The sequence below is a fragment of the Mytilus trossulus genome, chromosome 7 (genome assembly GCF_036588685.1).
Source record: "Mytilus trossulus isolate FHL-02 chromosome 7, PNRI_Mtr1.1.1.hap1, whole genome shotgun sequence".
Classification (NCBI taxonomy): domain Eukaryota; kingdom Metazoa; phylum Mollusca; class Bivalvia; order Mytilida; family Mytilidae; genus Mytilus; species Mytilus trossulus.
The window spans coordinates 18,860,075-18,911,077 of record NC_086379.1 but is presented as its reverse complement, the minus strand read 5'-3'; the positions used below and the strand labels follow the sequence as shown (position 1 = coordinate 18,911,077).

Below are 51,003 nucleotides of genomic sequence, written 5' to 3'. Positions count from 1 at the left end.
CTTGTGTATATTTCAAATGAATCACAAACCTATTCGAAACACTAAAATTTGCCATATGACATTTTAGTTTAAGTTTGAGTTGTCATTTGGGTGTACAACTTTTTTTATGCAAGCACTTTTGTGGTGGAAATTTGCATTTGTCTTTCAAAAAGACAACAGATATAAAAGTCTTTTCGAGAGAAAATGAAAACGACATTATAAATCTTTTAGTGGTGATTATTTTCACCCACCACTTGGGCGATACAACTATTGATGAACGCTTCGTTCTGAAGAGCACATGGGACGTCTTTTGCATGAGTCAATGTTTTATAATGCCAGTATTGAAATAACATTGATATTGCCATTTTTGTCTAAAAGATTTGGAAATACGTGTATTCGGGATCTTTTTGTTTGTTTTGAGAGTATGACAGCAAACGTATATTTCTTATTATCGTTGAAGTTCGTTAAACGAGACAAATAGAATTTGTATGATATTCATTATCTTCAGTTTTATTTCAGTATCACCAGTTACAGTATAACCTGGAAAAAATTATGTTCAATTAACAGATTAAGGAAACAGTAGTTTGCCGGTGTATCGTAAATCGATAAAAAAGTAGACAATTCAAGTTAACAAACAACAATTTAGGAAATGGCACAAAAAATCAAGACTAGGTGTGATGACACATTAAGCGTCACCACCGAAGCTGGCATCAGCTGCCATTCGAATCACACTACGTCAACAAACAAGTGGACATAGTTAGCTTTTGAAGAACCAATAGATCTAATATCGGACATGTTTTGTACAGGACTTAAAATTTGATAAATTACACTGTTATATAATGATATTAATGATGTTTAAATCTTAGCTGTATGACGAAAAGACACATAAGGAGAATAGATGAATACGTGGAGAAGCTATTTTTTTCAGGTAATTAGAGAATTTCTATTTTTCTTTGTATCTGTATAACAGAAGATCCTAGTTTATATAATCACGAAGATTCATTTTCGCGTCATTTTTTTTGATAGAGGCAGTTACGAAAATTGATTGTCGCAATTATTTTGTTTACATTATTATACTGAAATGATTACATGTGATTATATCCAACTATGTATGCATTCATAGTAAAGTTAATCCATTTGTTCAAATATTTAAATAGTTGAAATGTCATAATCATCGTCTGTTTTCTTGCCAGTGAAATGGTCGTAACTGTCTTCTGTTTCACCACTTGTTCTTGTATGATTTGAACTATCATAGACATTATCAACTGCGTGACTGTAAACATTGCTTTCGGATTCTTTGTGACGGTTTCCATTGGAAGAATCATACACCCCTTCCTCAGAATGTGCATAGACATCATCTAATGTTTTTCTTTCCCATTCGGTGTCCTTTGAATGATCGATATGATGAATCGGTTGTGCAAGTTCATAAGACTCATTCATGTTGTCTGGACCTTCAGATCTGTTGAAACCTGTTTCATTTGGATCTAAAACAACATAATTGTTAACAGTGGAATGCGAACTGGAAATATCATTATGAGACCTCTGATCACCGACATTATTGTTCTTATTATTAAGTTTAATGTAATTACTTGGATCTGAAATGTTTTTATGTGAAGCATTGTTCATATCAGATATGTCATGATATTGATCGTCTCTTGTTTCCGTTTCTAAGCCAGGATTTGGAGGTCTGTGTTCACATGCGATCGGCATTGCTATATCTTGGGTTCCAGTGTAGTCATTCCCTCTGATACTCATATCACTACTTTGCTCTTCATTCTTGTTCTTTGGACCAATGCTCCTATATCATGTATATGAATTGTTAAGATGTTATTCAAACACAAATACAAAGTTTTAGGTAGGGATTATAGAATTTTAAAATGAAATAGATAAGCGGCTGAGATAAAGATATACACAAATGTTGAAGTTATAAAACATAATGGCGAAAATAGTGCCAAATAACGGGACTTGAAATCTATTTTTAAATGTAATACTGCCAACTAAATATCATTAACTAAACTTCTTCTGGTTCAAGCAATATCATAACAAACTTCAAAGAGTTTTTCATAACACTTTCCCCAAAAATATCAAACCCATGTCTCCCATCCGCTCCTTTGTTTCTTAGTTTATTATCACATTTGAAGTCCGTTATATAATGAATGACGTTTAGAATTTTGACATCATCAGAAGAAAAATGTTTTGGTGTATTGAGAGGATTTCGATAATTTCTGCGTGAAGCAATTTGAAAAGTAATCAGTGTGTATGCCCCCAGATCTGAACATTGATAGCGTTGAATGAATGTACATGTACATGCAGAGGTAATTTTTTAGTAAACAATGAGAAAATATTGTTCATCAAGTATATTTTGTTAAAGAATAAACTTTGAATTTCGGAAGAAATATGTCTCAGTATACGGTTCCCTTCTGTAACACCTAATGATGTCTGTCTTTTTGTCATGTTTATGCAAAGGTGTTGTTCTCTACTTCGTTTTAATTAATGACTTTTTATTTCTTCCTTCATATGTTGTCTTTCTCATTTCTTGTTAATTTAACAGCAAACTTTGTTACATCGGATTGGAAATCATACCACGTCTCATTTTGTCAAGATATGTGATAACGGGTAATAAGTTGTTTTTCATGAAGTGTTCTGTGAGGTTTTGACCACATCCTTGACAACTTAAGGTTTTGAATAGATTTTACGGTTGGTGGAACTTAAGCGTAATGATAGTGCGAGCGTTTCTTACTTTACCTTCTAATGAAAATAATGATCACAATCACCAAACATGTAATCAGTAGCACCCCAAGAACTATTCCTATAACTACGCCTAAAATAAAAAATAAATATATGAAAGTTCGAATAATTTCAAGTAAATGCTCAGAAACAAAATATATCGGAACCTTTTTCGATATATTTGAGTACTTCAGATTCAGAAAACGGATATTATATATTTTTTTTTATAATCAAGTAATGAATTTATTTTCATAGTGTGAAAGACAGGCGATTCACTCATAAGTCAAAAGTAACTGACAACGCCATTGTAAAATAGAGGCTCTTAAGAGCCTGTGTCGCTCACCTTGGTCTATGTGCATATTAAACAAAGGAAACAGATGGATTCATGACAAAATTGTGTTTTGTTGATGGTAATGTGTTTGTATGTCATACTTTACTGATCATTCTTGCTAATTACAATTTCCTCTATCTGTAATGAACTTGGCCTTTTAGTTACAGAGGAAAACATTTTGTAAAAACTTACCAAAATGTACCAAATTGATGAAAATTGTAAAAAAATGACTATGAAGGGTAATAACTCCTTACGGGGTTGACTTATTTGTAGATCTCAATTTGCTGAACATTATTACTGTTTACAGTGTATTTCTATCTATACTTATAGTATTTAAGATAATAACCAAAACCGGCTAAATTTCTTTTAAAATTACCAATTGGGGAACAGCATAAAACAACCAGTTTTCCAATTCATCTCAAAATTTCAGGGCAGATAGATATTTACTAGATAAACAAGTTAGCCCCTTGTAGGATTTGCTTTAGATTTGCAGAGTTATAAGCCAAAATCAACATTTTACCCCTATGTCATATTTTTAGCCATGGCGGCCATCTTGTTTAATTGGTCAGGTCACCCCACATATTTTTTAAACTAAATACCCTAATAATGATTGTGGCTAAGTTTGGTAAAATTTGGTCCAGTAGTTTCAGAGAAGAAGATTTTTGTAAAAGATTACAAAAAGGAGTAGGCCCGGTAAGACCCCTTTTTGGCCCCAAAATATAACAGTTTTCAAAAATTGTTAAAACATTAACTTTAAGTTATTATTGGACAGTTGAATGCTTCTGCTACATAAAAATTGGCTGTTTTTGACTATGCAATTGACATATATCGGGTTGTAGCACCATTAAGTCATGCTAAATTACTGAAATCTTCAAAATTCTATCATTTTAGTTAAATTTTAGACGGTTTCCGTGTAAAACGAAAGTGGCCGCATTCGTGTTCATCCTTAATATTGAAGTGTAAGTTGTAGTTTATGATAATACATAACATATATAAAGGTTGTGGATGAACACGGATGCGGCCACTTTCATTTTTGACAAAAACTATCTGAAAAATGACGTTTTTTGGCATATTTTAGAGATTTTGCATATTTGAGCTTGAATCGGAGCGTTTTTAATGACTAAATCAGTTAAAATCTTTCACATTTACTAATTGAATCAAGTGAAATAGACACTTAAGTGTTTAAAAAGTGGTCAAAATCTTCCTTACCGGACCTACTCCTTTACGAAAAATTAGTACAAAATGACTATTAAGGGCAATAGCTCCTTAAAAGTGTCAACTGACCATTTTAATCATGTTGACTTATTTGAAGATCTTACTTTGCTGAACATTATTGCTGTTTACAATTTATCTCTATCTATGATAATTTTCAAGATAATAACCGAAAACGGACAAAATTTCCTTAAAATTACCAATTCAGGGGCAGCAACCCAACAACCCATTGTCCGATTTATCTGAAAATTTCAGGGCAGATAGATATTGATTTAATAAACAATTTTACTCTGTCAAATTTGCTCTAAATGCTTTGGTTTCAGAGTTATGAGCCATAATATACATATTACCCCTATGTTCTAATTTTAGCCATGGCGGCCATCTTTGTTGGTTTGGAGGATCACCGGACACAATTTTTAAACAAGATACCCCAATTTTTGCCAAGTTTGGTTAAATTTGGCCCAGTAGTTTCAGAGGAGAAGATTTTTGTAAAAGTTAACGACGACGGACGACAGACACCAAGTGATGAGAAAAACTCACTTAACTCCAATACATCTAGTTATTTGTTTTGAAACTAAAAAAAAGATATCATAATAGGTGCCGTTTCTTCAAATTTACCCGGTGTGTCCTCTTTATTCGAATGGCGTCTGATGCATGCAGAAGGTCACGTGTAATCTGCTTTAAGGGGGCTCGCGGGTCTAAACCCAAATTTTTATTTAATATAGGATTTCGCTATATTTTTCTATAAATGAACTTTATCTTATACTTAATAGAAAAATGAAATAAAAAAATGGGGTCACCGTTCATTTACGCTCACAATCTGCCTTCGAAAGAAGCATACATTTTTGTTTATGTCCATTTTTTCTGTTGAACTAATATGAGAAAAAGCGGTAATATCGAAATAAAAAAAGAACTAAATTACAGAAATCGCTTAAATTTTACAACTATTTAGTTTATGTATAAATTATTCGAAAACAACAATAAAAAATATAGGTCACCGATGAGTTAAAAAAGATATTTCAATTTCAATGCCAAAAAATGGCATTTTTGCATCAAAGGGAGATAATTTGACGCTTTTTCGATGATATCTACATTTTATAAGTCACATGGGGCCAACACAAATTGAATTTTTGGAATGATTTTTGTTCCATATGATAAAGTAACAACACCTAAAGGTAATTAATAAATTTTGTAATGAAAAACAAATGTTTAATTTTTTTCTGAAAATCTTATACCCGCGAGCCTCCTTAATAGACAAATCGCACCAGATAGTATGCTTGGTTTGACTTATTTTAAATTTTTCTGTTTTAAGTTAAAATCTTTTGAAACTATTGTCCTTGAATACGATTTTGGTAAGTTTTAATGTCTATTTAGAAAATATCTATGGATAAAATCTAGAAAGCAAACCGTATAACAACAAACGACTGATTGAGATTATGAGCATGAGAATAGGGCATGCTTACTTTTTCTGGACATCCTAATATCATTCATGTTTATATTGTAGTTCAAATTGCTAAACCATGGATTTCAGAATGTGTTGACGTTTTCGGATACTTGGAGAAATATACGATTGTCTTTACCTTGCGTACTTAACAACATTTTAACAGTTTCAAACTGAATCAGATTACCTATATTCAATCCTGTGGACGGCATTGTATTACTTATAGGTTGAGTATTACTCGAACATTCTGAGGAATCATCATCTAAAGAACAAATTTTATGTTACACTGAAAAATGTTAGATGACTTACATTTTTAAAACTCGTATCATCACAGGAACCATTTACAAATGAATTTAAATACTATGCTTCACATAATATTGAAAATATGTAAAATCATGAAGAAAAAAATCTCAATGATCAATTTTCGATGAAGTATTGTTTTTTTTGTTCATTGTAGTGTCTGTCCGACTTCGATTTAGGATTTTAAATTGCCTCATGGTATATTTCATAGTGTTTTAAACCCATTGTGAAACGTATGTTAGACTGGCATTACTTCATGTATCATTGCATCATATACATTTCACCAAATATTCCCTTTTATTACAAATATCTCAACTCATGTTATAAATATTTGGTAGTTTTCTTTTAAAATCTGCAACATTGTCCAAATTTGAATTATGCACGACATATGAACAGTGTTAGAACATTAACAACCTCAAAGGTTGAGTGAATTTAATTATTACTATGTATTCACAGGAAATCTCATACGGATATTAAAATTTGCCTTGTAAATAAATATTCCGAAATGGCTAAATTGAGTACGAATGAAAGAAATATAGTTATTACCTGGACAACATATTACTGCAGCGACTGTCGATACGTTACAAGTTATGCCAATAAATGTATTGTTACAGTCGAAAAGGCTCATTTCATTCCCAGTACATTGAAATTTCAGTTCAACAGTTGTATAAAGGTGATGTTTGAGCAATTTCGTGGCGATTCCGTAAGAGCTTTTGTGAAGATATTTGCACAAAACACTAGCATCATCAGCATACCAATGATTGCCACAAACTGTTACACTTTTATTTGCATCAGGATCGTAAATAAGAACTCGACCTTGCATGTCTAGTTGAACAACAGCTTTTGTTTCTAAAAGTAGTTCAACACTAAATTATAAAATGCAATAAATTTTCGATAGTACGTTTAAGATATAATATACGTATGACTATTTATGTTATGACCTTTTGATGTATATTATGTGATATATTGCCATTTCTGTATTCCTATACAAACCATTAATCCATATAATTTCAATTGTAAGACATACTCGTTTACTATACTCTGATTTCTCAACGTCATTTAAACGTCTTATACACTAATGGAGTTCTCGTTTCTTTGAACTGATAAAGTTAAAAGATTCTTCATAGATACCAGGATTGAAATGTTATATTTGCACAAGACTCATCAGTTACGCTCGAAACAAAATATTTTAAAGGCCAAATAAAATACAAAGTTGAGGAACATTGAGGATCAAAATATCCCAAAAGTTTTACTAATGCAGGTACGATATTTTATTCCTGAGGTAGAAAAGCCTTAGTATTTCAAAAAATCAAAGTTTTGTTAACAGTGTATTTATAATTATGAACATATTTTAGCCATGGCGTTGTCAGTTTGTTTTAGATTTACGAGTTTGACTGTCCCTTTGGTATCTTTCGTCCCTCTTTTAATGATAATTCATGCCAACACAGAAGTGCTGGGCTGGTGATACCCGCAGGGAATAAAAGATACACCATCAGAGGCATCGACCCAATGGTTATTAATAAACTCATCATAGATACAGGGATTGAAATGTTATATTTGCGCCAGACGCGCGTTTCGTCTACAAAAGACCCATCAGTGACGCTCGACTCAAAAATGTTAAAGACCCAATGAAGAACGAAGTTGAAGAGTATTGAGGACCAACAAATTAAATCCTATAAGTTTTGCCAAATGCAGCTAAGGTAATCTATTCCCGAGGTAGGAAACCCTTAGTTATTCAAAAGTTTTGTGAAGAGTTAATTTTTAATTATGACCATATCAATGATAATTAATGTCAACACAGAAGTGCCGACTACCGAGCTGGTGATACCCTCGGGGAATAAAAAATACACTAGCAGTGGAATCGACCAAGTGGTTGTAAATAAACTCATCATAGAAACCAGGATTGAAATGTTATATTTGCGTCAGAGGCGCGTTTCGTCTAATTGTTATTGAGAACACCTCTTGATTGCTATAATTTGTATGTGATCAAGAGAGTAATCATTTAACTTAAAAAGTGGGTGAATGTAATTGTTTAAACTTAAAGACGTTGGGAACTAGATCTATGATGAGTTTATTTGATTAGAAAAGACACAAATCCCAGATTCAAGCATAAAAAACTACATTTGGACGTACAGTGTATACCATGTAACTTACCCATAGGATGGCAGATAAAAAAAATAAATAAAATTAAACCAGTAAAGTCTATTGAAACAAGAATGCACACGCTGAAATGTCTCGCCTTCTTTACTAATCATTGATATTATGCTGATATTCCTAAGTATAAAGCTTTATTTAAAACTGTCACATAAACTTAACATTAACCAAGATAACTTAACAAAGACCAACGAACCATGAAAATGAGGTCAAGGTCAGATGAACCATGCCAGGCAGACATGTACAGCTAACATTGTTCCATACAACAAATATAGTTGACCTATTACTTATAGTTTAAGAAAAATAGACAACATAAAAACTTAACACTGAGCAACGAACCGTGAACATGAGGTTGAGGTCAAATAAATCCTGCGCGTGTGACATATAGATCATAAAATATTTCCATACACCAAATATAGTTGACCTTTGGCATATAGTATTAGATAAAAAGACCAAAACTCAAAAACTTAACTTTGACCACTCAACCATGAAAATGAGGTCAAGGTCAGATGACATCTGACCGCTTGACATGTACACCTTACAATCATTCCATACAACAAATATAGTAGATCTATTTCATAAAGTATGAGAAAAACAGACAAAACACAAAAACTTAAATATAACCACTGAACCATGAAAATGAGGTCAAGGTCAGATGACACCTGTCAGTTGGACATGCACACCTTACAGTCCTTCCATACACCGAATATACTAGCCCTATTGCTTATAGTATCTGAGATATGGACTTGACCACCAAAACTTAACCTTGTTCACTGATCCATGAAATGAGGTCGAGGTCAAGTGAAAACTGTCTGACGGGCATGAGGATCTTGCAAGGTACGCACATACCAAATATAATTATCCTATTACTTATATTAAGAGGGATTTCAACATAACAAAAAAAACGAACTTTTTTTTCAAGTGGTCACTGAACCATGAAAATGAGGTCAAGGACATTCGACATGTGACTGACAGGAACTTCGTAACATGAGGCATCTATATACAAAGTATGAAACATCCAGGTCTTCCACCTTCTAAAATATAAAGCTTTTAAAAAATTAGCCTAGGTAGCCGCCACCGCCGGATCACTATCCCTATGTCGAGCTTTCTGCAACAAAAGTTGTAGGCTCGACAAAAATGACATAGTAAAACAAATTCATGTTTTTTTAAGCATTTATTACATCAATCAATGATTAAACATACTCTGTCAGAAAAATTTCAAATAACTAAACCGAAAAGGGGATGCGGTTTTATTTTGACATACCTGAAAGAAAGTCTGGCGTAAGAACAAAATTTAATCCTGGTATCTATGATGAGTTTCTCTACAACCACTGAGTCGATTCCACTGCTGCTGGCAGAATTAGAATTCCGCGAGGGTATCACCAGCCCAATGGTCAGCACTTCTGTGCTGACATGAATTATTAATTTGATATGGTCACATATATAAATTAACTGTTTACAAAACTTTTGAAATTTTGAAATACTAAAACTTTTCTACCTCAAGAATAGATTACCTCAGCTGTATTTGGCAAACGTTTAGGCATTTTGGTTATCAATGCTCTTCAACTTCGTTATTTATTTGGACGTTTTAACTTTTTTTGGATTCGAGCGTCACTGATGAGTCTTTTGTAGACGAAACGCGTGTCTGGTCTTAAGTACAAAGTCAAATCCTGGTGTCTTTGATGAGTATTTTTGATCAATGAAATGATATAAATATCTTTAGTCCAGCCAATTGGTGAAGATATAGAGCAGAATTGCTCATTTGATGAGGAAAGCATGAAACTTTGCATAGTAGTTCTTGGTTATATACCCTTTCATTTCAGCTATGTACCCACTTTGAAAAATCCAATATGGCTGCCATTTTCAAGATGGCGGAAAAATGGTATATATATCAAGATTGTCCTATAAATACATAAATACATATTATAGAGCGCATTATATGATAACAAAAATTACCCTAAGCGCTTCACATTAAAAACTATAAAATACAAAAATATATAAATCATAGATTACAAAGCACTATCTTAAAAGAACCAAACAAGCATATACACATTTATAAGATACTAAAACAAAATGAAAAAAGAAATAAAAGAAATGAAAAATGCGTGTACCCTAAAATATTCAAAACTGTCTAAAACTAATGCAGTCAATTAAAAGTATATAAAAAACTACAAGAAATCCTTTAAAGCAGTCCAAAATAAATGAGTCTTGAGTTGCTTTTTAAATCATCTTATGAATTTACACTCCGTAAAGACGATGGCAAATTGTTCCAGAGTGTATGCGCAGCCTTGTCAAAACGCCTCTCACCGTAGCTTTTCGTTCATACGTCATTTGGAGGATGTAGGAGCATACTATTTCCCGACCTGAGGGATCTACTTGGCTTTTATGGTGTAATTAAATTTGAAGGTAACTAGGAGCCTTGCCATGCTGTGCTTTGTACACATATAAAATAAGTTTGTATTGGCAACGGCAATGTATTGGTAGCCGCTGCAATTTACTTATAATGTTAGTGTTAGTACCGTACAACAAAGCATTGCCATAGTCCAGCCTTGATGTTTCTAGGGAGCATACTAGTGTTTTACAGGCTTCAACTGAAATTAAAGATCGAATTCTACCAATATTTCGAATTTGGAAAAAAACCAGGCCTTAGTGATCGCACTGGCTTGATGTATAACCATACTGATGGTTTTATCAAAGTACATTCCCAGATTTTTCACACAAGAAACGTCGCTTAACTGTTCCATCAAATGTAAGACGAAAATCTGAAAGATGCTTCAATTTATATTTTGGTGCAAAGATTATCAATTCTGTCTTGTCTTCATTAAGTTTAAGCATGTTGGCACTTATCCAATCACCAATATCAGATAAACATTTTTCTAGGCGTTTGAACAGATCGCTCCAGTCTCCTTTCGGTCTTATGATTTGATACACCTGAGTATCGTCTGCGTACGAATAGTATGACATTCCGTGGCGCCTACAAATTTCGCCTACTGGTTTTGCAAAAAATACTATATAGTTTCGGCCCCAAGACCGAGCCCTGCGGTACACCAAAATCAAGTTTGATATCGTCAGATTGTACTGATCCTTTATCATTTGAAACTGGCAAAAACGATCTAAATGGTTCACCTTCGAATTTTATATCAGCTCTCATTGTATCACGGTTGTAGTTTGCTGCATCATTCTTAGCCGTGAGATTGTCACGAATGACACTTATTTTTCCAACAAAAAATTCTCAAAATTTTTCAGCCAGAACTTTTTCATCTTTATACGAAGGTAGAATGATTTCTCGCCTATTGCCCATTACGTCATTTGTCAAAGGATGCAATTGCTTTTGATCATGTTCTATCTCGGATACTTTTGTTGAAAAATAGTCCTTCTTGGATATAAGGAGAAGCTTGCTTGCTTTCAGACAGGTTTCTTGAAATATTTGACGATGAACTGTCATATTCGATTTCCGCATTCGTCGTTCTGCTTTTCGACGGTCTCTCTTAGCTAAGCGGAGTTTGTCTGTATACCACTCAGTGTTAGGACGCATTATGATGTTCCTCGATTTTAATGGTGTATGTCTAGCGATGATTGAACTAAGCTCAGTGTTATACAGGTTTATTATATTTTCAACGACCCTTCACGATTTTGAACTATTTTAGTGCTGCTCAAATCTTGTATGTAGTCAGTTGTTTTGATGTCACTAAATTTGGTATAAGACACGGTATGTCGTTGTTTCGGGGGCTTTGAGATCTTCAATGATGTAAACAAAGCTAGGTGATCACCAGAAAGATTACCATTCTGATCGAATAGACATGGGTCCTTAACGGATGGAGATGTTTGAACTAGCGTGCTGTTGTCTCTTGTTATAACGACATCAAGTGTGTGACCCTTATTGTGTGTTTGTCCTTGGACCTGTTGTACCAGTCATGGTCGGGAAGAGTTTCATTGAATTTCCGAGTATCACTCGCATTCACATTATCCAGGTGAAAGTTAAGATCGCCCGTAATAAGCAACTCGTTTGGTATGACAACAAGCCGATCTAGGAACTCGGACCATTCCTAAAAGAATGTGGTGTTTTTCAGTTTATTTGTCCGAGATGGAGGATGACGGTAGATGACGCATAGTCGGAAATGTTGTGATTTAACTACCACATCGCATTCTAGCAATTCAAAATTTGTGAAGGTTTGTGCGTGTTTGGACCGCTTAATTTCAATATGTGATTTGTGGATAACGGCTACACCACCACATGTCTTTCCTTTTCTCGAAATTTGGTGAATACTGTATCCATTTGGAGTAATTTCGGAGATAACTTGTTTGTCAATTGAAGTACCTAGCCCGGTTTCGGTCAGTGCTAGTATATCTGCATCATTTGAAAGCATAAAATCACAGATCGAAGTCGATTTGTTCTTTACGGATCTTGCGTTAAGTGAAATGAGAGAAATTCTATCAATGATTTGACTGGTAGCTGTTCGCGGAATCTTTCGAAGATACGATGTATCACGGACAAACGTTTCTTGAGTGTTCTCGTCTGATCTATGTCGAATGAAAGTCTTGATCGGATGTGTATCGATACTATTAACAGTTAAGATAGATGAAGAGTGTGGTGATATATGTATCAAATTAGTATGGGAAATAGTTCCTCTGGAGGAATGATAAGCACACGGAACCCTGTTTGATGTCACAACAGTGCGGATCGGTCGGGAAAAATTTCTTCCGGCTTTTATCCCCCGTCTCGTCTTTTGGGTAGATTTCACGATGGACGTACTGTACTTTGAAATATTTTGACACGTAATCCACGGATGTCTGAATACTTGAGCCGTAGATACAAATAGCCTGTGACATGTTGTAATGAGTTCATGGCTGATTGATCACAATAAAAGTTTGTTAACAAAATGTACATGTTTCCTAAAGGTATTCTCTATAATTTCGGAAATTAAAGTAATGATTCTTTAAAAATGGATTTTGTGTTCTTGAATTTGTAATCAATTTATTTTAAAATATAAAAAAAAAAAAATTGTTATTTCTATAACACATACATTATGATTATAGCAATTATGGCTGCATATATATGACATATATATACAACTCGTCTAAACATCAACCCAACAATGTTAGATCTGTAAATTTGCTTTCGCAAATTTTTGGTTCTTCCCTCGCCGGGATTCGAACCCATGCTACTGTGATATCGTGACACCAAATCGCCTGCACTGCAGCCGTCCCGCTAGACCACACGACCACCTGGGCTCTCAAAAAAGAGCTTTCGGTGGCCATATGTTACCTTTCCACGTCAGTTTTAATCTAGCGGCGTACTACAGTACATGATATATAAGGCATGAAGATGTTATTGTTACAAATAGTGAAATTTAAAATGTTAATCAATATGTTACATGTTATTGTAACTGTTCTTTAAACGCTTTCAGTTTTAATGGTTGGAATGAAATATTCTTTGGAATCGTGCGTAGGCCAACTGGCCCGACCCTTTGCTGTCTAAAGACTCTATTGTTGAGGTTGCACTTTGATTTGCTCCGTATCCTAGTGAAGATGGCCGATGTCTGAAATAACCGGGATTTCTGGAGTTTGTCCTTGGAGATGATAACCGTTGTCCTTATGGACTATATGATCTTTAGCTTAGTGGGGGTGTTTGCTGATCGATAGGCATTACGCTTGGGTGTATTTTTATCTGGCAATCTACCGCGAGTGTATTGCTCAGGAGATTTTCCACGTGTATATTGATGAGGTGATCTTCCATTGAACTTGTGATCTTCCATGATTATTTGATCAGAAGAACCGAAGTTATATTGATCGGCCAATCCACGGTTATGCTGATTACTTGAAAGCATAACATCAGCTAGTTTTGTGACAATTTGTGTGAGGTTATGCACCTCATTATTCAAAGGACTGCTTATATTTCCTTTATCGGTCGGTGATACTGCGCCATCAGCAAAGTAGACTTGTCGATGGTCATAATTGGCACTTTTTGATCCATATATCGCCATCTAGTTTGCTATAGAGGTTTTCAATTGTTTTAACGCCTTGTTGATTATTTCTGGGTTCCTCTCTATTATGATCACTGCTGTACCCATATTTTGACTATTTTATTTATTATGTTTGTTTAATTCACGCGTCATTGTACAAAAAATGTAAATTTAACGGAATTTGACGAGACTGTCGTACATTTAAGTGCGAGGTTTAGTGCTGTAAACCCAGGTTTAATGCACCATTTTCTTCATTTGAAAATGCTTGTAATATGTCAGGAATATGACAGTTGTTGTCCATTCGTTTTTAATGTGTTTTGTCATTTTATTTTGCCAAGATTAGGGACTTTCCGATTTGACTTTCCTGTGAGTTCAGTATTTTTGTGATTTTGCTTTTTACATGCCTTGAAGAGTCGTTGTCTTTTATAAATTCTCGGAGGAATGTTTCGGTTCCAATCTGGTTTGATCGTTTTTCTTGCTGAAGCTCTGCTACATGGATTTTTTTGTGTTCTTTTGGTGCACTTGCGTCGTACTGGCTAAGGTCAAATTTTGGCTTAGATGATGTGTCCATTGCAGGAATTTTAACTTCTTTATTTCGATTGTCCACTAATTCATTTACAACATATGCCAGTTGTTGGCAGGTACCCTGCTGTTCGAATGCACTTTAAATTGAACTATTTCTTCTTTCTCAGTTGTTGTCAGCTTGTCCATCTGTCTCACTACAACATTGAATATCTCATTTGTCTAACCAAGCATTGTGGCCTTTCTGTCTTCAAACTGCTGAAGTTGGTGAGATATTGTTCCCATCTGTTCGTTACTCATATTCATTGCCGCTTTCTGTTCAGCTTGAATCGTTATGAGACCAACACATATTTTGTCAATTTGCACTTCGCTCTGTTTTATATTATTTATAAATCTCAGCTGTTCTTTGAACATTAGATTTTTTTCTGCTAAAAATTCTTAGTAGAATTGTTTAATAGACATTTCTGAGCTGTCATCTGTTAAAGCGTCTTCAGTTGTGGGTTTCTCCATATCCACAAGTGATTCAGTTTCTGCTATTTCAATGTTCTTTTCCTTGTTGTCCTCTTTGCCTGCCATTTCACTGATATGTGTTTAAATGATTCTCAGTTCACAGTATGATATCTCAAATTGCAAAATATTGCGACCCAAGAAATAAGGTAGGCACTGAATAATATTTTAAGGCAGATAAATCCCAAATCACAGCTTTCATGTGTGACCCAAGACACCAAATAGTTCAGCTTTTTATGAAAGCTACTATACAGCTTTTAATGAAAACTACTACTGCAGCTTTTTATGAAAGCTACTACTTTGTGTATGAAACGACAAGCAAGGCAAAATCAACATGAACAGAACTGGGACAGATAATAAATGACAATATGCATCAATAAATTGCTTATACAAAATCTTGCTAAGTACACCAAGTCATTCAAATATGTTGATTTTTGTGCTTCCAGCATCAAATCAATACTAGCAAGTACTGTGAAAGTACTTTTATTCGTGGGGTTCCAATTTTCGTGATTTTCGTGGATGACTTTATCCACGAATTTAAGTGTCCAACGAAATAAAAAAAAACATTGTCAAAATCAAGACATGGAAAGATCACGATCGGTAGGTTTGACTACTGATATGATCTAGAGAATATATTGAATAACGCCAAATCTGAGAATACTATAATAGCAGTCACAGAACTACAACCGCATGCAGAATTATACACATTTAATCTTTAATAACCTAAACTGTACAACTTTTGTTCATTCAATTCTCATAAAAAATATTTTTGATCGATGAAAGTCAGATTTCCAGTATTGATGTACTAGTATGATAAAGTGTTCATTTTATATCTCATAGTTTATTATTTCCTGCTGGGTTTGATTTTGACTGTGAACAGTATATGTTCCTGATTTTGATGAGAATTATTTGACAATCCAAGATATGTTTATAGCATTGTTTTTATTACTGTTTTCTTAAGGTGACTTGTTTATGGCCTAATTAACACCTTTGATGGTCTTTAATCTGTTGATCACTTTATCAGGGATTAACTAGTGTTATAACTACGATTTACACACGGGTCAATGTTTACTTTGCAATTTCCTTCAATCCAGACTATTTGTTACCTTCATTTCTAAAGGCCCTCATTGTTTTATTTTTTTTATTATCTGAAAACCAAAATCCACGAATTTAAAAACCCACGAACTTGTAAATATTGCTAAAACCACGAAAATTGATACCCACGAATTAAAGTATTTTCACAGTATTTTAGAACGCACGGCAGCCCTCCTGAAATAAGCCGCCATATTGAATTTTGAGGGTGGGTCCATAGCTAATATTGCTCAGTACACAAAAATGTACCATCATGCAAAAAATAGTGTTTTCCTCATTTTTTTAGCAATTTTTTCACTTATCAGTCGGACTACTTAGCGTATATCACTGTATATGTGTTTGTCCCCGATTTAAGAAGACGAAATTGGAGGGTTTGAATCAAATGAACTAGTACTCAGGCAGGATACTTTAAAATTGAACACACATGTTCAATACTAAAATTCCAAAGACACTTGGAGAGCTTTGCAATTACCTACAATGTATCATTAGTAAAATAGTCCCTACAATATAACCATAATTTGAATAAATTCATATGAATAAGACATGAAGTTATGTACTATTAATATGGTGTTTGAATTAATAAATACACTGGTAAACTTATTATATATCTTAAGAGACCAAGTTCGGCATTTTATAACGACGTAAAGAGAAACTATACGTAGACTGTCTCACCAATTGAATCCGTCGATCCATATGTAACTGTAGAGGTTTCTTGTGTATCATAATTATATATACGCGTTGTATGTTCTTTTACTGTATCTACAACATAGAAAAGAAATTAATGAAAACCAAACATTAACTTTTATAACTAGCTTTGATAATGGCAATATCAATTATACAAAACAGTTTAAATTTAAATAACCATTTTTTTCTATATAGTTTAAGACACTTTCGTTTGCAGTTCCAACACTGGACATAACCTCATCATAGATATTACCAATGTTATTTCAACTGATCGGGCGGAGCTTACGTTTTAACTTGCATAAGAACAGTCTATTTGAAGATGTGTGTGATAAGGATGATTGCCATTATAATTATAACCGATTTCTAATCACATATCAGTGTCATCAAAGGAATTTACAAACGAATTACTGAACACTTCTTTGATGAGTTTAGTCTAAAACACCTACATATAGATAGACTGGTTTATTATGAGCGAACCAGTTAAACTCCGCCCAGTCAAGTGAAATAAATTGAGTAATACCAAGATTAAAATTTTATATTTACGCCAGACGCGCGTTTCGTCTACAAAGGACTCATCAGTGACGCTCGAATACAAAAAGGCCAAAAGGCCCAAAAATTCATAAAAGTTCTGCCAAATACAGCTAAGGTAATCTATTCCTGAGGAATAACAGCCTTAGTTTTTCAAAAATTCAAAGTTTTGTTAACAGTTAATTTATAACTATGAACATATCAATGATAAACAGAAGTGCTGGGCTGGTGATATCCCCGGTGAAAAAAATCTCCTACTATCTCCTACTATCGACCCGACGGTTGCAAATAAACTCATCATTGAAATTGGCCCTCTTTTCTTAGATCGTATTCATCAGATCAAAAGTGAATATACATGAGAAAGTTATTTGAAATATTCAAGATAACTGACTAAAAAAATTAGATTAAAAAGAAAATTAAGAACGTTCCAGTGTCTCAAAATATTAAACCTGTCCATTTGCAATACTAGTAACTAAACCATTTATTTTTTTAATTTAAAGAAATATCACAAGAAATGTACTTCAGTTATCATTTCTGGTTTCATGTTCATCATAAATAATTGATTAATTTTCTATTGTGTAATCTTAGCATAGGATCAAACTCAAAAACCATACTTAAAGGTATACCCAAGTCAATATCTTACTAGTTGTACTGGATACATTGGAATTTAGTGGTTCGGTAGTTAATTTTAGTTCTGTAGTGCCTTCTGGAAGTATTGATGTCCCATTTTTCTCTTCTGAAAAAAAACACCCAGTGACATTTTAAAATAAAATTTAATTTCTGCTTAAAATCTAAAAATAGAGTAAGTTATGTGAGTTAGCGTTACTCCATCCATTCATTCATCTCTTTTTTTATTCAATTCAACCATCAAACCATCCAATTCATCCATTCATTTGTCCGTCTATTTCCATCTATTTATCCATTTCTCTCCATCAATATCCATCCATCTATTTATATAAATCCATTCATCAACCAATCGGCCTATCTCCCATCCATATATCACCATCCATCAATCAATCCATCAATCCACCCATCCATCAATCAATCTATCTTCATTTACTCTTCTTTTTACATATCTCTTATTTCAACCCATCACTCTCCATTTATTTCCATTTATCCATCTAATCATCTATCCATCTTACTTCATTTAAATTCATCCATCATTCGATCCGTCTCCAAATCTTTATTCATCCATCTACCAATTCGCCCATCTATCTCTATTCATATCCATCAATCGATCCATCCATCCATCACTTATCACAGTTCTTTCGTCAAACTATCCCATACATATGTCTCCATCCGTCTATCCATCCGTCCATCTATTAATATATCCCAAACTATCCTTCAAACCATCCATCCATTCATCCATCTTTCTCGATCTATTCATCTGTCAATCCTTTCATGCATCTCAATTGATTGATTCATTTCAATCAATATATCCATTCACCTCTCCGTCCATCTCAAGGTATGTATCCATCTCCATCCATCCATCTTCATAAATCCATACATCCATTCATCCATCAATATTCATTACCCATCGTTATATAACATTAGCCAGATTGTCCAAAGTGCTATAACTTCTGCATTCATCCGTCTATATCAAAGAGGGACGAAATATACCAGAGGGACAGTCAAACTCATAAATCGACAATAAACTGACAACGCCTTGGCTAAAAATGAAAAGGACAAAAAGACAAACAATAGTACACATGAACTCAACATATAAAACTAAAGAATAAACAACACGAACCCCACCAAAAACTAGGGGTGATCTCAGGTGCTCTGGAAGGATATTCACCCGTTCATTTCTCTATATATCTTTCTCCATACATCGCTATCAATCCATCTACATCCAACTTAATCTATCTCAATTGTAAATCATCCATTCCAAGTTTCCAACCATCCATTCATCTATTAATCCTTATTTAGTCATCCATTCATTTATTCTGTCTATTTTATCCATCCATAGTCATCCACATCTACTAATCCATCTACATCCAACTTAATCTATGTCCATCTCAAATAATTCATTCTAACTTTACTACACTCCATTCATATCAATCAATTTATCCATCATTGATTCTCCGTTCATCTATCTTTCTCCATCTATTTATCTATCTCTATCTATCCATCCATTATCAATCAATCCATCCATCCATCAACTTCCAGTCATTCATCTTTCAACATCCTTCAATTCGTTCATATATAATATCTCCTTCCATATATATTAATACAACAATCCATCTCAATCCATTTCCATCCATTCATCAATCCACCCATCTATTCATATATATTTATTCATCCATCTATCTATCCATATATCTCCTTTTTTCCATCAATATATCTCCTGTCATTTACACAACCATATTTATTTCTATGCAACGATTCATCTATCTTTTTATTTCCGTAGATCCATTAATTCATATATTTATCGCAATCTATCCATCCATCAATCTACTTTCCATCCATTCATCAATCCGTTCATTCATTCATCCATCTATCTTCGTCCAATGAATACCATGCTTTCATCATTTCATCATTCCATCATCATTCATCAACCCATCTATCTGTTTATTCATTCATTTATCAATTCATCCATATATCTCAATATATCTTTCGATCCATCAATCAATTTTTCCTTCCATACATGCATCGATTTTCACCTCACCGTCCATCCAGAAATCCTCCATCAATGTATCTCCACTCATCAATTTATCATCATTCATCTAGCCATTTGTTTCATATTCATTCATCACCACCCGTCCATTCATCCTGATCCATACCTTTTTCAATTTATTTATTTCAATTCATCGATAAATCTATGATCATCTATATTCCTCCATGTATTTCCATCCATGCACATTCCTGCATCCATTCTTAGCCAGCTATCCATCCATCCATCCATCCATCCATCCATCCGTAACCAACTATCCATTCATTATTCCTTGACTAACTCTCCATCTATCCATCCTTAGCCAACTATTAATCCATCCATCCATCAATCCTTAGCCAGCTATACATCCATCCATCCATCAATCCTTAGCCAGCTATACATCCATCCATCCATCAATCATGAGCCAGCTATACATCCATCCATCCATCAATCATTAGCCAGCTATACATCCATCCTTCCATCCATCAATCCTTAGCCAGCTATACATCCATCCATCCATCCATCAATCCTTAGCCAGCTATACATCCATCCATCCATCTTTGCCAATTATCCATCCATCCTTCCTTATCTAACTTTCGTTCAATCAATCCTTAGCCAGCTATACATCCATCCATCCATCTTCGCCAATTATCCATCCATCCTTCCTTATCCAACTTTCCTTTAATCAATTCTTAGCCAGCTATACATCCATTCATCTATTCATCATCATCAGTCATCTGTCCATCTATTCAAATATGCATCCATACAGCCAGCTATTCTTCCACTCGTTTAAATCCAAGTTTACAATTCTATGCATCAACCAATTTATTAATCCAAATAGATAAATGATTTACCTTGACATGAATAATAAATTCTTGCGTATCTTGGATGGAACAGACAACTTGACGAATCGTCATTTTGTGGACTGGAACATGTTCTTTCTTTTTTACATAAATTACTGAGAGATATCTTTACTTCCTGAATTGAACATTTTTTACAGCTTCCCTCATTAGGCTCTACGTGATTTATCTCCATTTTACGAAATGTGAAAGTACAATCACAACTTATTTTTGACGTATCTGCAGCAGATACTTCAGTAACCCTTGAAAATTTTGATTGGAAAACCAAAAACCGGCCTGAAACAAAAACAAATCCTTTTAGGCACAAATGAGAGATATAAAATTGAAAGTTTAGGCATCCGTTTAACAAGTAAAAACAAATTTAAAAAAAAACCGCCTAACATCATACATTGTTATATAAGTGTGATCATATAACTGTTATTTTACTCACTTTTGTAAGTAATCTTTTATTGAAATTTGATAATTAATTGTTAAACTAATGCATTAGTTATACATTTTATAGTGAGATGCAGTTTAAAAACGTACCAAAGACACATTGCTTTTACATGTTATAATTTGGTTCGTTTTCACCAGAACCATTAATATACTGAGGTTACACATTGTTAACACAGCAGTTTCACAAACTATGCCTCTTTTGGGGAGATATATAAACAAAGATTTTTGTTTTGTTTACGTTTGGGTTCTAAGATATGTTCTATCTATATGTATCATCTCGAAGAGACATAATTTGGACATGTTACCAGTATACATACTTATCGTAGCGGTGAAATTGAATTCTGCGGAAAACCTAAGCTGAAAAGGTGGGAAAAGGGAAATGGAGCCTTCTTTTTTTTACCGATTATGTATGGAGTTTTTTTCTCGTAACGTTGTCAATATAATGGAATTTCATGCGACTGTCATACAAGTAAGATGTTTAACTAGCTATATAAAATAGTTGTTGTTATCCATTTGTTTGATGTGTTCGAGCATTTGATTTTTTGCAATTTGATAAAGGACTTTCTGTTTTGAATTTTCCTCGCAGTTCAGTATTATTGTGATTTTAATTTTTAGAACAGAATTTTGAACAGATATATGATGTTATAGAGGGGTATTTGCAAAAAATACTAGTCAAGGGACTGTACAATTTACCGAGGCGCTAGGCGAGTGAAATTCGGTCCAAAGACTGGTATTTTTCGCAAATACCCCTCCATAACATGACATTTTTGTTTAATTACACCGAATATATTTTGTACAGGTGAAGATGCTTTTCTTTACTTGAAAGCTGTAATTCATGAATTAAGATCGTTACCTCAAACTGTATACTGTGGATTCATTTTTATTCGTGGTATACCAATTTTCGTGGGTTTCGTGGTTCAGAGCGAACCACGAATTTAAGAATTCAACGAAGAATAATCCCGATACATGTGTATGGAGTCGGATGTTTATTTCCGGTTATGGTATGCAGTTCTAGTATAGTGTTGATGAGCAATAAACATTGTAACATAACACGTGTTTTTTATTGAAAGAAGATACAAGTATTTTAATTAAATCAATAATAAATATATCGAATATCAGTGGTAATTTACTTTTTAAAATTGATTAAAACTTTAAAACTGTTCATGGAAAATAACTGCAAGTTGTTAATTACCGTGTCATAGTTTGGTTTACTAATGATTAAAAATCAATAGGATTAAGTACGTGGATATTGCCCGTAGGTTATATTGTTTATGACAGGAACATTTATTTTCACACCATTTACTTATACATTGTATGTCTGTTTATTATATCGTGATTAGGGAAATGAGCTTTCAATCATAAAACTTTGATTGCCTTATAGAATCCCGACAAGCACTTATAAATTGTAAAACAAACAAATAATTAGTTGTCTTTGTCCATTATTGTAATAGAAGTTTTTAATGAACACTTTAACCTAAAATGACTAAGCGAGGATTTTGACAATTCAAAGCTTTTTCAATGAATTCCTTCTTTTTTGTTTGTTTTATCATTGATTAAACCAAGGAGGTTATATGATCTCCTAAATCAAAAAGAAATCCACGAATAACGTATCATATTTTTTGTTTGTTTTGTAATCGGCGATCCACGAATTTACGTATACCACGAAACGTCTTTTTTTCTCTATCCACGAAAATTGATACCCACGAAAATAAATGAATCCACAGTAATTCGTTAGAACTAAATATGTAAATAAAGAAAGATGTGGTATGATTGCCAAAATGACACAGAAATTAACAACTATAGGTCAACGTACGGCTTTCTACAATGAGCAAAGCCCATACCGCATAGTCAGCCATAAAAGGATATAAATATGTAACAAGCGCACCACCCAATGGTGGATTTGGATTTTGGTATAAACACGGGACATAAGCCCACATAAACTTCATTTTTATGGAGAGACGGAAACTACCATACTTATTCATTGACCAACAAATTATAGTATATGTTCCATGTACTTCCAGTTGAAATAAGAGAACAAGGAAATACGTAAACAAGCATAATATTGTTATCCATCGCAGGGGCAGATCCAGCCTTTTAAAAAAGGGGGGTTCCTAACCCAGGACAAAAGGGGGGATTAAGCTATGTGTCCTTATTCAAATGCATTGATCGTCAAAAGAAAAGAGGGTTCAAACCCCCGGACCCCTCCCCTGGATCCGCCACTGTACCTGATGAGTTAAGCCTTTTCAAATGATTTTATAGTTCGTTCTTATGTTGTACTGTTACACCACTGTCCCAGGTTAGGGGAGTGTTGGGATCCCACTAACATGTTACACCCGCCACATTCTGAATGTATGTGCCTGTCCCAAGTCAGGAAACTGTGATTCAGTAGTTGTGTTTTGTTTATGTGTTACATATTTGTTTTTAGTTCATTTTTTGTACATAAAGTAGGCCGTTAGTTTTCGCGTTTGAATTGTTTTACATTGTCATTTAGGTGCTATCTAAAGCGTAATATGCGGTATTGGCTTCGCTCATTGTTGAAAGCCGTACGGTCACCTATAGTTGTTAATTTCTGTGTAAGTTGGTCTCTTGTGGAGAGTTATCTCATTGGCAAGCATACGTCATCTTCTGTTTTCTTTGTATTATAACCATATCTGCACTTACAAAAACAAGTATAGGATACTTTTAAAAATTTTGGTATCAGTCTGCAATTGTTTAGGGGAGATTCCTTAGCTGATACATCGCAATTGCTAATCCCTGAGCATCGATCCCTCAGCGATAAGTTAAAACGTCTTAGACATTCGTCGTTGTTGGTATATTGAGCAGTGGTGAGAAATTGTATTGCAATTGTAGTGTTTTGAGGGCAATTAATTTCGACATTATCTTCAGTCTCACAAAAGGTAACATTGCCTGTGAATATAAAGAAAAAATATTATTATATCATAGCCTCTCCAATTCAAGAAGTTTCTTCACGATCTTACAATCTAAGCTAATCTTTTTTTCTAGATGGAGATTGTCAGGTATAATTCCTATTAAACCAAAAATAATTCGTGTTTACAAACGCAGTGTATATCAATTAAAAGTTTTGTCTTTGTTGTATGATGTTAATGCTATCAAGGGAAAAAATGTGGAAGTAAAAAAACAATATGCAGTCTTGGTATATAATTTTGACAATATTAATGAAGTGAATAATGATCTTCATTTTACAACTTACAGTCAGCTTTTTTTGGAGGTGAGGGGCAAAACTATCTCATACTCTAGCTTCAAAAAGAAGGCAAGAGAGAAAAGGGAAAAAACATTAAAAGATGACATTAATATTTTAGAAAAAAATATTAACTCAGATTCTATACAGCAATTGGGAGACAAAAAAAATGAACTAGAAAAATTAATGCATGGTAAAACAGTTTGATCCAGAATACAGTGTATAGAAGAGGCAGACAAACCAACAAGTTATTTTTGTAGACTTGAATCTAAAAATTTTACAAGCAAGATTATTCCAAAGGTTGAAAAAGAAAATGGTGATATTGTAACTAACCAAAAAGAAATACTTAAAAAGGTTAAAATATTTTATGAAAATTTGTACAAAAACAGAGATGTTGAATGTTCTAAACCTAAAGATATAGTCTACAAAATGTAAATATTTGAAAGTTATCTTTATATGAACAAGATAAACTGGAAGGTGAAATATCAGTTAATGAAGCTGGTGAAACTTTAAAAAGAATGAAAAGCAGTAAAACGCCTGGATCAGATGGTTTTTCAAGTGATTTTTTGTTTTATTTTTCTGGCCTGCCTTAAAATATTTTGTTGTAAGATCCTTGAATGCAGGTTATGATAAAGGGGAACTTTCTGTTGCTCAAAAACAGGGAATAATAACATGTCTTTCAAATGGTAACAAACCTAGACATTTAAAAAAAACCTGGCACCCTATATCTTTGCTAAATACTGTATATAAAATTGGCTCTGGGGTTATAGCAAGAAGATTTAGAACAGTTTTGACTAAACTTATTGATACTGATCAGAGAGATTTTATTAGTGGAAGATATATTGGGGGAAATCTTAGATTGATCTATGATATCAAGGAATATACTGAAGATGATATACTAGGCCTTTTATTGTTGATAGATTTCGAAAAAGCCTTTGATTCCATTTCATGGGAATTTCTTTTAAATGTATTGATTTTTTTTAATTTTTTGCGATTCTATTATAAATTAGGTGAAAGTGCTCTATCAAAACATTGATTCAGCAGTCATTCAGGGAGGGAATCTTTAAGACTTTTTCACTGTTGACCGGTGTTGTAGGTAAAGTGATCCATTATCGTCAGATCTTTTCATTCTTTGTGCAGAAATTTTAGCGTTAAAAATAAGACATAACAAAAAAATAAATAGAATCAAAGTTCTTCATGTTGAACACAAAATCTCACAGTTTGCTGAAGATAAATAACTACTTTGGAATGGTAATGAAGAATCGTTAAATGATGCATTATTAGAACTAGATTGGTTTGCTCAAACTTCTGGTTTGAATACAATTTTTCCAAAACTCATGTAATTTGGACTGGAAGTAAAAAGTACAGCACAGAGACACTTTGTACAAATCAAAATCTTACGTGGGGAAGCACATCCTTTAAATTATTGGGTGTTTATTTTGATGTTGATTTAGATAAACTAGTTAAAATCAATTATGAAAATATTGTGAAAATAAAAAGACTTGTCAAACAATGGTTTATACGTAACATTACTGTTATTGGTCGAATTACTGTTGTAAAGACACTTATGTTGCCAATAGGGGAGATATAAATTAGTAACTTCTTTCATACCATCATTTATAAAGACCATTCTCAAAAGCAAAAAGGGATCTAATGATTTGTATTTAGTGGCAAACAAAAAACAACACTGTTCCTACAGAAGTAGAAAGATGGGAAGCAATTTTAGTTTTAGGAAATAAAAACTGGAAAAAGATTTTTCAACTACCATTTGCTATTACAAAACAAAAACTAAGCTACGAGGGCTTCAGTATAGAATAAATCATAAAATTCTGGCAACAAATAAATTTTTAACAAAATTGGAGTAGTGCAAAACCAATATTGTACTTTTTGTAAGACTTAACTGGAATCAATTGAACATATACTGTGGGACTGTTATTATGTACAACAATGTATTGACCAAACTTAAATGTGGTTTCTCCATAATTGTATTAGTATACCATTTACACAAGATACTTTTGGTTTTAAAATTTATCACGAATGTACAAAGGTGACCCTCAAAACAATATTTTTTCTGTGGATTAAACAGAACATATATAATACAAGTTATTTTAAAGAAGAATTAAGTTTAACAGCATTGATTGAAAAAATACAGCATACTTATATTTTGGAGAAGAAGATATTAAGTTTTGACAAGTTTAATCAAGCTTTGTACATTTACCAGGAGGCCTTATAGGATAACGTGATGGATTGGCAACTATACAAAATAAGCAGACATGTATATATATATTTTCTATTTTTTTTTACTTAATCATCTTTTAATTTTTTTATTAAGTAATTCTCTATACTTTTTTTTGTGTCTTTTTTAATAAGATTCCATTATAAAATCCCAACAGAATGTTATTTTCAAGTTCTATACATTTTCTGATGAGTTGTATTATATTAAATTTATATATATGAACTTACTGTTTGATATTATATTTAAATTCTAATTCGTAAACTCAAACAAACATAAAATATTTATAAAATAACCACAAACTCTTACATGGGAGACGCCACTTGAAGAAACAAGCGAACATTTTATTAAAAATATGAGTATAAATATGAGTATAATATTGTTAAAAGTGCATATAAATATATAACTATTCAACAGCTTGTACTGGTTTCCCCATACTCCTGATACTTGTGGTCCACAAATCTGAAAATAAATAATATGCTTAATAATATTATTTATTTTGCTAAATGCTACTGTACACTTTGACTGCAATGGCTCGAATGACTTTAAACCACCTGAGTTCAATCAATATCCCAATCGAACCGACCTTACTATAATTAAGCAAACACATGTTAACTAGAACGAGAAAATAGCATTGCCTATTTTTTTGAATTTCTTAATTTTGATGATCATATAACTGTGCTAGAAAGTCTTCTCTAACGTAATCATCCTTTCCTCTGTCCTATTTTAACCTGTTATGCTTCAGAAAAATCATAAGTACAGGTGTTAGCACTGGCTCTTGTTTATGAGAGACTAATCATTTCGAAACTTATATAAACATTTGACTACTTAGTGAATGTTATTCTAACTAGATATTAATCAAGGTGTATGTCAGCATCTTTAATATAACTATTTAAAAACAAAATATTTTGTTAAATAATATTCCAATATGTATGTCTGAAATTCAGCCTAATAGCTTCAATAACAATCAGTGTTTTCAAAACATTCGCCTTAGTGACTTAAAGGATAATATGCTAAGTAACTTAAATGATAAACAGCCTAGTTGCTTCATCAGCAGCCACCTACCCAGTGTCTTCAAAAACAACCAGCCCAGTGTCTTTAACAACAACCAGTCAAGTGCCTTTAATTAAAACTTGACCAGTGTTTTTAACGACAACCACCTCAGTGTCCTTAATAACATCTCCAGTGGCTTATACAAAATCTGATCCAGTGTCTTCAACAACAACCAGCCCAGTATCTTAAGCAACCAGCTGAGAAGTTCAACAACCAGCTCAGTGTCTACAATAACCACACGCCCACTGTCTTCAATAAATAAATAACCTGCCCAATGTCTTCAACAACAATCAGCAGTGTCTTTAATAACAACATACTCAGAGGCTTCAACAACAAACATGTCAAGTGTCTTCAACATCAACCTTGAATAACAACCAGCCAAGTGTGTGTAATACCAACCTGCCCAGTGGCTTCAACAACAACCAGCCAAGTCACCGCAAGTGTCTTCAACATTTATCAACCCAATGTCCTCAACACCAAGCCCAGTGTCTTCAACATCTACCAACCCAATGTCCTCAACACCAAGCCCAGTGTCTTCAACATTTATCAACCCAATGTCCTCAACACCAAGCCCAGTGTCTTCAACATCTATCAACCCAATGTCCTCAACACCAAGCCCAGTGTCTTCAACATTTATCAACCCAATGTCCTCAACACCAAGCCCAGTGTCTTCAACATCTATCAACCCAATGTCCTCAACACCAAGCCCAGTGTCTTCAACATCTATCAACCCAATGTCCTCAACACCAAGCCCAGTGTCTTCAACATCTACCAAACCAATGTCCTCAACACCAAGCCCAGTGTCTTCAACATTTATCAACCCAATGTCCTCAACACCAAGCCCAGTGTCTTCAACATCTATCAACCCAATGTCCTCAACACCAAGCCCAGTGTCTTCAACATTTATCAACCCAATGTCCTCAACACCAAGCCCAGTGTCTTCAACATCTATCAACCCAATGTCCTCAACACCAAGCCCAGTGTCTTCAACATCTACCAACCCAATGTCCTCAACACCAAGCCCAGTGTCTTCAACATTTATCAACCCAATGTCCTCAACACCAAGCCCAGTGTCTTCAACATTTATCAACCCAATGTCCTCAACACCAAGCCCAGTGTCTTCAACATCTACCAACCCAATGTCCTCAACACCAAGCCGAGTGTCTTCAACATTTATCAACCCAATGTCCTCAACACCAAGCCCAGTGTCTTCAACACCTATCAACCCAATGTCCTCAACACCAAGCCCAGTGTCTTCAACATCTACCAACCCAATGTCCTCAACACCAAGCCCAGTGTCTTCAACATTTATTAACCCAATGTCCTCAACACCAAGCCCAGTGTCTTCAACATCTATCAACCCAATGTCCTCAACACCAAGCCCAGTGTCTTCAACATTTATCAACCCAATGTCCTCAACACCAAGCCCAGTGTCTTCAACATCTATCAACCCAATGTCCTCAACACCAAGCCCAGTGTCTTCAACATCTATCAATCCAATGTCCTCAACACCAAGCCCAGTGTCTTCAACATTTATCAACCCAATGTCCTCAACACCAAGCCCAGTGTCTTCAACATTTATCAACCCAATGTCCTCAATACCAAGCCCAGTGTCTTCAACATCTATCAACCCAATGTCCTCAACACCAAGCCCAGTGTCTTCAACATTTATCAACCCAATGTCCTCAACACCAAGCCCAGTGTCTTCAACATCTATCAACCCAATGTCCTCAACACCAAGCCCAGTGTCTTCAACATCTACCAACCCAATGTCCTCAACACCAAGCCCAGTGTCTTCAACATTTATCAACCCAATGTCCTCAACACCAAGCCCAGTGTCTTCAACATCTATCAACCCAATGTCCTCAACACCAAGCCCAGTGTCTTCAACATCTATCAACCCAATGTCCTCAACACCAAGTCCAGTATCTTCAATAACAACCTGGCCAATGGCGTCAATAACAACATGCCCAGTGGCTTCAACTACTTAATGCCGAGTGGCTTCAACAACTACCAGTTAACTGTCTTTAACAACATGCTGCCCACTGATGTCAATAAGAACCTGCCCAGTGTCTTAAAAAACAACCGGCCTTTTGGCTTAACAAAAAACCCGTCCAGTGGCTTTAATAACATGCCCAGTGACTCAATATAACTATCAGCCTATATCTTTTATAACGACATTCCCGAATGGCTTGAACAACATCATGCCCATAAGTATTAACGATAATATGTCCAGTGGCTTAATTAACTATCAGCCTAGTGGCGTCAACAACGCCTGCCCATGGGCGTCAATAAGAACAAGTCAGAAGTATTCAACAACAGACTGTCCACTGGCTTTACAACAACCTGTCCAGTGGCTTCAATACTAACCCGCCCAGCGTCGTCTATAACAACCTACCCAGTGGCGTCAATAATAAAAGCCCAGTGGTTTAAATAACTATTAGCCCATAGCTTTAATTACGAAATGCCCAGTGACTTCAACAGCATCCTTCCCCTTGGCATTAATAAAAATTTTGCCAAGTTATGTCAATAACAACATGTCCAGTGACGTGAATATCAGCATGCATAGTGGAGTCTATAACAACATGTCCAGTGGCTTAATTAACAATCAGCCTTGTGGTTTTTATAACAACTTTTCTAGTGTATTCAATAACAACACGTCCAGCTTCGGTAACAACAACCTGTCCATCGGCATTAATAAGAATCAGTCCAGTGGCTTCAACAATAACCAGCCAAATGTCTTTAACAACAACTTACCAAGTGGTTTTAAAAACAACCGCCAAATGGCTTTAACCCCAACCTGCCAAGTGTCGTCTATGACAACCTGTCCAGTGGCTTCAATACCAAATTGCCCAGTGGCGTCTATAACAACATACCCAGTGCGCTAATAACAATTTGCCTAATGGCCTAGATAACTAGATCAGTGCTTGAATTACAACATGCCAAGTGGCTTCAACAGCATCTCGCCCAGTGGCTACAAAGTCAACCTGACCAGTGACTTTGATAACAACACGCCAAGTGGCGTCAATAACAACCTGCCCAGTAGCGTCAATAACAACACGCCCAGTGGCGTCAATAATAATTCACCCAATGGCGTCAATAACAACATGCCAAGTGGCGTCAATAACACACCAAGAGGCGTCAATAATTACACGCCCAGTGGCTTCAATAAGAACATACCAAGTGGGTCAATTACACGCCCAGTGGCTTCAATAAGAACATACCAAGTGGGTCAATTACACGCCAAGAGGCGTCAAAACCACCTCGCCCAGTGGCGTCAATAACAACTCGCCAAGTGGTTTCAATAACAACACGCCCACTGGGGTCAGTAATATTTCTCCCAGTGGCGTCAATCACAACACGCTCAGTGGCGTCTATAACACGCCAAGATGCGTCAATAATAACACGCCCAGTGACGTCAATGTCACGCAAAGAGGCGTCAATAATAACACGCCGAGAGGGGTCAATAATAACACGCCCAGTGGCGTCAATAACAACATGCCCAGTCGCTTAAATAACTATCAGCCAAGTAGCTTTAATTACAATTTTTCCAGTGTCTTTAATAACATCACACCCAGTTGCCCAGTGGCGTCAATAACAACATGCCCAGTAGCTTAAATAACTATCAGCCAAGTAGCTTTAATTACAATTTTTCCAGTGTCTTTAATAACATCACACCCAGTTGTCCAGTGGCGTCAATAACAACATGCCCAGTAGCTTAAATAACTATCAGCCAAGTAGCTTTAATTACAATTTTTCCAGTGTCTTTAATAACATCACACCCAGTTGCGTCAACAACAACCTGTCCATTGGCGTCAATAACAACCAGTTAATTGGCTTCAACAATAACCAGCCAATTGTCTTCAACGGCAATCTGCCCAGTGGTGTTATAACAACCTGCGCAATGGCTTTACAACTGTACAATGGCTTTACAAACGTCCTGTCCAATGCTTAAATAACCAGCCTGCCCAGTAGCTTCAATACCAATCTGCACAGTGGCTTTACAAACAATCTGCTCAGTGGCGTCTATAATAACTTGCTCATGTGGCGTCAAAAACAACATACTTAGTTGCTTAAATTACTACCAGCCCATGGCTTTAAATACGACATGCACATGCATGTGCATGTCGTATTGACGTCAATAACAACATGGACAGTGGCTTAATTACAACTTGTACAATGTCTTCAATAACAACACGACTAGTGGCTTCAATAAAACCCGCCCAGTTGTTTCAATAACAACATGCCGAGCGGTTTGAATAACTATCATCCAAGTTGCTTATATTACGACATGCACAGTGGCTTCACTAACAACTTGTCCCATCTGCTTCAATAACAACCTGTCCAGTGGATCAAATGTTTAATAGCACAGTGCCTTAATATAACTATCAGCAGATTTGACAATCAATCAGCCCAGCGGTTAAGGCAAATAGTTACTCAAAAAGTTTTAAACCTTAAAGAATTCTACTAGTATCATTCCCAGTGGTAAATTAGGCAACAATAATCGAATTGAAACTCTTGGTTACTGTATTATATTTTAGGTAAAGCTCATGTTAACTATATATATATTTTATCTGCAGCACATGTCAGATATCTTTTTATCCTTTTCTAACTTTTTATTAGTTAGTACTCATTCGAAATCTTAGGTATACTGAACTGGATTCCATGAAAGAAGAACTGAATTAATTATTCCCAAACGTGTTGTTTCACTACATGTGGGTAAACAATTATCCCCTTCCCAAAACCGTTTCTCTGGATAAGGTTCTGAAACAAATTCAGCATTTTTATATAGTTCTTGATTAATATAACAGTATAACTGGTTGAATCGTGATAAACGGGATATAATAACCATTATCCATTATGTTTAAAACGAATGAATGTGTATCATTATCTTTCAAATATATATGTTATTCTCGTTTCCCTTAACAGATCATGAAATGGGATTTTTTTCGTATTCTAATGGCATGTACTGAATTTTATCTAAATGTTCATTTTATATTATAAATTTTTATATTCAATTTAATGAAAAAAAACATACATTATGTAAGCAATACTTATCACCTCTTTTTTAAAACGCTCTTGTTACTTATGATACTTGGTGCGTCAACGTCCGTGTTACAGCGGACCTAATTTTCTTCTCATCACCGGAAACCTAAGCAAGCTCGTCTGCCAGATATTCTTTGACTGTATTATATCCTCCTGGTGACTTATCAGCAATCGTAATAAACTTGTTCCGCTTGAGACATTGTTCGATATTATGTCTGCAACTTTGGTTACATGTCTCTGTGTTATGTCAGTATCATAATGTCATAGAGGTGACTTTTTTCACGTTCAGAAAATTTGCCATATTACGAAAAGTACAAGTTGGAGAGAAACTAATGAAATGCTACTGTACACTTTGACTGCAATGGCTCGAATGACTTTAAATCACCTGAGTTCACTCGTGCATGAACTCCATATCCCAAATCGAACCGACCTTACTATAATCAATCAAACACGTGTTAACTATAAACAACAACATTTTATACGTTCGATTGTGTACAACTTTCATCTATACATATGATGGATAAAAAAATATAAAAATATAAAAAAAAAAAAAATTAATTAAAAAAGTGTGTTTTTTTTTTTTTTTTTTTTTTTTTTTTTTTTTAAAGTTTATGACGATATTTATATTGCATATGTAATATTAAATACTAATTTTAAAATGAACATAAATGTGGTCAAATTGAAAGAATGAAAACAAAATTGTGGAAGACAATGGGTCATCTGCATTCCATTGCCAAAAAAATATAATCTATTATAGTGTATATGTTACAGGCATTTTCTAAAGTTAGGTAAATGTGTAACCTTGACAGGCATTATACAAAATGACAAAAAATACCTAGTCATTTTGTGAAATGACTGAAATTTTAAGCAAAATTCTACAAATTGCCCGTTCAGTTTCAGGCAATTTGTAGAAGAAGGTTATTAATGAAAAAAGTGGACAAAATCACAATATAATGCAAAGAAAATAACTTATGGTTCATTAGAATTAATTTATTTTCCAAAAATCAGTAGGAAAGGGTGGTATATCATATGATGTGTACTTATTTGTGAAACTACATACAGTACTTACTCACTCTGTATTTCAGATAGCAGTAGTGAATTTGTGATTATTTTGTCAAAATGACAGAAGGACACATTGTTCTGTCAATAGAACAAAATTTACAATAGAAAATTTAAATATTCTGGATTAAAAAAAGTAAATAAAATAAAACATAGGAATAGATCAGAGAAAAATCATTTATTTTGACTGATAGTTTGTTGTTTGCTTTCAGTCGCAAATATGGCATGAACTTTTTTAGACATTTATTTGTGAAAAAGATTACAAAAATTAAAACAAAATGTTGAAAATTTACTATAAAGAGCAATAACTCGATAAGGAGTCAATTGACAATTGCTTATTGCGAATGTGTGATGATTCAAGTTTCTCCATATATACGGGGCGCCGAATGGGACTCTTGTGGTTTTGTACTCAAAATTCAATTTTGTACGGACAAAAGTGACTTTTGTTCAACCAAAATGAGTTCAGTTTAACAAAATTTGTATCATACTACAAATTTGAAATTTTGTCATACAAAATTATCTATCAGCGGACAAAAGTCACTTTTGTCATGACAAAATTCATTTTTGTTACACAGACTTGACTTTTCTTACCTAATTTGAAAATTGAGCGACAAAAGTCAATTTTGTATTCAAATTAGTTTAGTTTGGTTTCTGTGAACTAATTTGCATACAAAATCGACTTTTGTGACACAAAATTGACTTTTGTTACACAAAAATTACTTTTGTTACACAAAAATTACTTTTGTTACACAAAATTGACTTTTGTTACACAAAATTGACTTTTGTTACACAAAATTGACTTTTGTTACACAAAATTGACTTTTGTGAGACAAAATTGACTTTTGTCTCAACAAAATTGACAAAATTGAATTTTGTCTCAACAAAATTGACAAAATTGAATTTTGTCTCAACAAAATTGACAAAATTGAATTTTGTCTTAACAAAATTAACAAAATTGAATTTTGTCTCAACAAAATTGATTTTTGTCTCACGAAAGTCAATTTTGTCTCACGAAAGTCAATTTTGTCTCATAAAAGTCAATTTTGTTGTTACAAAATTGAATTTTGTTGTTACAAAATTGAATTTTGTTGTTACAAAATTGAATTTTGTCATCACAAAAATGAATTTTGTCGTCACAAAATTGACTTTTGTCTCAACAAAATTGACAAAATTGACTTTTGTCTCAACAAAATTAACAAAATTGACTTTTGTCTCAACAAAATTTACAAAATTGACTTTTGTCTCAACAAAAATGACAAAATTGAATTTTGTCTCAACAAAAATGACAAAATTGAATTTTGTCTCAACAAAAATGACAAAATTGAATTTTGTCTCACAAAAGTCAATTTTGTCTCACAAAGTCAATTTTGTCTCACAAAATTGAATCTTACCGTACACAATTGACTTTTGTGATTTAATTTCCATATCAGGTAACAAAAGTCAATTTTGCATACCTTTAAGACAAAATTGACTTTTGTCATGACAAATATGAATTTTGTCTACAAAAATGAATTTTGTCATGTGTTATATATCTGTATGTTGAATCCGTACTTTCCGGAAACGTTGTATTGTCTTAACCATGATTGTTGTGATGATTAGATGTATCAGCCTCTTTTGGCGTTTGAATCCAAAGTAAAGGATGATAATTTGAAAGCTGTTCTTTTTATTTACAATATATATACTTCGTCTTTAGTCCCCCAAACCTAAGTCAGGTATATCACATGGTGGAGGAACCTAAAATCGAACAATTGGTACCTAATATTACAAAATGAACCTATGAAACATTAAAATGAAGATAATTGTCAACAGTGCAAAACACGTGGTATGACTCGCAACGTTACATAAGGGCAGAAAATGGCTGTATATTTGAATAAAACTGTTTATTTATGTATGTGAGATTTATCTCGTTACATTCGAAATTTCTATGACAAGAAGCGTCACCCATGAACCTATATGATAGTGAAGACGATCTAGCTCTTTTTCATGACACTTATTTGCCACGAAATTACGAATCTGAGGATGCCGAATTCAACGAATTACTTTCTTTAGTTCCTAAAATAAACACTCCCAATAATTCTGTGTTATTGGCAAATCAATCAGGAAGTTTCATTCGAGATTCAGATACAATAATGGAAAAATTGGCTGCTTGTCGCAAATTTGGGGGGTATCCTCACGAAAATGCGTCGGTGTTTATGAAAGAATTTACTTCATTTGCAACTCTGCACAAAATTGACCATATCGATGATCAGAGAATGATTGCCGCTTTCCACCTTAATTTAACAGGGCCTGCATTAACATGGTTTAATTCACTAGATTCGGGAAGCAAACGTACATGGAGAAATTTTCTTACAATTTTTGAAGAAAAATATATTGAGTTAGATTGGCAAAGTCCGACTGTGTTCCTTGAGAGCGAAAATTTTCAAAATATGAAATTAAGTAGGGGTCAAATTTTGGAAGATTTTTATGGACAGATAGTTGAGAAAGCTCAGATTTTGAAAAAGAAGGACCACGAAATTCTCTCTCAATTTATCAAGGGTTTACCGGAACAGCTTGCGTTTTTTGTTAGGGCTGGTACACATAAAGACAGTGTTAGTGCGTTGGCCGCAGCTAAAATGGGAGAAGCCTATGGGTATAGGAAGAATGATGAAGTTTGTGTAGCAGCTGCTAAGCCAATGGTTGCTACTGATAATAATGCGGTTCAAGATTTACAAAACCAAGTTAAAGAGCTCACAAAAGCATTATCAGAATTAAAATCACAAAGTACCGATATCAAACCAGAAATGCCTCCAAAATATCAAAAACCTCGTTACAACAACCCTCGTTACAACAATAACTTTTCAAGTCAGGCAGGAAATAACCGACCAAAAACATGCTTTAATTGTCAGGCTCCTGGTCATTATCGAGCAAATTGCAACTGGAATGGTCACGGTGAAATAAGTCCAACTACGCAGTGTCAACTTTGTCAGCAATTCGGTCATGGTGCTTTTCAGTGTTACCATCATAGTAATCCGGGAAACCAGTCGAACCCGGGGGTCATAGGGCACGCTCCCCCGGGCGTTCATCCATAGGTGCCAGAAAAAGGAGTCCGCTTCAAAGTCGTCAACGTGAAGAAATAAACTATGTTAATTATACCACTGATACGGAAGACTGCGAATTTACTGATGAAAATTTAACTAGTTTCAAATCTCAATTTATACATATGCCCGTCAAGGTCAATCACATATCTGTCGCTGCACTTGTAGACTCTGGAAGTTCAATAAACATTATTTCTAAAAGTTTTTATGATTCTTTGCCTGACACTTGTAAAACTTCGATATGTTCGGTATCAGAGAAAATAGTTTTGGCGAATAACCAGTCCGTTAATATTGTTGGCAAATGTACCGTCAAAATACAAGTGCCACAGGGCAAGCATTGGATACATACATATATTCTAACTCAATCTTCACATCCATTGATTCTTGGTACGAGTTACTTAATTTCAAAGAAAATTGTATTGGATTTTAGTAGTTTATCTGTCTCAAATAAAACAGCGAAAATAAAATTACAAAAGCATGTTACTGTAGATCCAAATTCTGAACTTTTGATATGGGGTAAAGTGGCAAACTTTATTCTACAGGGACAAACAGGAATGTGTCAGAATAGTTCTCATTTGTTGAAAAGCGGACTTCTTATTTCAAAAGCCGTTGTTACTGTAAATAGTCATAAAACTGTTCCGATCAAGTTATTAAATCCTACTAATGACCAAATATTTATCTCACGTGGAGACATTATTGCTAGTTTTGAACCGTTCACGGAGGATTACATGTTAATCAATGCAGATGAAAAAGACAAACACTTTGTTCAAAATGTACAATTAGATAAAAGTAGTCATACTTCAGGTGAAGAAACTGAGTCCAAGTTTTTGTCAAACTTTGAATTGCCGAAAAATTTATCAACCGATGAGCAGCGGCAAATATCACAATTTTTAATTCAATATAAAAATTTGTTTGTTACGGATGAAAATCCAAGGTTAGGATATACAGAACTTGTTAAACATAACATTTGCTTAAAACCAGACTTTAAACCAAAGCATCAGCAACCTTATAGATTGTCACCGGACAAGAAAAATGTACTACGTGATCACTTGGATGAATTACTGAAACAGGGCATTATTTCACCGGTTCAAGAAACGGAAGATATACCGATTACTAGTCCGATAGTTCTTGTATCTAAAAGAACGAGACCTCAATCTAAAAACACTTCAATGAATAAATCTACAAGTTTGTCTCAGTTCAGATTTTGTTGTGACTTTAGGTACTTAAATAGTCAATGTCAAGACTTCCGGTATTCAATACCAGATTTACAAGACTTAACCGAATCTTTTTCTGACCGAAAACCAGTTTTTCTTACATCAATAGATTTGAGCTCTGGATTTTTCCAATTACCTATTTCAATGGAAAGTCAACGATATACTGCGTTTAAAACTTGTTTTGGATCGTATAAATTTCTCCGTTTACCAATGGGTTTAAGTTCTGCTCCAGCGTCCATGCAGCTATTAATGGACAAAGTTTTGAAGGGCTTGACATTTCGATCTTGTTTATGTTACTTGGACGATATACTGATAGTTTCTGAAACATTTGAGGATCATATTGGTGATTTAAATGAAGTTTTCAATCGTCTTGCCACTGCCGGATTAAAGCTCGGACCGAAGAAATGTTCATTCGCACAAAGTTCTTGCGTTTTTCTTGGACATCTGATATCAAAAGATGGAATTCAACCTCCCGCCGATCGTGTCAGTGCAGTACTAGATATGCCATCGCCAACATCGGTTAAAGATTTACGGCGAGCCATTGGACTTTTTAACTGGTTTCGAAAGTACATACAAAACTTTAGTGCGGAAGTTGACCCAATGACCAAGTTACTGAAAAAATCTGTAAAATTTAAATGGGGAATCGAACAGGAACAGGCTTTTAAGAAAGTTAAAACATTACTAGCAAACTCACCAGTTCTTGCGTTTCCGAAGTACGACCTGCCGTTTTACCTTGCAGTTGACACATCGTGTAAAGGAATAGGATATATGTTATATCAACAACACCAAATGGATGATTCTAGTGAAGAATTGCGTGTTATTCGTTTTGGTTCAAAGTCTCTAAGTAAATGGCAGAGGTCTTATGGTCCCACAAAATTGGAGCTTCTTGGTATGGTAACAGCAATATTAGACTGTTCAATGTATTTAAGGGGACAGAAATTCGTAGTTGAATGTGATCACCAAGCACTTAAGCCACTTTTTTCAAAAACAGTTAAAAGGAGCAATCTATGAAAGGTGGATCGCCATATTACAGCAGTTTAATTTTGAATTGAGATATAAACCGGGTAAAGACATGCAAGTCGCCGACGCTCTGTCCCGTGCGCCTAACAAATCGTCAACAACAGGTTTTGAAAGTCCGGACCAGCTTGATCCATATTTTCCCTATCACACTGAAAATGTCGGAAATATTATTACACCGAATGGCATGCCTTTTACAAACTTATTGTGTAGTGACAAATCAAGTGACACCGACGAGCTACAGCTTAATAATATTGATATTTTGCAAAATTTGTTTAGTAGGTCAGTCAGTGAATCTTTCAAACAAACAGACTTTGAATATGATGGCGATACCGAGGAAAATGATGATTGTGTTAAACGCAAATTTACTAAGAAACGAATTCGCATGAATCAACCCATATCGATAGTCGAAAAACCGATGGCGTCTGACATTTCCGACTCAACTGCAAAAGTCTCCGAAAGAGAACATTCTGTCCAATCTTACGATAAAGGTGAAACAAGTGATGAAAACCTTATGATGAACAATTCAAGCGAAGCAAGTCAATTTATTACAAATAACGTCGAAACGAGCCAATCTGCATTAAGCTCATCAAATATCCCTGAAAGTGATAGCATAGTATCGGCAACTGTAGACGATTCGTCAGATGTTAATTTTATTTTCGATGAGCAAACTGTCCAACAGAAAATAGAATCGATGAAAATTTTCCGAAATTGTGATTTCAGTCCGAAAAGTTTAAAACAGTTACAAGTTAATGACCCGCAATTTGGCAATATTTTCCGATATTTAGAAAATGGTGATTTACCACAATCACAAAAACTAGCTCGTAAAGTTCTACTTGAATCAGGAGATTTTTCTTTATTCGATGACTTGCTTTTTCACACTAGAGTCGCAAGATCTAAGCGAACACAACAATTTTGTCAGTATCAGCTTGCGTTACCTGAAATAGCCGTAAAAACAATTATTTCGCTTTACCACGATTCACCACTTGGAGGCCATGGCGGCATACAGCATACAATAGATTTGATAAGGGAACATTATTATTTTTCAAATTTAGCAGGAAAAGTGTCCGACTTCATAAAATCTTGTCATGCTTGCCAGTGTCGTAAGATGACTACCAGAAAGACTAAAGCCGGCATTGTTGCTTTTCAAACTCCAATTCGTCCTTTTCAAGTTTGGGAAATTGACCTTTTTGGTCCTGTTCCAGTGTCTAAGTCAGGCAACAGTTACGTGTGTACTGCAGTCGATATGTTTAGCAAGTTTATTTTTACAGAGTCTATACCAAATTCCGACCCAATTACTGTTTCGCATGCACTTTATAAAATAATCACTCAGTTCGGTGTTTTTGATACTCTAATTAGCGATCATGGATCCGAGATGATAGGAAAATGCACGAAAGAAATATGTAGACTTTTAGATATCAAACAACAATTCACACCAAGTTTTACACATCACTGTTTGAGAACTTGCGAACGCTCACACAGAACCTTAGCAGAGCGAATTACACCGTATTTGTTGAACAATACAAATTGGGAGGATTTTATTCCAAGCATCGTCTTTTCTATGAACAATTCCGTGAATGAAGGAACAAAATATTCACCATTTGAGATTATCTATGGACAAAGACCATCATTTCCCTTATCGTGTGTATCAAAAACCGCATTTTCAGAAATTCCCAAAGATTATCACAATTATATTCGAGAGTTTGCTGACAAACTTGAATTCATTCGAAAACAAGTGCGTGAAAATTCAGAAAAATCTAAAATATTAATGATTGAAAGGGCTAATCAGAAAGCTCATAATTTGTCTCTAGAAAAAGGGGATTATGTGTACTTAGGAAAAGACACAAGAGGAGCTGGTCAGAAATTTAAGCTAAAACATGCAGGACCGTATTTCATTCATCAAATAGACAGTCCTCATCTTTATTCGTTAATGGACCCAAATACAAACAAAATTATTCCAAAAGTGCATATAAACCGTTTAAAACCAGCGTATATTCGTGTACCAAATCCATGTGAATATTTTATGGATCGTGTTATAAACAAACAAGATACCGTGGATACTGCGTCAACAAGTCATGATAATTTGATTAGTGAACAATCTAGCACAAATAACGAAATTCAAGAAGTGCCAAATCTCCGGAGATCAACAAGACAGAGACAAAAACCTATTCGATTCAGAGACGATTATTTTGTAACATCAGGCAATGAAACAAGCTCTGCGTCAGACGGGACATTATTAAAAGTGAAAAGATTTCTAGCAAAGAAAAATCACGATGGAAATACTCGCTACCTTGCGCATTTAATAGGGGAACCGGCGCAAAACGCAATTTGGATCGAAGACAATCAGTTAGGACCAAAGGCGCGTGCCTTATTGAAGTCGAGACCACCTCCGATTATTCCGTAAACGCATGTCTGTGAGATTTATCTCGTGACAACACAACCAGAAGGCTGAATAAGACATATTTTGCTGTGAGATTTATCTCATGCATATCGAAAGTTACAGAACAAGATACAATTTACTTGAACTGTTTTGAAGATACATTTTATTGATACATTTTATGATTAGTACATGAAGTAATATCATTTATTGCAAACATATGTTGAAGATGTTGTTTTTTTTTGTCACAGAACTGTTATTTTTTTTTAAAGTATTTCAACTATTTGAATATAACGACATACAAAGTTTTGAGAAAAGTATAAATTTTTCTTTTTAAAAGTTTCCATTTGAAAAGACTTTCATGTTTTGGCTCACTTAAGACAGTAGATTGTTTTATTACTAAAAAAGATTAAAATGAATCAGTTAATTTTTTTAAATGCACTGAGTGCGAAAATACCGTCAAAGTTCACTGTGTTGAATGATTTTGTTTTTTGTTGGTTCACATGTACATATGTTGATTAGATTAGATAGGCCAGTTATCTTATTGGATTCATTGTTGTATTTTTAAGTAGTTGAGTTGCTAATGGTTAGTTTTTTTTGGTAAACCTCAACATGTGAAATATTTTTACAAGTCACAGAGGTAGAAGTTAATGTTTTGAAATGAAGTACTGCGATACTTAAATTTACTTGTTAGTAAAGATTAATGAAGACTTGTTTTGGTATGATAACGAACATTATGTATGACTGTTTTGATGGAAATCCTAGCATTTAAATTTTTAATCTGTCTGTGTACAGTAAGAAAAGAAAATCTGATTTGTGTGTAAGTGGTGCATTAGAGATGACTCAGAAATGAACCCTGGTTGATAGTCTTGTTCTGCTGAAATTTATTTGTTTCACTTTATTGTTTATTTTATCGAGAGAGTGTGTGTATGATAGGGATGGTATACCGTGAAAGTAGGCGCAATAGTAGATTTTTTTTTTCTCATAGTGTAACCTATAAATTTTATTCATTATAAGGTGTATCTAACCATTAGCAGGAGTAGGGACTCCACTGAATCTAATCTCGTACTGTATATCAATCACTTTTTAGCAAGCACACTAAAATTCAGTAAATGATAATATGCTATATTTTATAAGATTTCGCCGCATCATATTTATGTTGAAGTTAAAGAGTAACTAGCATTTGATCATATGTATTTGTATTTACATGTCTGTGAAACATGAGAAATTAAGAGATGATGAAGTTTAAAGGTGCCTGTTATTTTGTATGTTGTATTGTTGTATATAACTGAAAATTTTTTGAATCTTTTTCTTTTTGGAGTACGAATTCAACAATTTTCGAAAAATATGGGAATTTTTCATTTTTGGGCGGGGATGTTATATATCTGTATGTTGAATCCGTACTTTCCGGAAACGTTGTATTGTCTTAACCATGATTGTTGTGATGATTAGATGTATCAGCCTCTTTTGGCGTTTGAATCCAAAGTAAAGGATGATAATTTGAAAGCTGTTCTTTTTATTTACAATATATATACTTCGTCTTTAGTCCCCCAAACCTAAGTCAGGTATATCACACATGACAAAAATGAATTTTGTCTACACAAATGAATTTTGTCATCACAAAATTGAGGTTCTCACAAAACAAGTCTGTAGCACATAGTTTTGTAAGACAAAAATGATTTTGTTATGACAGAATTGAATTTTGTACAAAACCACAAGAGTCCCATTCGGCGCCCCGTAATATATGGTTAAAGTACTAAAACCAGATTTTACAGCAAACAATTATGTATTTACAAAAGTTTAGGACAAATATTGTGGAACAGTTCTGTCATCAAACATTTTTAGAAATGATAAATGATTGTCGAGTTTTGGGAATAATTCAGTAAAATGTTTTCTTTTTTTTTAAACTCTTCTTTCATTATTCAGTAATAATTATCATAAATAAAACCGTTCTGGTGTTCAAAGCTTTCATTTGTTTTTATTTTTGATATTTCTTTCTTTAAAATAATTTAAGGCATTTTGTAAAATGGCTTGTTACTTCTCCAGGCATTTTGTAAAATGCCTAGAAAAATTAGTCATTATGTCAAATGAACTTACACGCTGAATGAAAAAAAACCAACAATACAGGTCAAAATAAAACCGCTAGTAATGTAATTAAAATAGAGAATATGAACACGTTTAACGTTCCAGTTTATGATTCCCCAATGATCCAACAAAACAGATCACAATTCCAACAGTATGCGTTATCGCAGCATCCGATTCCAAATCCAAATTCCACTCAACTTTCGCCAACACTACCTGCTGCCGGGGTTTTACACAAGTACCCCACACAACTTACAACCTATAATGAATCCTGATAAAGATGCAAACAATAAACTTGATATGCTTACCCAGAAAGTTAACGAAATTTTCAACAAAATGTCCATGATAGATGAACTGTGTAAAAAATTAACTTCGTTTGATAAAACTGTCCAAACCTTTGAGAAAACCGTCGAAAATGTCACTAAAAGAGTCGATGAGGTCGAAAAGAGCATGAACTTTGTGAACGAACAATTCGAACATAATAACAACGATGTTAAAGAGGTTAAACGTGCTTTTAATGAAATTCGATCCGAAAAAGATGCCCCTAATAACATGATCTTCCGACTACAACAAGATCTAGATGACTTATACATGTATGATCGGCACATAAACCTCCAAACAAGATAAATGCGGGAGAACCTAATCTTCACTGCAATACCGCTTCATGATAAAGACGAACAAACGGAAATATCGGAAAAAATCATTGAAAACTTTATGATCGAACAACTCAAACTAAACAGACCCGCGGAAGACGAACGTGCTCATCGTTTTGGGAAGAAATATGTTGAGAGAAATAGAGATGGCTCTGACAGCTAAATTCGCAACAAAGCCAATTGTCGGGAGATTTGGAAACTTTAAAGCGAAAAGCCGCAAGAGAGATTGAGGGATACTGGATTCGGCATTAGTGAGGACTTTCCAAAAGAAATTAATGACAGACGAAAAATTCTATGGCCATTCTTCCAAGGAGCACGAAGACAGAGTAAAAAGGCAATCTTTATGAGGGATCGCCTCTTCGTAGATGGAGTTGATTTTTTTCCACCAGAGAAAACTGATCATCAAAACCCTGGCGCGACAAGAGAACAATCAAGACGAAACTACGATGATGAAGGCGCTCGCCAAAAATTAATTCAAGGAAAATACAACGGGAGACGTTCCAAAAAAGAACATTTGGACAACCCTAGATGCAAAGATACAGTACGAAGTGACCTTGCAGTCCACCGATATGTGTGATTTTCACCTTTGTGAATCGAATTTAACTGTAAATAAAACTGACAATAGTATTAACCTGTTATGTTTGAACGTATGTGGTATTAAAAAATAGATTACTTTACCCCGATTTAAATCCCTATTGTGTAATCATGATATTACCTGTCTTACTGAAACTGAACTAGATGATTGCGACGTAATTAATTGTGATGAATTTGTCTTTAGTTTCAAAAATAGACATACACTTTCTTACTATAGATCAAATGGTATTGCATTGGGTTACCGGAAGTATTTAGAAAAATATATTAAACTGTTAAACCTATTGAAACTAAATGCAAATTTGTTTATTGGTTTACTATTGATATTGGTATAGTTTATATACCACCAGTAAATACAAATCATATGAACCTGAAGAAGCTTTTATTGAGACAGAAATTGATTTTCTGAAAAATCTGATTATATTATTATAGTCGGAGACTTTAACAGTCGCACATTTGCATTATTCACGTATCAGGATACGTGCACGGATCGACGTATACGTATCGGGTAGATTTGCTTACAATAAGGATTTTACCCCGATCTCAATTAAAATAAAATGCATTATATAATATTTTCATCGGGACCAACTTGACTTAATTTATCCTTTCCTCATATACGTGATATACGATACGTCGACACGTATACGCCAGCAAAAACTTGATTAATATTAGAGCATTTGCATTAATCAAGTATTTGCTGGCGTATCCGTATCGACGTATCGTATAACACGTATATGAGGAAAGGATAAATTAAGTCAAGTTGGTCCCGATGAAAATATTATATAATGCATTCGATTTCAATTGATATCGGGGTAAAATCATTATTGTAAACAAATCTGTTCGATACGTATCCGTCGATCCGTGCACGTATCCTGATACGTGAATAATACAAATGCTCTATTGCAAATGCTATTTGCATTAATCAAGTATTTGCTGGCGTATACGTGTCGACGTATCGTATATCACGTATATGAGGCTATTTGCATTAATCAAGTATTTGCTGGCGTATACGTATCGACGTATCGTATATCACGTATATGAGGAAAGGATAAATTAAGTCAAGTTGGTCCCGATGAATATAAATTTTAATGCAAAACAGACAATAAGAATAATTACTAGAAATCGTATATAAAAAGTCACATACCTATAATGCTAATAATCCCAATATGAGAACTGCACACAGTTCAGTGAAAATGGCCGTTATCCTCGACTACAAAACATACAAATAAACTGACATTGGAACAAAACATGACGAACAAGGGTCGAAGGCTCCTGACTTTGGACATGCGATGGGGTTAAAAATGTTTTGATAGATAGTAACCCCCCCCCCCCCCCCCCACTATACCTCTAGCCAATGTAGAATAAAGAAACACATAAATATAAACGCAATAAAACTAAAAGATTTCCTAATCCAACGTTCCCCCCTCGTAACCCGCCTCTGACAATAAACACTTTAATGGATACATATTGTTCTTGTAAATTTTCGTAGGCAAGGTGTGTTCGATTTGATCCTTTCATATTTGTATATGAAATACACTTATCACACACAGTTCTTAAATACGAAGCGTGTATGTTCCTGATCTTATAAAAGCAATAACTATTTGGTGTTTTAACTACGTATCATCAACATTTTTAACATCTGTTTAGTTTTAATTGAGGTCGGGACTTAAACATTATTTTATACAAATCTTCCCGATACGTATACGTCGATCCGTGCACGTACATATATACGTGAATAATGCAACTGCTCTAGTGGTCGGTCATTTGTAATCCTTTATATTCCATGCAATTACTTTGTACACAAAAAGAGTCAACCATGAAACGTTTTAAGGGAAATTATTAAAAAAGAAATTTGATATCTTTCGTCATAAATTGGTCGATTACTGGTTGCCTAATGTCCAGTGACAAATATTTCATGCATGCAAAACTATCCACTAGACATACCTGGGGTAGATCCAGCCATTTTTAAAAGGTGTTTCAACCAAAGATATGGGAGGGGGTCCAACTGTTTGTACTCATTCAAAAGCATTTTCAATATAGTTTTAGTTTTTATGTGAAATTAAAAAATGTTTTCCAGAATGTTAAGCTTTCACTGCAATTTAAGAATTGGCTGCTTTATTTTGTCATCTTACTATGCAAATAAGTACATGTATAGTAAAACACCGCTTCATATCAATAAACATAATTACACCAGCAGCTACCTTCTTTTCATTATAAAGTCAAGGGCCTTTTGAAATCCCATATTTTACAATGATAGTATAGTGAGTAGATTTACAAAACTGTATAAATGAGCTACATCTAGTCAGCCAAAACATGCCAATAGACTAATTTAGAACATACTCACCCTTTCTTGTCCAATGAAAAGTCAGGTTTTTGCCCTCTTATTTTCATAGTACATGGTTTTCTATGCACTATGAAATGCTATACATGAATGACTTTTCATTGTCAGTTAATTATGAAAGTGAACTCTTAACATGCTTAACAGCTGCACTAATGAAGTGAACAATCCCCTAAGGCATTTTCCTTGGGAAAATAGCCTACTGATTAAAGATGAAAAAGCAAAGAAAAACATTTTCAATTTTGCTAAATTTCATTCATTTTCTAATGGTACACATATATAGAATACACAAAATAAAATTGGTAAGGATAAATAAAATGATATTTATTTAAATTATATACCTGACATTTGAGGGAATTGTATTCTGTTTCTTTAAAAAAAAATAACACAATGCCAGACTGCTGATTAAAGCAAAGGATTGTTTTCGGAAAAACACAAATAAGCAATTAATGTTGAATGGTCTAAATTCAAATATTCATACAGAGTTTTATATTTATAGAAAAAATAAAATAAAAAAAATCTAAAGATATATAAGTTTTAAATTTTACCTGAAGCAGAAGAAAAACAATGTATCCTTCACAAACTACATGTATGTCAGTGCTATTTCATTTCATCCATTGAAATGATCATTTATTTACCTATGTTTTATATTAAGTTCATTATAAAAAGTGAACTCTTATTTAGGTTTGAATATTACAAGGGGAAAGGACAGTTTTGTTAGGTCACTTGAAAGTGTGAATATGTTCTAAATTGGTCAAACAATACTTGGTCATGTTTTATGAAGATTTAAGCCCTCGGCTTCGCCTTGGGCTTAAATCTTCATAAAACATGACCAAGTATTGTCTAACCTATAATACAAGATTACTCAAGTTGTAAATATGTGCTAAATTGGATAATGTATGCCTCGGTTATTGTATAGAAAGGTATATAACGTAGAACCAAATTGTTATTTGACAAATAGAGTGATACTCAGTACATTTTTTTCAAATGTATGTATATGACATATGAAGACAACTCGTGTTTCTATTACCTTTTATGATAATATCGCAAATGAACAATATTCAAAGTTCCTTACATGTATATAAGTAGCATATTAATCTATTGCAATAAAAATTCATAATTTCAAATAAAATTTGTAGATTTAGCTAACTAAGTCCTTATATTTGTATAAAATATCATTCGTTTATAGTGGAACATTGTTTAAGCAATGAATTAGCTACAAATAAAATTTGCTTGCTAGTCCCTCTCTGTGATCACAAAAAGATAACTCTGGCTCATTTCCCGATCAATCTATCAAGTAAAGTCATGCAATATATGGAAGTGTTTAACGACCTTGACTGGCTTTTCAGCCCTCGCACGGTCGGCTCGGTGCCCGAAGACGATTGGTGAGCATTTCAATATTTTGTGCCGTGGGTAAGGAACGGGTAGCAAAGGACGCCGAATGGAGGCCGCCATCTTGGTTTTGGTGAGTTGTTTTTGGTTTATTGACTATTTTGGATTTTACTTCTTCACAACGGCTGCTTTCAGGGTCAGTTTGGTCAGCTTGGCAGCCCGCTAACCTCGATGAAGGAGTACTGGTAGATGATCTCGGACGTAGTTCAAAAGATGACAGGAAGCATTATCAGGACCAAAGCCGTGAGGCAGTGAAATGTAGGTCGTATCACCCAACAGCCTAGGATACAGCCCTCGGACGTTAATCGGCATGACACTCCCCATAATATACAATGGTTTTGGAGTGCATGTTAACGCGGGTACGCCAACTACTACGTCTATCTGTACGGCATGGATTGGTTTCTGTCATCTTAAGTAGTAAGTCGTTGATATCTAACTGTAAACCCTCATCGAAGATAGCGGGTAAAGGAGAGCTGACCCAGCACGTCCGTTCAGCTGTAATGACTGAGACGTGACTCCTGGATTGTGATTGAATGATGATTGGATTGTAATCAAATGATGGATTGAATGAAATTCATGCAACTTTCATTCATAGTCTATTTCAAAAATAATAAAAAGTTCTTTATATTGGTATGTAAAAAATTTAAACGTTTCAAATTTGTAATTATGTTCGTACATCAATTGTTTTGATACATCAATAACAAAAACTGAAATATATTACATTGATTCATTTTGTAATTATTCAAAATTATATCAGAAACCTAAACATAATTATAAACAAGAGTGCACACACTGAAATGTCTCGCCTTCTTTACTAATCATTGATATTATGTGATAGTCCTAAATATAAAGCTTTATTATAACTGTCACATAAATTTAACATAAACCAAGAAAACTGCACATTGACCTTTGAACCATGAAAATGAGGTCAAGGTCAGATGAACCATGCCAGGTAGACATGTACAGCTAACAATTCTTCCATACAACAAATATAGTTACCCTATTGCTTATAGTTTAAGAAAAACAGACTAAAACACAAAAACTTAACATAGAGCAATGAACCGTGAAAATGAGGTCAGGGTCAAATAAAACCTGCGCGACTGACATATAGATCATCAAATATTTCCATACACCAAATAAAGTTGACATATTGCATATAGTATTATAAAAAAAGACCAAAACTCAAAAACTTAACTTTAACCACTGAACCATGAATATGAGGTCAAGGTCATATGACACCTGTCAGCTAGACATGAATACCTTACAATCATTCCACACACCAAATATACTACACCTATTGCTTATAGTATCTGAGATCTGGACTTGACCACCAAAACTTAACCTTCTTCACTGATCCATGAAATGAGGTCGAGGTCAAGTGAAAACTGTCTGACGGGCATGAGGACCTTGCAAGGTACGCACATACCAAATATAGTTATCCTATTACTTATAATAAGAGAGAATTTAACATTACAAAAAATCTTAACTTTTTTTTCAAGTAGTCACTGAACCATGAAAATGAGGTCAAGGACATTGGACATGTGACTGACAGAAACTTCGTAACATGAGGCATCTACATACAAAGTATGAAGCATCCAGGTCTTCCACCTTCTAAAATATAAAGCTTTTAAGAAGTGAGCTAACACCGCCGCCGCCGCCGTAGCCGCCGCCAGATCACTATCCCTATGTCGAGCTTTCTGCGACAAAAGTCGCAGGCTCGACAAAAAAATGAACCTGTTAAGGGGAGACAATTCTCGTATAACTTTTTCGAATTGGCACATACCACGGAATGTCACTCATCATACAAATGGCACATCCATATAATTAATTAACTGCGCAATCGTGCTCCACCTTCAATGATGATTCTGAATTATAAATATAACCAAAAGTTGTTAATCTATAGATAGTGAAGACTAATGAAAGCTAACCCACAGTGCACTGTAAAAAAAAATGTTTGCACTTTTTAAAATTTTCCTCAGAAAAATTCTCGAGCCACTTGACTTTCATAGCTCAAAATTAACGTTTTTACAGAATATTTTAATAAAGTAGTTACAGATTATTCGCTTCTCAGAGTGTAAGACGCAATAAAAATCGTATGCTTGTACAATCTTACCGAAATACGGATTTAATTAAGTCCTAAACATTTTGACATTTCTTCGTATATATTTTGTCTCACAAAAGTCAATTTTGTCTCACAAAAGTCAATTTTGTCTCACAAAAGTTAATTTTTGTTTCACAAAAGTCAATTTTGTCTCACAAAATTGAATCTTACCGTACACAATTGACT

The 51,003-nt window shown here is 34.2% G+C and overlaps 1 protein-coding gene across 1 annotated transcript; it reads right to left on the bottom strand.

The window, feature by feature from the left end:
* Positions 1-881: 881 nt before the first annotated feature.
* On the bottom strand, positions 882-5,961 carry LOC134726876 (myb-like protein F). The gene is made up of 2 exons (XM_063591281.1): positions 5,878-5,961; positions 882-2,800 (listed from the first exon to the last, which is right to left on the bottom strand). The coding sequence occupies exon 2, from the start codon at positions 1,732-1,734 to the stop codon at positions 1,129-1,131; it is 606 nt and encodes a 201-aa protein (XP_063447351.1). The 5' UTR covers positions 1,735-2,800; positions 5,878-5,961; the 3' UTR covers positions 882-1,128.
* Positions 5,962-51,003: the final 45,042 nt, after the last annotated feature.

What these genes read in the sequence shown, in the direction of transcription:
- LOC134726876 (XM_063591281.1), bottom strand. Translation starts at nt 1,734, where the DNA reads ATGAGTATCAGAGGGAATGACTACACTGGAACCCAAGATATAGCAATG.